The following is a 72,089-nucleotide window of genomic DNA, read 5'->3' on the forward strand; positions in this document are numbered from 1 at the left end:
TATTTATTTAAACACATTAATTAATTAAAACACACATAGTACAAAAGTTAAGAAAAAACTAGAATACATTAAATCAGCAGCATTACCAATTTAAAATCCCAAATCTACAAAATCAAAAAATTCCCAATTTAAAACCCCAAAACCAATAAAATTAAAAGATTAAAAATCCCCATTAAAACCATTTAAACTAGGCCGGTTTGTTGGAATAAATAAGTCTTCAGGGCCTTGCGGAAAGTGCGGAGGTCCGGGATCAGTTGTATTTCAGGAGGTAGCTCATTCCACAGGGCGGGTGCCCCCACAGAGAAGGCTCTCCCCCTGGGGGCTGCCAGCCAACATTGCTTGGCCGACGGCACCCTGAGGAGGCCCTCTCTGTGTGAGTGTATTGGCCGGTGGGAGCAGCAGGTGGTCTCTCAAGTATCCTGGCCCTATGCCATGGAGCACTTTAAAGGTGAGAACCAACACCTTGAAGCGCACCCAGAAGACCACTGGGAGCCAGTGCAGCTCGCGCAGGAGAGGTGTTACGTGGGAACGCCCTGTTGCTCCCATAATCACCTGCGTGGCTGTATTCTGAACCAGTTGGAGCCTCCGGGTGCACCTCAAGGGGAGCCCCATATAGAGAGTGTTACAGTAGTCCAGGCGAGACGTGACGAGGGCATGGGTGACTGTGCATAAGGAGTCCTGATCCAGAAAGGGGCGCAACTGGCGTATCAGGTGGACCTGATAGAAGGCCCCCCTGGCCACGGCTGTCATATGCCCTTCCAAAGACAGCCGTGAGTCCAGGAGGACACCCAAGTTGCGAGCCCCCTCTGTGGGGGCCAGTAACTCACCCCCAATAGCCAGCGATGGCACCAGCTGGCTATACCGGGACGCCGGCATCCACAGCCATTCGGTCTTGGAGGGGTTGAGTTGAAGCCTGTTTGAGTTTCATCTTCAGGATCTGGCCTTCTAAAGAGCAGTCAGGGTTGATCTCCTCTTGGACTGACCAGTTTGATTGCCATGCAGTCCAAGGTCATGTGGCCGGCATGACTAAATACCAAAGGCAGATGGAACACTGTTACCTTCTCACCAAAGGTGGTCCCTATTTTTCTACTTGCATTTTCTACGTGCTTTTGAACAGCTAGGTTGGCAGAAGCTGGGACAGTAATGGGAGCTCACCCCGTTATGCAGCACTAGGGATTCGAACCGCTGAACTGCCGATCTTTCACTTAGCCACTGAGCCAACGCGTCCCTCATGTAGTATACAGGTCCTCAATAGTGAATCATCTCTGTCTAAAGCCGGCTTGTTGTTTTGTAAGGAGTATGGCTGTCATCCACTCACTCACAACTCTACTCAAGAGGAGCTTAGTGTTTATTTTTGCCATCATATCTGTTAAACCAAAGCATCCTAGCAGTAACTGCTAAAATGCTTTTTATACCCTTTTTATTAGTATAAAGGAAATAATATTGCCACCTTCCATCTAACTGGATATGGCAGGTATTATTTATAAGTGTAAATAAGCCTGCTCATCAGTCAGGATATTTTTGAATAACCCAGCTAGTAAAAAGTCATCTCCAGGAGCTTTATTGCTCTTCAAGCCTCTTATGATGAATTTGATCATGAACATATCAATGTAAAACAATTGACAAGTTGACTAATAGGCTTGTATTTTTTTATTTATTTAAAAATATTTTTTAATACTTTAATTCTTAATATTTAATTACTTGGCTAATTAATGCTAGTGGTCACTATGAGTCTGTAAGACATTTAGGTTTTTCAACAGTAGGTAGGATAATCCATTGGGACTCTCTTCACGAATCTAAGATTTATTCACCATTGAAAATATCATTACATTGGCTAAGAGCATGTAGAAAATGTGAGCTTCCCATTAGTGCTGCACTTTCCTATTGCCCAAAAGGCCCTGTGTTTGGATACAGAGTCTCCCCTCATCTCACAAACGTGTAGCAGAAACCCTCAAAGCAATGAGATTGTTTTCATGAGATGATATATTTGTTTTGATCTGCCATAAACAATATCCCAATAAAGAAAACAGGAGACAGTAATACAATAAACAATTCTTACTTTAAGATTTAGAGGTTTATTTCATGAGCAATTTGGAATATGAAAAGCCATCACAACATTACTTACATTAACAACCCATTGCAATGAGGTCCAGAGACGATAGCTAAATCCAGCAAGGAATAGCTATGGCCAGTGGCCCCATTCTGAGACCCATCTTCTTCTTTTATACCTTTAATCGGACAGTTCCCAGTAAATGGAATTTTACTGAAGTTACTTCCCTGTATTTCATCAATTAGCACTTACTTGCGTGTACATTTGAAATCTATCATCTGCTACTTTCAGTTCCTTATTTCTAATGCTTCTTAATGTTTCTAGTCCAAAATAGCTCCTGAAACTATTTACTTTGCAAATGTATGCTATAAAATTGCTTTAGCATAGCTGATTACAAATATTTCATTATTCTTATAATGGTTAGCACTTCAATATATAGTAATTCATTTGGGGCCTACTATTTTTTAGGAAATCACAGCCCAGTTTTCCTCTTTTCACAGATCCTTGCCATCACTCCAGTGTGGAACCCAATTTCCAGCCATGACACCTACAATCCATGGCCATGGTGAAAAGCAGCTCTTGAGTTCCATAGAGAAGATTAGTTTGGATCTATTGTTTCACCCATCACCACTCCATTCATTCTACCAGGTAGAGAAATACAAACACAAACCTGTGGGACTTTGTAGGTTCCTACTAAAATTGATATCTGAATGGAGATGTCACTGTCAGCTGCATCAAGAAGAGCCAAAAGGTGGTCCTGCCTTCCACAGCTGTAGTTGGGAACATTGGCTTCTCCAGTAGAGAGCATGTCCAGCAAGACTTCTGAAGTGCCAAGTGTGTTATCATAGTTGTCATGGATGTTGTAACCCAGTGTGAGATTGTGCAGGAGTTGGTCATTCTTGTTGATCACTTCAATAACAAAAATGAAGCGTTGGGTACATCCAGGGCCCAAAGATATCATACTGTAAAGGAAAGATCATCATCATCATCATCATCATCATCATCATCATCATCATCATCATCATCATCATTTTTTTTCTCATATATTCCTTTATGTCTCCAGAAACCTGTTCAGTCTTAAATCTTCTGTCTGATCCAAAATCAGAGGCACATGATAGTTACCATCGCCATTTAATTGTTATGAGTGTGAGAAGATGGGATGGAAATCATCTTCTACCAGCATTAAGAATCACAAAGCGATTGCTATTTGTGCCAACTTTCATTTGTCAAATAACCAGGATTCAGTGAGTCATTAAAGTAGAACCACCATAAAAGCAAGAACATGGTTTATAATAAGTGAGCCAGCAAGCAATTCTAGAAACAAGTCATCCTTATTCCTAATTTGGGCTGGTAGAGGCAAGTACAACACTTTCAAATAGTTTACAGATTAACAGAGTTGGAAGGGACTAGTAGGTCATCTAGTCATCTAGTCCAGTTCTTTCAATAGCTACATGAAAGAAAAATCAGTATTCAAGGGATGAACTCATGACTGTGAGAAGACAAGATCCTCTGGAATTCTGTGTCTTCCTTTCTTGGGTTCATTTAGAATTTCTTCTTCCCCATTCTTATATTTGATTCTCTCCCACAAGATAAAAGAAAAGAGGAGAGCTCTACAAATCAAATCTTGCCAGGCTCAAGGTTGACTCAGCCTTCCATCTTTTCTAAGGTAGGTAAATTGAGGACCCAGTTTGTGGGGGCAATAAGCTGACTTTGTATAAAATATACAAAAGTATGAAGGCTATTGCTTAATGCACTGTAAGCGGCCCTGAGTCTCCGGAGAAGGGCGGCATATAAATCAATTTTTTTAAAAAAAAAATGATCCAAAAACCTTAATATGTCCTACAACCTAGGAATAAGTGAAATAAGAAGAAAGGAAGAAGAGGGACAGAAATGCAAACAGAGAGAATGCAATTCTGAATGACTTACTGTGGAAAAGAAGTGTAAGGAGCCCCACCGAATCGTAATGGCTGAAGTGAAAATTTTCTTGCAGTGAGAAACACGCTAATGAGATGGTCACCCAGCCTATAAAAGTTCCACGGATTTCCTATGTCCTGTTGCTTCAAAGTTGGGGGGCATTTGGTTCCGAGCCTTGCAGAGTTTCTCCAGGTCAAGACAAGCAACAGCAGAAGCAGGAGATCCATTTCTTGTTTGACAGAATCACTCACTTGCCTGTTTCTTAACAAGAAGAAGAGTTTGAGGGAAATCTAAGCACTCTCACAAGATGGAAATGCCAGTGGCTTTGCTGGTTCAGATGGAGACAAACTGAACTTCAGCTGGACATGAGATAATGGTACATTCAACAACACAAGCTCAACCTCTCCTAAATCTTGGACAAAATAGCCAGCATAAACAGTATAATTTATCCTTTTCTGATGTAAGATCCCTTCCATGTTGCTTTCAGTCTGATATTTATATCAAAGGCAACCACTGGAGAAGTAGCAAAAGAGTTCTCAAAAGCTTAGTGGTGATAATTATAATGAGAAGCAACTTCTCTGGGGATCCTGAACTTCTTCTGGGGCTCCATGTATAGACAGGTAGCTGGAGAAATGCATGTTAGTGAAAAATTATAGCTAGACCCCTAGGAGCACCATTCTATAGTAGTTCTGGTCCTTCCTGTCAGCACATGTCCAGAAAGTGTTATTGTTGGAAGATAGTTGACTATCTAGATAATCACTTCTACTGTCCTTCAAGCTCCAGAGACTGCTTGGGAAGGTCACCTAGAGCTATGGAGTTTGGTGACATTCTAGGTTGATAATATTTACAGTAGTGGCCAAACTTATGGAAGCCTTTTGGGAAAAGTGTATTTTCTAAAACTAGCTAATAACACCACTTTTTTTTTGAGTAGTACCATAAAATTATATATCAATGGAAAGATAATTTAATCAAGAATGTAATCCAATAACTGAACAATTTGCTATTAGAATAGCAAACAGCAAACAGTATAAAGAAGGAAAGTGAAACACGTAGAAAAAATGAGTTATACAAAAATTACCACCATGTCAGTTAATACTTAGTTGGGTAACTTTTAACATGAATTATGGCCTTACAATGTTTTCCCATGGAGTGAATCAAGTATTTTAGTTCTGCAGCTGTTACAATGTGAAACCAAGATTGAATGATTGCTTCTATTAACTGGGTTTTATTCCTGGGTCGCACTGACTAATAAGTTTCTTTAGTCGGCTCCATAGATTTTCAATTGGGTTAAGGTCTGGGCTATTCCCAGGCCATTCCAATAATGGAATATGATTATCTTGAAACTCCAAAAAAAAAAAAAAAGTGGTTGTCAGCCTCCGCCTTTTCTGCTTTGGCTGCCATAGTAATGGGAGGGGGAGAGCTGGGTAGCATGGGGGGGGGGGGGAAGCGTGCTGGAGGAAAATGAAACCGATAGTTAAGCCACCGGACTGTATCTTTGAAGTTGCCGTCGGGCCAATGGTTGTGGCATTCCTGATTGATGATGCTGCCAGACATGTGCTTCCACCTGACCCCTGGGAGACCTTTGGATTGGATGATTTACATTGGACAGTGGGAGGGGATGCTTTCTATATGCAATATAGAAAGAGAGGAACCAGAGGAAGCTAGATGGTCGAGGGGAGTAGGAAGGTTGCCAGACCTGGGGAGGACCCCCCAAGGAGTAACCAGCTCCGTAAGGGAGAGGCAGTGTGGCTGCAAGAGCAAAAGGAGAGCCTCATGATTGCTCAGGCGATGCAACTCCTCCGCGATGCCGAGGAAAGCTGGAAAAACCATGAGTCTCATGTATTCACTGTGGGGAAGAGAGGAGACTACCCCAGACTGGATCCAGAGGAGACAGCCTGTGGGGGAGAGGAAGAGGAAGCTGGGGAAGAAACATCTCAGGTTTCTGGAGCTCAAGCGAGGGATGCAGCAGCTCAGGGACCCTCAGCCTTGCAGGCCCCACCCCGCAGACACAAAAAGCCAAAAATTCCCCCCCTAACCGGAAAATATGATGGGAACCCGAAGACCTTGGGGCTTTTCTTGACCCAAGTGTGGAACCATATGCAGGACTGGGGGGGAGGATTACTTATCAGATGCAGCACGAGTGAGATGAGTCATGAATGTCTTAGAGGGAGTAGCAGCTGAATGGATGTTGGTCCTCCACAATAATAACTCTCCCTTGCTGAGGAATTACAACCTGTTCATGGGGGCTCTTAGGAGGTGGTTTGAAGACCACCTAGCTGAGCGGAAAGCGAGACTCAGAATGAAGGGTATCCAGCAAGGCCGGAGATCGGTGGCAGAATACACCCAAGAATTTCGCGAACTGGCACCCTACGTGACAGGGTGGTCAGAACGGCCCTACTGGACAGTTTCAAGGACGGACTGAATGAAGACATATACAAAGACTGTAGAGCACGGGGGATCCCCGAAGACTTGCAGAGTTGGTACGTAGTAGCTGAGGATGTGGAAATCGAGCTGGCCTGAAGCTGACTTCAAGGGGGCCGTGCAGGGGACCTGTCATCCCCCTTCTACCGCAAAGGAGCGCCAAAGGCAGGCGCAGGGAGAACGGAATTCAAACCAAAATCAAAGCCCTTCACGTGTTTCAAATGTGGAAAGGAAGGCCATTGGGCCGCTGAACAGTTCTCCAAGCCAGTGCCAAAATCTACCGGCTCATGACCAAAGAAGGATGACAAAGCACCCGCAAAAGCTCGTGAAACTGCCCTGAAAGGAGAAGTCGTTGAGTTCGCTCGCCAAAACCAGGGTGAGTTGGGAACTCCGACCACCGCGGATGACAGTGGGACGGACTCTGACTCCAACTCCGATGATCTGGTGAGTCACACTGAGGACCCCATGCTCATCTCCATAGAAATAAGGGTGCCGTCCACAGAGGCACATGTGCAGATGTTAGCCCTATTAGACTCTGGGTGCACCAGGTACATAATCAGCCCGAAAGTGGTGGAGAAAATGGGCCTGAGGCTAAAAACGTTAAAAAGGCCCATTGCGTTCTGTCAGTTGGACGGATCGATTGCAGGAGGTGGCCCAGCCAGCTTTGTGACTGAACCCATTGAAATGCAATTGGGGGATCACATAGAGACCCTCAGGTTTATTGTGGCCCCTGGCATGGAATGACCCCTCATACTTGGACTGCCCTGGCTCCATAGATGGAATCCACATGTTAACTGGAAAACGGGGGTTTTGCGCATTCGCACCGGAAAACCGAGACTAGAGAGGGAAGAAAACCCCCTGGAGGACGGAGTAGAACACAAAAGGGCGGAAGTGGCAATAGGCCACATGGAAGGGGAGGAAAAGATTCCAAAGGAGTATTGGGATCTCCGAGAAGTTTTTACTGAAAAGGCCTCAGATGTGCTACCCCCCCCACAGAGCTAGGGACTGTACCATTGAAATACTCCCTGGGGTGAAGCTCCCTAAGCCAAAGATCTACCCCATGACCCCTCGAGAACTAGGGGAATTGCGAAACTTCATTGATAAACACCTAGAATGGGGTTTTATCCAACCAGCCAGACCAAGGGTGGCGGCACCTGTAATGTTCCGAGAAAAGAAAGATGGCTCCTTTCGTTTGGTAGTTGATTATAGGAATATCAACGCTATTTGCATGGAAAACATTTACCCCCTGCCCCTCATGAAGGACATGCTAGCACATTTAGGAAAGGGGAAAATTTTCACCAAACTGGACTTACGAGAGGCATACTACAGAGTGAGAATTAAGGAGGGGGGATGAATGGAAAACCATGTTTAACTGCCCACTGGGATGTTTCCAGTTTCGAGTGCTCCCTTTTGGACTACAAGGAGCCCCTGCTGTGTTCATGCAATTGATTAACGAAGTACTGCATGAGCACCTGTATAAGGGGGTGCTGGTTTACTTGGATGACCTTCTTATCTACTCTGAGAGCATGGACGACCATGTGAAATTGGTGCGAACTGTCCTGAAAAAACTCAGGACTGCTGAACTATATGCCAAGCTCTCTAAATGCGAGTTCCACCAAAGCAAAATTGACTATCTTGGATATCGCATATCACATAAGGGAATAGAGATGGACCCTGGAAAAATTCAGGCAGTATTGGAATGGGCTGCGCCACGCACCCGGAAACAACTACAAAGTTTCCTCAGATTTGCTAACTTCTATAGACAGTTTATCCCCTGACAGTGGTGTTATTAGCCATCAAACCTCAAAAATACACTTTTCCCAAAAGGTTTCCACAATTTTGGCCACTACTCTCACTCCATGGCTGCGTTATAATGTCAAGGAAGCAATCAGTACCCTTGAACCTTGACTAATTTTAAGAGTAATGCCTGTTTGTGATTTCTTTTCTATTACACCCCCATATATTAATTCAGAATTGGACCTGATTGTGCATGATTGTGGAATTTTGAGATTGTTTATATTTTGTAGTTATGAAATAAGTAGTGGGCTGTGATGTCTTCAGATGAAATGGTTGTAGGGAACACAACATGAGGAAAATATCAATTGATTTCTTGCCATGTACACCCAGAAACTAGGTGATCATTGGTCTTGTTGTGTGGATGTGTTCCATGGGATTGGGCTCCTTTGGATTTCCCATCTCTGAAAATATCTGCAAATACCTTTCCCAATAGACCACCAAGCTTTGAAGAAGCAGTTGAGAGTCCATGTTCATGCTGTATCTGGGTCATTTGTAGGGAGATGTTAAGTTTCTTATCTGATGGTGGTTGGAACACTGATATATACACCTGCTCCTAGAATGGAGTAGTTAGGAACTGAATGAAATGGGGGATCTGAGAAGATATGCAGTACCCTCCTGATGATGACAAAAAGAAAATAGGCCACACCTGGTCTGCTTCTTGAAAGTTGTCCCTCTGTACATTCCAGGTACTTTTGAATAATCAATGCCATCTACTGGGACCTCAGTTGGGCACCTTTTCATGGCAGTGCTGGCCCTTTGAAATGAAGTTCCCAGACTAATTCAGAAAATCCTCAACCTTCAGTTGTTTTGAAGGTTGTTAAACATTTTGCTTTTCACTCAGGCCTTTGGCAAGATGAGTGACAATGTTCCCTGAATAGCGTGGGTTTCTTTTTCTTGTTTGAAACTACAATTTAATTAAACTGATAAGCTTCATTAAATTATAATTTTAGAAATCATAAAATAGAAATGAAAATAATGGGAAAATGGGGGTGTCAGTTTTGGAAGACAATTTTCTTTTTTGCTTCTTAACTGCCACATATTTTAGCTGGGGAAGTTGGGAGGGGGTTGTTGTTGGAGCTGTAGAAAGTTAGTCATAACAACATTCCGTATTCAAGGACTTTTGCCTGTGTCTAATGGAGACTGCCTGAAGATTGTATCCAGATGAGTGTGAAGAGTTGATTGGACAATGTGATGGACTTGTGGGTGTGGGGCAGGGCTGTAAACTGTCAGCTGGGTGTGGAAAACCTGGAAGCTTTCAGATTCAGGTTTTCCCACATGTGCCAACATGACATCTCTAATAAATTGGAACTTTGAGGAACCACTGGCCTCAGAGCTTTTTTTCATTGGGGGTGTTCCTTGGAACCCTGACAGTGGGAGAAAAAAGAGGAAGGAAAAAAGTGTAAGGGAAAGAGGAAAAAAAAGAAAAGTATTGACTTCTGTCTCCTTTTAGAAAAGTAGAATAAAATGATACAATTACAGGTTCAACTTTTTACTTTTAAGTACTGAATATCTATAAGCCATTTTTATATTTACAAACTTATCTAATTAGCAAAACCCAAAGTCCAAGTTTCATTGTTTTCTATCTCAGGCCAAAATCCAGAAGTAGTTTTCAAGTCAAGTACAATTACAGAGTAGGCGAAACCTGGCACAAAAACAGTAACTGCGAGAGGGACCTCGGATTCCTAGAGGACAATCACTTAAACATGAGCCAACAGTGTGTGGCAGCAGCCAAAAAAGTTAATAAAATCCTAGGTTGTATAAACAAAGGCATAGAATCAAAATCATGTGAAGTATTATTACTGCTTTATAAAGCCTTAGTAAGGTCACATCTGGAATACTGCATCCAGTTTTAATTACCACATTACAAAAAAAGATGTTGAGACTTTGGAAAAAGTGCAAAGAAGAATAACTAAGATGATTAAAGACCTGGAGACAAAAATATATGAAGAATGGTTGCAGGAATTGGTTTGGCTAGTCTAGAGAAAAAAAAGACTAGGGGTGATATAATCCCCCCTAGAGGTGGGTTTCAATTTTTTTTTACTACTGGTTCTGTGGACGTGGCTTGGTGGGCATGGCAGGGGAAGGATACTGTAAAATATCCATTCTCTCCCCAATCCAGGGGAAGGATACTGCAAAATCCCCATTTCCTCCCGATCAGCTGGGACTCTGGAGGCAGAGAATAGATGGGGACAGGGCCAGTCAGAATTTTTACTACCGGTTCTCCAAACTCTTCAAAATTTCCACTACCGGTTCTCCAGAACTGGTCAGAACCTGCTGAAACCCACCTCTGATTCCCCCCCCACACACACAAAAACAACTTTGCATAATTTTTACAATGCATTCATACACATGCAAAATTCAATCCTTTGTATTTGCACTAAGATTTCTGTCAGGCACTAGGGAAATCAGACAATCCAGGCAGTTCAAATGTGTATAAAGATTTAATGAAAGCTTAAGCTCTCTACAAGAATCTGAACTACACTTGGCCAAATTCATGATAGATAAGAGTCAAAGGAATCCAAGGTGGACTGGACTTAGTTCTCTTGTGGGCATGAAGGGACTTACGATGCATTTGACCCCTCCCTTGGGTCATCTCCTACAATTTCATGCTCTTTCTCAACCTTTGCAGAATTCAAAGCATGCAAGATTGAAGGGGACAATTTTCAATGGCTCAGCGACGGTCTTGCAATTCTATTTGATGATGCTTGGGGACAGCATCTTCCAGCTGCCCTTTATTTATTTTAAGCAAATAATTAATTCATCTATGGAGAACAACCTGGACCGTTCTCTTTGTTTGGCCTGGTGGAATATGTTGACGGTCGAAATTCTTCTGTGTCACATTTTACCACTTCCTCCGATTGTAAGCTGCTCCCTTGAATTCAGGTCTGGCCTCAGGATGATAATGTAGCATTTGGGGATGAAGATGCAGCCCAGCAGCCCAGCATTGGAGGACAAGATGGAGAAGACCTGCACAGCCACTATATATTTCCCTTTGGCGCTTAGGTAGGTGGGCACAAAAGTCACCCAGACACTGCAGAAGACCAGCATGCTGAAGGTGATCAGCTTGGCTTCATTGAAGGCCCCAGGAAGGTTCCTGGCCAGGAAAGCCACTGTGAAGCAGATAGCAGCCAAGAAGCCCATATAGCAGAGGGTGATGTAGAACATGACAACAGAGCCTTCATTGCATTGCAGAATGATAAATCCAAGCTGGGAGTGGAAGTCAGAATCAGGAAATGGGGGAGAGACTCCCAGCCAAATGGAGCAGATGATAATTTGGACAGCAGAACAAAAAAGGATAATGGAGTTGGCCAAACCTTTTCCCAACCATCTCTTTACCCGATTTCCTGGTTTTGTGGCCAGGAAAGCCAGTACCACCATGATCGTTTTGGCCAAGACAGAAGAAATAGCAACTGAGAAGATGATGCTGAAAAAAGTTTGTCGGAGAAGGCATGTGGTTTTCCTTGGTTGACCAATGAAGAAAAAGGAGGACAAGGAACAAATCAGGAGGGAGACCAGGAGGATGTAAGAGAGGTCTCGGTTGTTGGCTTTGACAATGGGAGTTTCTTGGTATTTAATGAATACAATTAAAACAAAGCTTGTAGTTAGGAACAAGAGTATGGCAAAGGAGACCAGGATGATGCTTAGATGCTCTTCATAGGACAGGAACACTATAACTTTGGGGATACATTTGATTCGTTCTTCATTTGGATATTTCTCATCAGGGCAGTTGGTACATTTTTCTGTATCTGTGGAAACCAGAAATAACATTCCTTTAATATGTTGTCCTTTTATCTTTCAAGAAATGCCTTCTTTGCATAACAGCTGATACTAGAACCATTTTCCAAGATCTCATCTCATCTTATCTCCATGGAAAGAATGTAAGAAGAATATCATTTTCTAAAAAAATAAATAAAACTAAGGCCTATGAAACTTGGGGAAGCACTTGGCCCCTAGTGATTTTCCATGTTATGTGCAGAACCTTCATAGGAACCTCCATTATTGGAGGTAAATAATGACTCAGTGAATCTTTTTTGGCACAACTTCCTGAGACTTTCCCTATGGAGCTTTTTCTACTCCAGACACTTCTCATATGAAATCTAGTTTGCTGGGAGCAGTGCAGTGGTGGGTTCCTCCCGGTTCGGCCCGGTTTGGCCGAGCCAGTAGCGGTGACGATATGACGTCACTGAATCGGTTCTCTTTGTTTGGGAGCTGGGCCCCCCCCCATTATTCTTACCTTTTATTTGGCCCCACCCCAATCTATTGCTGCCTCCTGAGTCCCAGCGGCTAGAAGGAAAAAAACTGTTTAAACTCTTGCCGCAGGGCTTCAAAGGGCCACCCTACAGCTGATCAGTGTTAAAAGGCAATGTAGATTGATGCCTCCAAAAATGAATGAGTAGACCGGTGCCTCCAAAAATGAATGAGTAGACTGGTGCCTTCAAAAACAAATGGGTAGACCAGTGCCTCCAAAAACAAATGAGTAGACTGGTACAGCTCTGCAAGCAGTTAAAAGCCTGGTAGACCAGTATCTCTGCTAAATCCTAAAGAATTGTCATATGACCATCAAGCCACACCCACAAAATAAGGCACGCCCACAGAACCAGTAGTAAAAAAATTTAGAACACACCCCTGGAGCAGTGGTAATACGGGTGTAATGAGGCACCCTATAACTGTCTGCCTCAGTGACACTTTCAGTGTGATCTTCCATGCCCCTATAGAATTCATTGCAATAATCCCTCCAGGAGGTGGATCTAAGACAATTTCTGAAGTTTTAAAGAACTTTGAGAGCGGTTAATGTGGCAGGACACAGGAGAACTAAAAAGTAGAAGAAATATTTTCTCTGAAATTAGTTATGCTTCCCCAATTTGCCATACCCTCCCATCTCTATCCAGCTCCTCCTTCAACATCTTTTAGAATTCTTTTCTTTAAATAAGAAATTCTGCAATTTGAAAATAAAGAAGAAAAAAAGTTGAGCTTCAATCTGTCTTTTCACGTCCACTTTCATGAAAATGCTCTGGGTGAATCCCCTTCCATGAGCCCTTCCATTATCTTCAGTGTGACCCACCTTCCTGAGTTGAGACAGTCCCCTTCGGACAGGGAACACAGTCATAGCAACAAACTGGCTCTCCTTTTCGAGTCTGCTTGACAAACCCAGGATGACAATTTTCCACACATTTAGACTGAGGGAGAGACTAAGCAGGAAAAAAAAAGAATGCCAAGACAATGTGTTAGACTAATGATTCTTGGAAAATGGAGGTAGACATGAACATTAGCCAAGGAGTCTGTGGGCTTCACTTAGATCTCTAGCTGGTTTCAAAAAAGACGTAGGTGTAGGAGATGACCATGATGAGCCCAAGGGAGGTGTCAAGCACATCATCATTCTCGAGTCCCTTTGTGCCTACAAGAGACCCATTTTGTATTCAATTGACCCTTAATCTGCTTTGACTGTTAATAGTTCAGATTCTTGTGGGGAGTGTTAGCATACAAGGAACCTATATTCATTTGGACTGCTCTGACTCCTGATTTCTTGCAGTTGACAGTAGGAGATATAACTATGGGCAGATTCTTCATTTAGTTCCTCCCTATTAGACTTTTCCACTTAATAAAGTGTGGATGGAGGGAGGCAATTGAGGTATTTTTTAAGCAGTAAGTGACAACTAGTAGGTCCCACTCATGGCTCTATGAAAATGATTCCTCCATTCTTTATTCTCCTTATCCATGATGATAAAGTATGATGATGTATTCATATTAAATTTTTTGAATAAAGTTTATTCTAAAAATATTAAATTAGATTACATTTATTAAAGCATAATAAAACTTAGATGAAGAAAGGAACTTCTAAACAGTAGAATTTGGACAGGTTTCTTATGGATTCAATAAACTATTGTATCAGAGTTTTTTGCAAAAATCAAATCCAGAAGCACACACAGATAACTGAACCAGCTGGATTCATTAACTTTTTTATATTCATAATAACACATAAAGTATTTACAATACCAATAGTTGATTCTTCAGCTCAGATCAGCAGACAAGTTCACATACAGAGCAGCAGTAGAGAGACTAGTTAGTTTCATTTTCTCTGTACAGACTCAGAAGCTGCAGACTAAGACACACCCTGTCTCAGCTCCCAAATAGCTCTCATTGGCTGACTTTGTTACCATATTCTATTCCAGTTAATGAATCTACTCTGACATATTGCAGGGTTGTTCCCCTTTGCTAGTGCAAGACAGTGGTGAAATTTAAAATTTGTTACTACCGGTTGGCTTGGTGGGGGGGGGTAATGTGACTGAATAGGCGTGGCCAACTTTTTTTTTACTTTTAAAAGCATTTTTTTTAAAAAAATTGATTTATATGCCGCCCTTCTCCGGAGACTCAGGGCGGCTTACAACGCGTTAAGCAATAGCCTACATACTTTTGTATATTTATACAAAGTCAGTTTATTGCCCCCATAATCTGGGTCCTCATTTTACCTAACTTAGAAAGGATGGAAGGCTGAGTCAACCTTGAGCCTGGTGAGATTTGAACTTGCAGTAATTGCAGGCAGCAGATGTAAGTGGATGTTAATAAATCAGTGCTTTAGTCTGCTGAGCCACCAGAGCTCAGCAGGTTTCTTCTACAACCTTAAGAGGTTGCAGAAAAAAATGATTTTAAAAGCATCTGATGATCAGGCAACTCAGCTGGGATCGCCAGAGGCTTTTAAAGGCATTTTTTTTCCATACAACCTCTTCAGCTGAAGAGGTTGCAGGAAAAAATGTTTTTAAAAGTAAAAAAAAAAAAAGCCTCTGATGATAGTGTGGCTCAGCTGGGCATGGGCGGAGGGCAGGGATTTTTGCTACCGGTTCTCCAAACCACCCACCGCCATTGCTACCAGATTGGATCATCCGGTCCGAATTGGGAACATTCACCCCTGGTGCAAGATCCTTTCTGGAAAGGAAAGTTCCCTCTTAATAGCCAAAGGCCAAATCTATGTAACACTTGCTTTCAAATTGTCCCTTGTTATTAATAATCTGTGGAAAGCATTTCTTTGAATCAAAGACATGTTTCAGTACTTCAGTTTGCTGGGTAAGGGCACTGGTGATGCAATGGTTAGAATGCAGTATTGCAGGCAAACTCTGCCCACAGCCTGGAGTTTGATCCTGACAAGACTCAAGATTGACTCAGCCTTCCATCCTTCGGAGGTCAGTAAAATAAGGACCCAGATTGTTGGGGGCAACATGCTGATATTGCAAACCATCTAGAGAGTTCTGTAAACTACTATGGGATGGTATGTAAGTGTAAGTGCTAGTGCTATATTATCTCAAATAATTTATTATGATTTCATGTGCAGTAACAGTCTTGGACCTATCCCAGCTCTATCCCAGTGGAAGGAAAGACAGTAATGGATCTCTGGCAAAGTCCAGGCTGCTTAAAATCATCACAGATCATGTTCCTGTCTTTGTAAGTGACACTGTCCCCAACCAGGTCAAGGTGAACCTCATTTCTCATTGGAACCAACAAAACGTCCATCCATCCATTGGATTCAATCCAAACCTGAACTGAAGGTCTGGTTAATAGAGTTTCCATCTTCTTTGCGATTGGAGAATAAGGAACAAGCAAAGTGGAGGCTATCAGTAGCAGAATCCCCAGCACTTGATGGCCTCCCTCACCAGTTTTATGGCGACATTAAATTGCTGAAGGGACACAAAAGGGTCATGATCATCCAGCATTCCTTGTTGGGCATGGCTGAATAACTTTAAAATATTGTTCCATATTGTAGCATCTGAAGGACACCTTGTTCTATAGTATTGAAACCGCTCAAGCAGTCTAATAATACTTGAAGGTTTCTATTCCCCACATTCAATTCTCAGTGAAGGTCAATTACCTTGATGACTAGGTCAGGGGTGAAATCCAGCAGGCTCTGACAGGTTCTGGAGAACCGGTAGCGGAAATTTTGAGTAGCTCAGAGAACCAGCAAATACCACCTATGGCTGGCCCCAGAGTGAGGTGGGAAAGGGGATTTGGCAGTAACTTTCCCCTGGAGTGGGGAGGGAATGTGAATTTTGCAGTATTCTTCTCCTGGAGTGGGGAGAGAATGGAGATTTTGCAATATCCTTCCCCCAGGAGTGAGGAAGGAATGGGGATTTTGCAGTGTCCTTCCCCTGGAGTGGGGAGAGAATGGAGATTTTGCAATATCCTTCCCCCAGGAGTGAGGAAGGAATGGGGATTTTGCAGTGTCCTTCCCCTGGAGTGGGGAGAGAATGGAGATTTTGCAATATTCTTCCCCCACGAGTGAGGAAGGAATGGAGATTTTGCAGCATCCTTTCCCTGCCATGCCTACCAAGCCATGCCTACCAAGCCACACCACGCCCACCAAGCCATGCCCACAGAAGCGGTAGTAAAATAATTGGATTTCACCAATGGACTAGGCTTATCCCACTTGGAATGGGTCCTAAGTTTTGGAAATACAGGATAAAGATAAAGGATACCAATATTCCCCCACCTTGTTGATCATCTTTAGCTGTGAAAGAGCATCTTGGTTGATAATAAGCCTGTTTCTTTCAAAACTCCCCATAGTCTTGTACGTGGCACCTGCGTTAGGGAGAACCACCAAGCTCATTATATTCAGATCTGCTGCTATGTTTCCATTTTTGTCCAAATAAAGTTTCATCCAGGAAAAATTGGAAAAATCATTCTTCTCCAGAAAAGGATGGAACTACAATGGAAATATCCATGAATTTTAAAAGCATAAAACTTGGTTTCTTCTCTCACATGGTCTACTCATATTTAAATCTTTCTACTACGGTTGTCTAACAACTTGCAAATATCTTTAGTTGAGAGTATAATTCTCACCACTATCTACAAAAACGAATAGGTTTAGCAAAATTGACAAAATATACATTGATAAAATATAATTGACAGTGTTTCTCAATTATTGGATATATTTTAGAGCAGCTCAATAATAAACAGAATGAAAAAAGAGACTATTCATGAATTCCCTCAGAACAATAGGGAGATTTCATTTGTACTTTTTACATATTACTGTTTATTATATAAATTAGAACCAGATGTAAGATTAAAAATACATCAAGATTCAGAGGCTGGCACAAAGAAGAGGGAGTCAAGCTATTCCCCAAAGCACCTGAGGGCAGGACAAGAAGCAATGGGTGGAAACTAATCAAGGAGAGAAGCAACTTAGAACTAAGGAGAAATTTCCTGACAGTTAGAACAATTAATCAGTGGAACAACTTGCCTCCAGAAGTTGTGAATGCTCTAACACTGGAAGTTTTTAAGAAGATGTTGGATAACCATTTGTCTGAAGTGGTGTAGGGTTTCCTGCCTAAGCAGGGGGTTGGACTAGAAGACCTCCGAGGTCCCTTCCAACTCTGTCATTCTATTCTATTCTAAAATGGTTTACCAAAAATGGGCTAAAGAAAATAGAATGAAATTTAAAAGAGACACAAGTGCAAATTTCTCCACTAAATGAAGAAAAATGAGGTGCTAGGGGATTAGGGATACCAAACCTGATAAAAATATTTGTGAGAACGATCTCCTAATAATAGTTGATTCCAATGGTGAAATGTAAAATTGGTTACTACCGGCTCTGTGTGCGTAGCTTGGGGGGGTAATGTGACTGGGTGGGCATGGCCAACTTTTTTTTTAAACTTTTAAAAGCATTTTTTCTACAAAGAAAAAAAAAGCCTCTGATGATTGCGCAGCTCAGCTGGGCATGTGGGGTGGGCAGGGATTTTTGCTAATGGTTCTCCAAACCACACATCATCATCGCTACCGGATCGGGCGATCTGGTCCAAGCTGGGAGCATTTCATCCCTGGTTGATTCCAAAGCAAATGTGAGTCAATGGTGAGATGCCCATGGAAAGAAGGCAAATGTATCCATAAAAATATCAGAAAGTCAATGTTTTTGGGATTTTTTGTGAGACCCCCAACTCAAGGAAAAGGTCTCCTTGCAGGCACCACATTTAGAGAAAATACTGCAGAAAAATTGCCTTAGGGAAGGGCTATGAAGCCCTTTAAAAAACAGACAAGCCATGTTGCTCTATGGGAGCTGAAAACCAGAAGAAGTCTAGGGACCTTTTCCAACTAACACAATCTCTTGGTTGGAGAAAGGCGGATATAGCACTCTTCTAATATCTGAAAGATGTTACAAAGAAGCTTGATATCTGCTCACTCTTATTCCGGAGTGTCAGATATGGAAACATGAATTTAGTTACAATAGAGGAGATTCCAACTGAATTCTGGTGGCTCAGCAGACTGATAGCATTGTGATTAACACCAGCTGTCTGCAATTACTGTAAGTTTGAATCTCACCAGGCTCAAGATTGACTCAGCCTTCCATCCTTTCTAAGGTAGGTAAAATGAGGACCCAGATTGTGGGGGCAATAATCTGACTTTGTATAAATATACAAAAGTATGAAGGCTATTGCTTAACGCATTGTAAGCCGTCCTGAGTCTCCGGAGAAGGGTGGCATATAAATCAAATTTTTTTAAAAAAATTGAAAAAACCCATCCTAAAAGGAGCAGTTTTACAGCTGAGCCAGTGAAGAAACGAAGTCCCGATTGCCTTAATGCAAAGACCAAACAGCCATCAGTCAGAAAAACTATGATAGGGATTCCTGCCAGGAGGCAGAATCAGACTCCTGACTGGTCTCAGCATCTATTTTAAATGTATGAAGGGGAAATTATTTGATTCTAATCAGAAAACCATACTTACAGGCATTTATTTAAAATGAATACATCCCTTTCAAAATTAGTCATGTTTAATACCAAAATATATCTGTCATGGTGTCTGGTCTTGGAAACATTATGCCCTGAGCAACTAGATTGGCTAGTCCTGTTGACCTTTCTTAGCACAAGATGGTTCCTTTCCTTCTCCTTTGATTCCCTCTCCAAAGGAATAAAGTTTGATGGGTCCTTGTCAGGACCACCTACCTGCCAGGGCTGCAGCCTTAGAGACCCCAAACTCTCTTTGCTGTCCTTTCTTTGCCTCCTGGATCTGGAGAAATAGGCATCCTTCAAGACATGGGCCAGAGTCATAAAGAGACTATAAAAATGGTGATAATTTGGGATATGGTCCCTGTTTTCTTTCCTTTGGATCTCCAGTGGTGCTTTCTGGGTGCATCTTCTCCGCCCCTTGAAAGAAAAGGCTTTCTTTTGAAACAAACAATGAAAATACAGATCTTGAAACTGGGGTTCCACAAAGAAAAACTGTTCAAAGCCATCATAGTTAATCCTTTCTTTTAACTGAACAGAAAATTTCCAAATACTATGGATGTATTTGTAATGTCTGTGCCTTCTCAGTGTCAATCCTGAATCAGGTAACATGATCCAGACTTTCCCTTCAACGAATCCAGGCAAATGTTCAAGTGCTAAATGGAAAGGAAGAAGTCTATCCCAAAGATTAACATTTTCCATGAAGTGAACAAAGACATTGACTTGTCTCCACTTAGAGATGGCATCCCTCAGAGGTGCTGTATATTCGTTTGTTGAGAATCGTTGTGACATTACAACACAAATTCCATTCCTGACGAGAAAAGGACTCAAATTCCCCATGAAATCATCTCCCCTCACTGTGTCTGAAGCAAAGAGCCCAATCAAGGTCCATCTAAAATGGAGAAGCAGCTGGACAATTGCTGGGTAATGGATCCCTTCTTTGGGGGCCATCCGGTAGAAAAAGGGGAATTGATTTTTATCACTCAAATCCTCTGAAGCAATTTTCACACTGATCTGAAAAAGCAATGAAGAATGTCACCTTATATATGGGGTCAAATCAAATCCAGTACTAAATTTTAATACATCCAACCTGATTTTCATGAATATATTAGAATAGCTTATTGTTGATTAGTCATTCGGCCATAACAAGATGCAGGGTATAAAGACTGTAATTGTAATTGCTGAGATCCTTTTTCATTCCATTTTTTATATGTAGGAATTACTATTGCCATGTTCCACCCAACAGGGCTATATCAGATATAATTTATATGTACAAATCAACCAGACAATAGAGACTGCACCAGTCAGGATATTTGCTGAATTGATCAGCTGGTAGAAAGTCCTCAAACCATTTATGATGAAATTCATCTTTAACATGTTAGGGTAAAAAATATGCTTGTTGTTTAATGGTTATTTAGAACTGGTCACTATGCATCCCTAATCATATATCTTTTATCAAGTGAAGTAAGATAATCCATTGGGATTTGTTTACCATTTAAAATGTCACTATTATGGCTAATGTTATGTACAAAGTATGAGTTTTCTATCACTGTTGCAACTTCTGATTGTACAGAAGATCCTTTGATTGGACACAGAGCCTCTCCTCACTTTCACAAGTGTGCAGCAAAAGTCCCCAAAACAATGGGGATGATTTCATGGGAGGTCATGGATGCTTTGGACTTGCCCCCTTCCCACCCTTGATCTCAATTCCCAGCCATGACCCCTACAATGGCCATGGTGAAAAGCAGTTGTTGAATTCCATAGAGAAGATATGGTTGGATTCCTTGCACATCCACCACCACCCCACCCAATTTACAAGATACAGAAACACCACAAACCAACCTGTGGGATTTTGTAGGGGCCTACTAATACTGACATTTGACGAGAGATGTCCCTGTCAGCTCCATCAAATAAAGCGAAAATGTTGTCCATCTTTCCACAGCTGTAGTTGGGAACATTGGCTTCTCCAGGAGAGAGCATGTCCAGCAAGGCATCTGAAGTGCCAAGGGTGCTCAGATAGTTGTCACGGATATTGTAGCCAAGTGTGAGATTGTGCTGGAACTGGGGTTTCTTGCTTACCACTTGAATAGTGGCAATAAAGCGTATTATTCCGGTCTTGCTAAAATATAAACTAACATAAAAATATTCATGTTATCATCACTATCATTTATAGCAATAATAAAACTGATTTTTCAATGTAATCTTCTGTGTCTCTCCAAGTCAACGGACTCTTAAGCCAATACTGATCCAAAATCAGAGGCAAATGATAGAAACCTATCACTATTTAATTTAGATGAGTAATTAGAAGATGGGATGAAGATATTCTTCCATCAGGATTAAGAATCAGAAATACCCCATTATTTGTAGCCATGCTAATTTTCATCTGTCAGCAACCAGGATTCAAAATCATTCAATCGTTAAAGAGGAACCACCATAAAAGGAAGATGATGTTTCATAAGTGACCCAGAAAAGCTATTCCAACAACAACTCATCCTCTATTTCTAGGCATTGAATATCAAGAGCGGTCATAAAAATATATATGAATGGGCTGATCTACTACAATGCTTTCAATATCTACTTTAAAGAAAACATAGTATCTAAGTGATGAATGGAAGACTAGATGGGAAATAATCTGGACTTCTTTCCAGTTCTTTTCTGCCCTATCTTTGGATTTGAGTCTCTTCAACAAAATAAGACAAAGGAGAGAAGCCACAGAAATCAAAAGGATTCAGGGAACTAGGCAGGCCCTGCAATAAAGGAATCAGTGAAATAAGAATTTTTTAAAAAAGGGTGAGAGCAATGGATTGACTTACCAATGAGACTGACTAGAAGGAGCCTTGCTGAAAGTCAACATTATGGGCAATATTTTTGTTGTAGAGATGACTATACCAATGAGATGGTCTCCTGGTTTGTAAAAGTTCCATGGCTTTTTTCCATCCTGGTGCGCCAAACTCCATGGGCACTTCATTCTAAGCTTCCCAGAGACTGGCTGGGATACCAGCAGCATCAGAAGCAGAATCTGGAGGTCCATAATTCACCTGACTGAATCAATCCCCTTCCTGTTTTTAAACAAAAAGAATCAGAAGAATCAAAAGAATTCAAAGAAGTCTCAGAAAATGGGAATGCCAGTGGCTTTCCTTGTTAAAACTGAGAGAAACAGAGCTTCACAGTGAAAGGAGAAGAAGGCACATTCAAGGGCACAGCCCCTGCCTATCCCAAAACTTGCTCCACACAGAATGTGATATGAGGCATTTATGCTTTTCTTATGCAAGATCCCTTCCATGTTGCTTCAGTCTGATGTTTACATCAAAGACAGCAAAGAGGAAGAAGCTGAAGATATCTCAAAGACCAGAAATGTGAACATTCTCACTGTAATTTTCACATTTCTGGTCTTTGAGATATCTTCGGCTTCTTCCTCTTTGCTGTCTTTGATGTAAACATCAGACTGAAGCAACATGGAAGGGATCTTGCATAAGAAAAACAACTTCTCCTCTTGGGATCCTAAACTACTTTGTAGTCCCATCTGCAGAGAAGTAGGTGGAGAAAAGTAGATGTTAGTAAAAAATCTTAGATATACCTCTAGGGGCACTGTTCTGTAGTGGTTGTGGCGTTCCTGTCAAGACATGTCTAAAAAATGATGCTGGATTAAGTTATATCAACAACCAGATAACTTTTGCTATCTTTCAAGATAGTATCTTCTCCAGAGAATCCTGGCCAACGTCACCCAGAGCTATGGAGGCAATTAGTCCTTTGAACCGTGTTTTATGTTAAGAGTAGGACCTGTTTGTGATTTTCTTTTATTTTAGATCTCTCTATATGAACTCTAAATTGAAGCTGATTTTAAAATTCCTTGTGTCTGAACTGAAATTTCATTCCTAATATTTTCTGGAAATATCAGAGATGAGAAATGACCAAGACAGGAAAGTGATAGCCTGCCCTGTGGTCTATATAATTGGGTAAATAGGGAGAAAGTTAAAGAAGGGATTGAAGTTTTTTTCCCTTTGACACTCTCTGTGTTGTCTTTCTCTATTCGTGTAAGACACTGAAATCCTCTATATTTTGAAGTTTCTTGGTTTATAAAATAAAGAATGGACTGTGAGGTCTGCAGGTGAGGTGGTGGCAGTGCCCACAGTGTGGTGGATGATGAGACCTGATTTCTTGCCACATCCACCTGGAAACTAGTTTGGGGGGGACCTGGAATTTGAATTGGTCAGAGCCAGTGGTGGGTTTCAAAATTTTTTACTACCGGTTCTGTGGGTATGGCTTGGTGGGCGTCGTGTGGCTTGGTGGGTGGGTGTGGCTTGATGGGCATGGCAGGGAAAGGATACTGTAAAATCTCCATTCCCTCCCCAATCCAGGGGAAGGTTACTGCAAAATCCCCATTTCCTCCCGATCAGCTGGGACTTGGGAGGCAGAGAATAGATGAGGGCGGGGCCAGTCAGAATTTTTACTACCGGTTCTCCAAACTACTCAAAATGTCCGCTACCGGTTCTCCAGAACTAGTCAGAACCTGCTGAAACCCACCTCTAGTCAGAGCCCATAACAAGCCTGTTGTTATGCCTGCCATGGATGAACATCTCATCTATGTTTAGTGTGAGCAAACCCCTACTACAGAGGTTACATCCCTGGGGGCCACTGTTCTGTAGTGGTTGTGGTCCTTCCTGTCAGGACATGTCCAAAAAATGATGCTGGATTAAGGTATATCAACAACCAGGTAACTTTTGCTGTTTTTTAAGATGGTATCTTCTACAGAGACTCCTGGGCAAGGTCACCCAGAGCTATGAAGGCAATTATTAGCATTAGCACTTAGACTTATGTACTGCTTCACAGTGTTTTACATCCTTCTCTAAGCAGTTTACAGAGTCAGCCTATTGTCCCCAACAATCTGGATCCTCATTTTACCCACCTTGGAAGGATGGAAGGCTGAGTCAACCTTGAGCCTGGTGAGACTCAAACTGCCAAAACTGCTGGCAGCTGGCAGGCAACAGAAGTAGCCTACAGTACTGCATTCTAACCACTGTGCTGCCACAGCTCATATTCCCTTGAACCATGTTTTATGTTAAGAGTAGAGCTTGTTTGTGATTTTCTTTTACTTTAGATCTCCATATATGAACCCTAAATTGGAGTTGATTCTAAAATTCTTTGTGTCTGAAGTGAAATTTCATTTCCAATCTTTTTCTGGAAATATCAATTTCTGGATGAGAGATGACTAAAATACAGGAAAATCAAAGCCGGTGGACTATATAATTGGGAAAATAGGGAGAAAATCAAAGCAGGGATTGAAGTTTTTTTCCCTTGACACTCTCTGTGTTGTCTTTCCATGTTCATGTAAGACACTGAAATCCTCTATACGTTGAAGTTTCTTGGTTTATTAAATAAAGAGCGGGCCGTGAGGTCTGCAGGGGAGATGGTGCCAGTGCCCACAGTGTGGTGGATGGTGAGACTTGATTTCTTGCCACATCCATCTGGAAACTAGTTTGGGGAGACCTGGAATTTGAATTGGTCTTTTTAACTAAAAGTTCTAGAAGATGTGAACTTTGCTGAGAATTTTATTCAAGGAATTTAGTGTCAGAAGGCTCCAATTATGATTAATGGTGAATCTCACTAACCCATGTGATATCTAGAAGGGGCAAACCAAGGTTGTTATTTGTCTCCTTTGTTGTTTATTTTGGATCTTGAGGTGTTGACTTGTCATGGCCCAGGAGAAAGGAGAGCAAAAGGGAGGTTAGTTGCTTAGCAACAGAGTCAAGATTCCAAGCAGTGACAAATACAAATACAAATACAAATACAAATTGGATGCAGCAACATTCTGAGGAATGTCAGCCTATAGAAGAGACTGGGGGTTCCCTCTCTTCTCTTTGCTGGAAATAATGTTCAGCTCAAGTGTGATCTCTGTGTATGAATTTGACTCTTGACCCTTAGGCCATTGGACAGGTTGAGAACAGTGACCCTGCTCTTGAGTCTTGGACTAATTCAAATTCCAGGTCCCCACAAACTAGTTTCTGGGTGGATTTTTTTTTTTATTTGATTTATATGCCGCCCTTCTCCGAAGACTCAGGGTGGCTTACAAGGTGTTAAGCAATAGCCTTCATACTTTTGTATATTTTTATACAAAGTCAGCTTATTGCCCCCACAATCTGGGTCCTCATATAAAAAGGTACAGTATTGCCTCCATCTCTGTGACTTCTCAGCATCTTTCAAATGCAGCCATGAAAACACCCTTTGCAAAATGCTGAATGACCAATTTCAGGAAAGGTTGGCAGATGAGATTCTTCACAAGTTAGTACAAGCTGAATGTCTGTCACAAAACAAGGAGTAACTTAGCTGTGCTTGCATACAGATGCGTATCTAAACAGCTTGTGGGAAGAAATATCCGTCTGGTTCAGTTCCAAGCTGGGAGAAAGACACTGGAAACATGGACACTGATTGGAAAAATGGTTTATTGATGAAGCAGAACCATGTGGGTTTGTGGTTCTGGGCAGCTGACAAAATGGAGTTGAGAATAGGGAATTTTTATATCTTCTTTCAGCTTTGCACTTGAACTTCCTGTTCCTGTCCAAGAACATGTATTCTATTGGCTGTTGTCCAATAGAATGTGTAAAATGCCATTATTTCAGTTTCATCATAGTTTATGTGCAACTGGGGTTCTTTGCAGTATTGGATTCTCAGCATTATCAGGATAAAGAGAGCAGGGAAACACCTCCAGCCAAATTAGGATGAGGATTATTCAACTGCTAACGAAAGATGTATCCATCTTGCAATTCTACGGTACAAAGATGGAGGACACCATTGTCCAACTGCCTATAATTTTCCCCAGCAAAATCATTGTTATACTCATGCATGGAAAACATCTTGGACCATTTCTCGGCTTTTCTTTCCTGCCTGTGCTGGCCGAGTTAAACACACAACTCAAACTATGATTTAACTTGTTTACTGACAGCTACTCGACAGATGATAAGCAAATTCCGGCTCTCTATACAAGAATAAAGCTGGAGCTGAGAGCAGCCGCTACTCAGCTACTTTTTATAGGCTATCCTGCCGGCTGCTTTGTAATTGCCCACAATCAGCGTCAGTTGATTAGCTGCATGCTTTTCTCCCCACTTTGAAGTTGCTGGAGCTTTCCTCGGATTGTTGGCATATGACATCATCAGTCTGTGTTTACAGCTTCAGGTCGGGCTGTCCCAACTATCCAGCACAGGATTCCTACCTCCCAAAATCCCACAGACAGCTGTACCGAACCCCACTAATCCCACTACCAACATTGCTACCGCTATCGCCCCATTCTCGCCACCATCACCAACACCTGTGTTTATTATTCTGGCATTAATATGTTCAGCCAACTGGTTGTCCACGTGGAGTGCCCCTCTTATTCGATAAGTTGTTGAGGGCGCTCAACACCATTATTCAACTTGTACTCTTTGAAATTCCTCTGTCTCACATTTTCACATTTCTTCTGGCCGTAAGGTACTCCTTTGTATTCAGGTCAGGCCTCAGAAAGATAATGTAGCACTTGGGAATGAAGATGCAGCATAGGAGACCAGCATTGGAGGACAAGATGGAGAAAACTTGCACAGCCACCATGTATTTTCCTTTGGTGCTCAGGTAGGTGGGTACAAAACTCACCCAGACACTGCAGAAGACCAGCATGCTGAAGGTGATCAGCTTGGCTTCATTGAAGGCCCCAGGCAGATTCCTGGCCAGGAAAGCCACCGTGAAGCAGATGGCAGCCAGGAAGCCAAGATAGCTAAGGGTGATGTAGAACATGACAACCGAGCCTTCATTGCATTGCAGGATGATTTCTCCATACTGGGAGTGGAAATCAGAGTCAGGGAATGAAGGAGAAACTCCCAGCCAGATGAAGCAGATGATAATTTGGATAGCAGAACAAGAAAGGATGATGGAATTGGCCAAGCTTTTCCCCAACCATCTCTTCACTGGGTTTCCTGGTTTTGTGGCTAGGAAAGCCAGCACCACCATGATTGTTTTGGCCAAGAGAGAAGAAATGGCAACTGAGAAGATGATGCTGAAAATGGCTTGTTGGAGAAGGCAGGAGGCTTTCCTGGGTCGGCCAATGAAAAGAAAAGGAGACAAGAAGCAAAGCAGGAGGGAGATCAGGAGGATGTAAGAGAGATCCCGGTTGTTGGCTTTGACAATGGGAGTTTCTAGGTATTTAATGAATGTGATTAAAATGAGGGTTGTCATTAGGAATAAGAGGAACAACAAAGAGACCAGGATGATGCCAAGATGTTCCTCATAAGCCAAGTAGGTCACAGCTTTGAGGATACATTGGACTTTGCCCTCATTTGGATATTTATCATCTGGACATTTGGTGCATTTTTCCATATCTGAGAAAAGAAAAAAAGCAATATTTCTTTAACATTCTGTCTTGTCACCTTTTAAGAAATATCTTTTTGGGACAACAGTTGACTCCACAAGTATTCTCAAAGAAGAATTTGTTAACAGTTGAGCCAAAAAGAAAAAAAAACTCATAGAAGAGTATAATTGTACTCTTTTTTTCTATCCCTATTGCTAAGATCTATTAAAGGGGGGAGGGGGGGAGAATAGAATAGAATAGAATAGAGCCTTGGTAATACATTGGTCTAAGGCACCCTGTTATTAAGCTGGTTATTAAGACCAGATGCCTGCAATTACTGCAGGTTCGAATCTCACCAAGGCTCAAGGTTGACTCAGCCTTCCATCCTTTCTAAGGTAGGTAAATTGAGGACCCAGTTGTGGGGGCAATAAGCTGACTTTGTATAAATATACAAAAGAATGAAGGCTATTGCTTAGCACATTGTAAGCCGCCCTGAGTCTCCGGAGAAGGGCGGCATATAAATCAAATTTAAAAAAAATAGAATAGAATAGAATAGAATAGAATAGAATAGAATAGAATAGAATAGAATAGAATAGAATAGAATAGAATAGAATAGAATAGAATAGAATAGAAATGGAAGGGACCTTGGAGGTCTTCTAGTCCAGCCCCCTGCCCAATCTGGAGAACCTATACCATCTCAGACAAGTGACTGTCCAGTCTCTTCTTGAAAATCACCAATGATGGAGCACCCACGATTTCTGAAGGCAAGCTGTTCCAACTGGTTAATGGTCCTCACTATTAGGAAGTTTCTCCTTAATTCCAGGTTGCTTCTCTCTTTGTTTAGTTTTCAACCATTATTTCTTGTCCTGCCCTCTGGTGGACTTGAACGATTTCCTCTGTAACCTTAATAGAAAGCTACATTATGAGCCGTGGTGGTGCAGTGGTTAGAGCGCAGTACTGCAGGCTACTTCTGCTGACTGCTGGCTGCCAGCAATTTGGCAGTTTGAATCTCACCAGGCTCAAGGTTGATTCAGCCTTCCATTCTTCTGAGGTGAGTAAAATGAGGACTCAGATTATTGGGGGCAATAGGCTGACTCTGTAAACCACTTAGAGAGGGCTGTAAAGCACTATAAAGTGGTATATAAGTCTAAGTGCTATTGCTATTTCTAGAGGTAAAAAATGAATCTGTTTCTCTTCCTAGGCAAACTTTCTAAGTCATGTCAGATGTTATTTGTTAGTGTACGGGAACCAGAGGATGTTTCTCTTGTACCTCACTCCATTCCTAAGAGGTCTTTAAGGGGTGTGCATAAGTGAACCAACGTGCCTACCGTCCCTGTCCTAATGTCCCCTTTTATTCATACCCATTTCATGTATTCATAATCATGTTTATATTTATATCTGTTATCTAATACATGTTTGACAAACTAACTAACTAAATAAATAAAATTTACTTGGTTGGCAGAGAAAGCTAGTCCTGCAACTAATCTAGAATGGCTACTGGCATCAGTGGTAATTTGTACGTAATGAGTTGTACATACAATTTTCCACATCATCTAATTGTGGACTAGGAACACCTTCTTGGTGATCCTCAAGTGGAGGTCCACATAGAATGCATTGCAGTAATCATTCTAGGAGATGTACCTAAGACAATTCTTCAAGTTTCAAAAAACTCAGAGGTTCCTAGAGAAGTAAATGTAGACAACCATATTGAAACAAAGAAGCATAAGAGGCATTTTCTCTGGTAGTCGTAAAAGCTTGGCCAGTCTGTCACACCCTCCTATCTTGGTTCAGATTTTCCTTCCAGATCTTTTTGGTATTCTTCCATTTAGATTACAAATTGTGCAGTTTGAAAATAAATGAGAAGAAAGTTGAACTTCAAACTGTCTTTATAATTTAGACTTTATGAAAATTCTCTGGATGAATCCATTTCCACAAGGCCTGTCCTTTTCTTTGGTGTCACCTACCTTCCTGAGGGGAGATGGTCCCCTCCGGACAAGGAACACAGTCATAGCAACAAACTGGTTCTCCTTCTCGTTTCCGCTTGAGAAATCCAGGGTGACATTTTTCCACACATTTGGACTGAGGAAGAGTCTAAGCAGGGGAAAAAAAAGGTATTCCAAAGAAAATATGTTAGCTCTAACCATCCCGACATGAAATAAGACTAAAATTGTGTCAGAGTCTGTTGCAGCACACACAATCACACACAATAAAATGAACTTCAGCAGGATTCAAAATTACATAAGAAATTTCTTTATATACAATACCAGACAGGAGAATTCAGCATACAATATCAGGAACAGAGAAGCAATATTCATAGAAGCAAGTCATTACAGAGTAGACAGATACAGAGGGTATATATTATACAGAGGCTCTCATTAGAGGCCAAACCAACTCTTATATATATATATATATATTTCAGCAAGTCTAAGCCACGCCCAGACTTCAAACTGTCTCTTATGGCCCCATACAAACAAATACTGTTTCAGTTTCCAAACAGCCCGCATTGGCTGACCCAACTGCCATGTCCTATTCCAGTTCATGAATATACTATGACAAATTGCCTGCTCAGTTTCTAGAACTTTAGTGAAGGAAGATTTGAAGTGGCAACTTCAAATCTCAACCAATAAATGCTCTGTCTTGCACATTGGCAAAAAAAAAAAAAAATTAAATAAAATTAAAAAAAATCAAAGCATAAAATATAAATTAGATGGACATGACCTTGTAGATGACCCTCACCCTGTCAAGGATCTTGGAGTACTCATTTCTGCCAGAACCCACTGTAACAACATTGCCAAAAAGGCATTAAGAGTTGTTAACCTAATCTGGCATAGCTTCTTCTCTGGTAATATTGTACTAACTAGAGCATACAAAACATTTGCTAAATCACTTCTTGAATATAGCTCATCTGTCTGGAACCCGCACTCATATTGGACATAAATAGAATCGAGAGAGTCCAGAGATATTTTTCGAGAAGAGTCCTCCATTCCTCTACCCGCATTAAAATACCTTATGCCACCAGACTCCAAATTTTGGATTTAGACAACTTAGAACTATGCTGACTTCAGTCTGATTTAAGCATAGTACATAAAATTATTTGCCACAATGTCAATGACTACTTCACCTTCAACCACAACAATACACAAGCAAATAATAGATACAAACTCAAGGTAAACCGCTCCAAACTGGATTGCAGAAAATATGACTTCAGTAACAGAGTGGTCAATGCCTGGAATGCACAACCTGACTCTGTAGTTTCTTCCCCAAACCCCCAAAACTTTAACCTTAAACCATCTACTGTTGACCTCATCCCATTCCTAAGAGGTCTGTAAGGGGCGTGCATAAGCGCACCAGCGTGCCTACCGTCCCTGTCCTAATATTCCTTTTTACTTACTCTTTTCATGTATTCAAATTATGTTTATCCTTTTACCTGTTATATATGCTTAACAAAATAATAAATAAATAAATAAATAAATAAATAAAGAGGTGAAGTCGTGAGAATGTAGTCTGACTACCGTAGGTGGCTCAGTGGATAAGACACTGAGCTTGTCGATCAGAAAGGTTGGCAGTTCGGCAGTTCGAATCCCTAGTATAGGTCTCCTGTGTGAGCAGGGGGTTGGACTAGATGACCTCCAAGGTACCTTCCAACTCTGTTACTGTTACTGCTTTATGTATCCCTCAAAAAGGGTAACCTGGGCATCTGTTTTCTCCAGCACGTGGGATATCAGTATGAGTCCTATATCAGAAAGAGACATTTCTAAGCTTTGTGTGGGAAAGGGAAATGTTAAGCTCCAGCCAGGTATCCAAAAAAGTCCTCCCTTCAATTGTCTTGAAGAAAGACAATTAGGTAACAACAACCAGAATGGAAAAACAAACCCATATTTGTTATTGGTTAAATTTGGAACCTCTTCCCCCCCCCAGCATACTTGAGGTAGGTAACAATCAAGATGGAAAATTGCATTCAAGAGGTTTTCAGATGAGGTGCTGTCTTACAAGCCAAAGGCCAAATTTTTGTTTCAAATTGTCCCTCTTTACTTCACATATCAAGAAGGCAGTGGTGGGTTGCTACCAGTTCGCCCAGGTTTGGGCAAATCAGTAGCAGTGGTGGCAGGAGGCTCTGCCCACCCACCCACTAGAGCGTCATCAAATACGCTCTGCGCATGCGCAGAAGTAGCACGCTTGCGAGCGAACCAGTAGCAAAAATAAGTAAACCCACCACTGCAGGAAGGGCATTTCTTTGAGTCAAAGTCATGTTTCAGTGCTTCAGTGTTTTGGGTCAGGGAGCATCAGTATGTGTATCATACTGTCAGTATGATTCCATGTGAAGAGAAAGTCTTGGACTTTCAGCAGAAGGCCTGTTGCATTATCATAATGGGTTGAAAGATTGGAATGAATAACTTTGGCCAAGTCTGGGTTGCTTAGAACATCTTGCCATGCCGGTTCATGGGACATTGGCCCCAATCATTGTAAGGTAAATCCCGTTTGCAAAAGTTATTTCCCACTGGGGCCAACAGAACCTCCACCCACTCTTGATTCAATTTCTGTCAGGGTTCCAAGGAACACCCCCAATGAAAAAAAGCTCTGAGGCCAGAAGTTCCTCAAAGTTCCAATTTATTAGAGATGTCATGTTGGCACATCTGGAAAAACCCGAATCTGAAAGCTTCCAGGTTTTCCACACCCAGCTGACAGTTCACAGCCCTGCCCCACACCCACAAGTCCATCACATTGTCCAATCAACTCTTCACACTCAACTGGATACAATCTTCAGGCAGTCTCCATCAGACGCAGGCAAAAGTCCTTGAATACGGAATGTTGTTATGACTAACTTTCTACCGCTCCAACAACAACCCCCGCCCAACTTCCCCAGCTAAAATATGTGGCTGTTAAGAAGCAACAAAGAAAATTGACTTCCAAAACTGACACTTACATTCAGCTCAATCCAAACCTAGTCAACCCACCGACTAGCCAATCCAGGCACTAGTCAACAAAATTGCCACCTTCTTTACTGTTTGAGGACAGTAAGGAACAGCAAACCACCATCCCTTGTGCTTGAGGTACTGTCTTACCATTTTCATGCAGTTTCTCAATTTCAGCACTAAGCAATGGTACATGGGCTTAGTCCAATGAAATGGGTCAGAGCCCATTTGAAACTAGAGAAAAGTCATCCATAGTTCTCCCACCTTGTTGAGCAACTTTAGCTGAGACAGATGATCTTGGTTGATGATAAATCTCTGTCTTTCAAACCTCCCCAGGTTGTTTTTGATGAGATTCATCTTGGGAGAAACCACCCAGTTAATGATTTTCAGATCTCCTGCTAAATCGCCATTTTGGTCCCAGTACAGTTTGAATGTGGAATGATTGAAAAACTCATTCTTCTCTAGAAAGGGATGGAGCTATAATTGGAACATGTAGGAATTTTAAAAGCATTGATCTTGATAACTTATTTCTTGTTGTCTGTTCTCGTTTGAATTTTTCTTCTGCAGTGGTCTAACTCAGAGGTGGGTTTCAGCAGGTTCTCACCAGTTCTGGAGAACCAATAGTGGAAATTTTGAGTAGTTCGGAGAACTGGTAGTAAAAATTCTGACTGGCCCTGCCCCCATCTAGTCTCTGCCTCCCAAGTCCCAGCTGATCAGGAGGAAATGGGGATTTTGCAGTAGCCTTCCCCTGGAGTGGGTTGGGAATGGAGATTTTACAGTATCCTTCCCCTGGAGTGGGGTGGGAATGGAGATTTTACAGTATCCTTCCCCTGCCATGCCCACCAAGCCACACCCATCAAGCTATGCCATGCCCACCAAGTCACGCCCACAGAACCGGTAGTAAAAAAAATTGTAACCCACTACTGGTCTAACTTGGAAATATTAGTTGGGTTTTATCACTACTTTCAAAAGTGAAAAAGAAAGGTTCAGCAAACTGTGTCAAACATATATTGACAGTGTATGAATTGAAGAAAGTATACTTCACAATATTTGCCAATTGTGGGGAACATTATACAAGAGGTCACAAATTCTCTGACTAAACATTGAGGGAATGAAGGTGTTATAAATTGATTTTGGTAAAGCATTAACAAACAAATTCCTGATTTGATGATTAGGTACCTAATTAAATGAGGGCGGGATGGTACAATCATTAAGTGGATAAAACTATTTAAAATTGTATCATCTTCAATAATACCAAACTTTTAGAAAAACTTGATTTCCTATAGAAAAAGTGCATTAGTAAAATGCAGTAGAAAAATATCTCATGTTTAGCAATTAGGACTTTAGCAGCTAAGATTTGATAAACTATATAATCTTGTGCAAGAACAAGATAACATGTAGTCCTCAATGGAACTGTGTCTATATGGAGGGAAGTATGGAGTACCCCAGGGCTCTGTTTTAGGCCCAGTGCTCTTCAACATCTTCATCAATGACTTGGACGAGGGGATACATGGGGAACTCATCAAATTTTCAGATGACACCAAGCTGGCAGGAATAGCCAACACTCCAAAAGATAGGCTCAAGATACAGAAGGATCTTGACAGACTTGAACATTGGGCGCTATCTAACAAAATGAAATTCAACAGTGAAAAAAGCAAGGTTCTACATTTAGGGAAGAAAAACAAAATGCACAGGTACCGTATATGTGGTACCTTGCTCAATAGTAGTAACTGTGAGAGGGATCTTGGAGTTCTAGTGGACAACCATTTAGATATGAGCCAGCAGTGTGCAGCAGCTGCTAAAAAAGCCAACACAGTTCTGGGCTGCATAAACAGAGGGATAGAATCAAGATCACGTGAAGTGTTAATACCACTTTATAATGTCTTGGTAAGGCCACACTTGGAATATTGCATTCATTTTTGGTCACCACGATGTAAAAAAGATGTTGAGACTCTAAAGAGTGCAGAGAAGAGCAACAAAGATGATTAGGGGACTGGAGACTAAAACATAAGAAGAACGGTTGCAGGAACTGGGTATGTCTAGTTTAATGAGAAGAAGGACTAGGGGAGACATGATAGCAGTTCCAATATCTCAGGGGCTGCCACAAAGAAGAGGGAGTCAAACTATTCTTCAAAGCACCTGAGGGTAGAACAAGAAGCAATGGGTGGAAATTAATCAAGGAGAGAAGCAACTTAGAACTAAGGAGAAATTTCCTAACAGTTAAAACAATAAGTGGAACAACTTGCCTGGAGAAGTTGTGAATGCTCCAACACTGGAAATTTTTAAGAAGATGTTGGATAACCATTTGTCTGAAATGGTATAGGGTTTCCTGCCTGGGCAGGGGGTTGGACTAGAAGACCTCCAGGGTTCCTTCCAACTCTGTTATTCTATTTCTATTTCTAAGATACAATGTTGATCGTTTAGATTTTGTTTGTTTTTCTCATAGTATTATATATCTATACTGGTCACTAATAACTAATAACTCGATATTATTACAGAGTATTTGAAATATTTGATGACAATCAAATAATTATTTTGATGATGCTCTCATTGATGATGCACAAGAAAAGGAATGATGGATGCCAAACTTGATAAGAATATTTGTGAAAATGATGTTAAAGTAGTAGTTGATTGCACATTGAATGTGAGTGTTAGGATATGGTGTATGTCTAACAGGTTGTCCAGGCAATATATGTGTTCTATGACTTTAACATGAATATGTATTCTATGACTTTAATAAGTAATGCTGAGTCATTGTAATGCTGAGTCATTGTATCCTGATTGGATAAGCTCTGTTGTAACTGTATTTAAGAAGGGAGCTGAAATGTAGTCATTGATGATATGCTACCATCGTGTGTAGACATGCTATCATCGTGGGCAGATATGCTACCATCGTGATCTGTTACCAGCGTGTATGTGCTGCTATTATTACCTACTGCTGTTTTGTGTGGTAAGAAGATTTTTGTATCACTGGACTGATTTGACTGGCATAGACTTGGATTGATTAAAGACTATGAGATCGTTTTTCACTATAAAGTAAAAACTTTGATAAACCAGTTTGTATGTATTTTATTCATTGCTCTCAGCACCGTTTCCCTGTGCTCTACGCTCTGCTGGTTGGTTAACACAACAATATCCTTAACAGTGAGTCAGCAGTGTGATGTTCATTGAAAGAAGGCAAATGTAACCATAGTCTCAAGAAGTGAACGTTGTGGTCGGGGACACACCAATTCAAGTACAAGTGCAACTTGTAGGCACCATACTTGGAGAAGACATTACACAAAAACTGGATCAACTTCAGGAAACAACAATGAAGCCAAGGATGAGATCAAAGGACCTGCTCTTAACCTTGAGGAAAGTCAATGAGAAGATTCCTTTGGATTCCTTCTCAAAAGAAACTAATTTGGATGGATCCTTGTCAGGACCCCATACCTGCCATGGCTCCAGCCTTGAAGGCCGCAACCTCACTTTGCCGTACTTCCTTCTACTTCTGAATCTGGAGGAATACGCAGCATCCAAAGCATGGGCCAGAGTCTTAATGGCACTGTAAAAATGGTGGAAATTCATGATTTTGATCATTTTATTTTTCTTTTCAGTCTCCAGTAGTGATTGCTCAGTGCATCTTCTCCGGCCTTTGACAGAAAAGACATGCTTTGAAAAAGAACAGAGAAATGACTGAGCTCCAAATGGTGGATCCAGAAAGAAATTGGGTACAAAGGCATCTTTTGCTGGCTCCGTTTTTCTCACAAAATCAAGAGTCCAGATACTATTCACATATTTGAGAAGTCTGTGCTTTCCCAATGGAAATAGTCCAACGAGTGTTGTGATCCAGACTTTCCCTTCAATGTGTCCGGGCAAACGCCTAAGTGTTAAGTGAAAAGGAAGAATTCTTTCCAAAATGGTACCATATTCTATGTAGTGAACAAAGACATTGACTTGTCTCCAACTAGAGATGGTATCCCTGAGGGGTGCTGGGTGGCTAGTTCTTGAGAATCGTTGTGATATAACAGCACAAATTCCATTCTTGATAAGTAAAGGAGTCAAAGTCCTCATGAAATTCTCTCCATTGTCTGTATCTGAAGCAAAGAGACCAATCAAGGTCCATCTGAAATGGAGGAGCACTTGGACGATTCCTGAGTAGAGGAACCCTTTTTTTGGATGAAGCCGGTGGTAAAAGGGCAATTGACTCTTATCATGCAGAAACTCTGAAAATAATTCAAAACTGGTCTGAAAAAGCAATGACAAATATTTATATTTGGAGTCAGATTAATTCTAAAATATTATAATATATATATTTTATAATATATTTTATTTCATTCTCGTAAATGTATTTTCAATAGTTTATTGCTGATCAGTCCTTAAGCAATATGAAGATACAGAATAAAAAGATAACATTAATAAAACCATATCAAACACCAAATAAGTTAAAAAGAGGAAGAACAGAGAATGCAAATCATATTTCTGTATCATCCCTACAATTTGACAGGAATCAACCTGCATACACAGATGTGAACTGAAATGTTTTGTTTAAATAAAGGACCATATTATATATACTTTGAACAGAGGTGGTATTCAGCAGGTTCTGACCAGTTCTGGAGAACCGGTAGCAGAAATTTTGAGTAGTTCGGAGAACCGGTGAATACCAACTCGGACTGGCCTCGCCCCCATCTATTCTCTGCCTCTAGAGTCCCAGCTGATCAGGAGGAAATGGGGATTTTGCAGTATCCTTCCCCTGGAGTGGGGTGGGAATGGAGATTTTACAGTATCTTTCCCCTGCAACACCCATCAAGCCATGCCCACCAAGCCATGCCCACAGAACCAGTAGTAAAAAATTTTGAATCCCATCACTGACTTTGACCATTCAGGATTTTTTTTTTTAATAATATAGGGATACCAATATATCGTTTGTCTAATCTTCAGTCTAAGATATCTCTTTCTTATATAATTGACATTCAAATAATAGAAGTATTTTGTCTATCTCTGGAGCTCAGCAAATACAAGTCTGTTTATTGTAAGGGTCTTGGTTAAACCTTCCATAGCTAACCGTTCTGTCAAATTGCTCAAATCTTGCTTCAATAAATATCACCTAAATATATTTATGCATTTCTACATTGAAGTATTTGCCCTTTTGGAAGTACATTTGTAATGGCTCCTCCATTTCAATGTGCCATTCTCACTGAACATGGCTGTAACTGTCTCTGCTTCAATATCTGAATTCTTTCAGCAGCAACCTTTATAAATTGTTCCTCTGTTGCATAAGAGGCAGGAAGACCACATGTGGGAGCTTCATCACTGTCAGAAATTGTTGTGGTCTGTCAGCAGTCTGTGGAGCTGGCAGTGGAGTCAGACAGTGAGGAGGCTGAGGAAAAACATGGGCCAGTCCTGAAGGCTAGGGAAGGCCCGGGCTCTGTGTCGGAGGCAGAGATGGGGCCAGGGCCATCTGGGAGTGATGTGCGGATTCCGGAGCCTACAGAGGCTGACAGCAGAGAGGCAGAGGAACAGAAGTTCCTGTTCCTAGTGCACACATGAGAAGAGCTGCCAGAAGGCAAGAGCAGCTAAAGTAAAAAGGACGAACTCGGGAGTAGGGCCAAGAGATAATTGGCCCCTCCCATAGGGCTTAAAAGACCAGCAACAGCTCTTGGGCTCTTTGTCGGAAAACAACATTGATAGATTTGTTTCTTGTCTTGCTGCAATTTTTTTTGTCGGCGTCTTCTGCTTCTGAACTTTTGCCAAGAAAAGCCTTTGGCAGGTTGCCTAATTAGACCAAGGTTGGTGATAAGGCTGAAGAATTGTGTTATGAAGAATTTGTTTTGAATTAGTTTGGACTACGCTGAGAATGAGTTCATTCTCAGCTGTTCTAATAAAGTCTGTTTGTTTCGAACTGGTTGCGTCTGATAATACCTACTTGGGCCTGGGTCACAACAGAAATGGTGTAGGGCAGCGGTGTCAAACTCAAGGCCCGAGGGCTGGATCCAGCCCACAGAGTGCTTAGATCTGGCCCGCAAGGCCATCCTCGAAACAGCAAAGGACCAGCCTGTGGTGCCTCTGCCAGCGAAAATGGAGCGGGGGGTGGGGAAGGAAGGAGATTATGAGAGGGAAGGAAGATCTAAAGGAAGTTCTGCCTTAGCACTTGGCCACCACAGCTGCCCCTGATACGAGTGATGTCAAGCTGGCCACACCCACCTCAGCCATGCCACCCTGGCCACACCACTCTGGCCATGCCCCCTGCCCCCCCCCAAAGTGAAACACAACCCTGATGCGACCCTGAATGAAATTGAGTTTGACACCCCTGGTGGAGGATCTCCTCCTTGGGTGGAATGGGGTTTGGACTAGATGACCTACAAGTTCCCTTCCAACTCTCTTATTCTGTTAAAATATCATTTGTCAGTTGTACAAGTCAAGAATTGAATTAATTAATTGAAATGGTGTCTCTTCTATAAGCAGAATTTGGGGAGTCTGTCAGTTTCCATAGATTTAATGTAACACCAATAGTTGGGCACTGGACCTAAGAAAAAACCTTGAGGTAACACACCACATGCTTCCCTGTATGTAGATGTAGTTCCATTGAGGATTACATATTGAGTGCTCTTGGCCAGCCAAAACTCTGTCTAAAGTCTGCTTTTTCTTTAGCAAAAAATTATTTTTTCATCTACCCTTGCTCAACCCTACTTAAGACAATCTGAGCATTTATTTTAGCCACAATACCTACTAGACTAATGGGTCTGTAAATGCTAGGGTCCTTTCTAGTCCATTTTTAAAATATAGAAACTACTATAGCCATCTTCAACTCAACTGGATATGGTAGCAATTACTGATATGTATAAATGAACTCGCCAATAGAGGACACCACCACTGGGGATATATTTTTTTAAATAATTCAGCTGGCAGAAAATCTTCCCCAGGGGCTGTATTGCTCTTCAAGGCTTTTATGATGAAATTTCATCATGAATATTTTAGGGTAAAACATAGTTGACATGTTCGCTAACATGTGTGTAATTTTTAAAATAAAGTGGATAATTAATTATAGTGGCCCCTAGGAGTTGATAAATCATGTGGTTCTTAAAATCAGATATAGGTAAGACAATCCATTTGGATTCTTTTCACAAATCTGTGATTTGCCTACCTTTGAAAATATCATTATTTTTGTTAAGATTCTGTATCAAAAATGAGCCTCCCACATCTGTTTCATCTTTGGTTTGTACAGAAGACAAACACAGAGCCTCTCCTCCCTTTCCCAGGAATGAAGGAGAAGAAGGAGAAGGAGGGGGAGGGGGAGGAGGAGGAGGAGGAGGAGGAGGAGGAGGAGGAGGAGAAGGAGGAGGAATGGAAAGATATCACTGCTATCATCCTTCCCTCCTCCACAATGTGTATACCAGGGATCGGCAACCTTAACCACTCAAAGAGCAATTTGGACCCCTTTCCCACAGAAAAGAAAACACCGGGAGCCACAAAACCCTTTTGACATCTAAAATGAAGATAACACTGCATATATCATTTTTTACCTTTATGCTAAGTATAAAAAAACTATAATGTATTGCATTTATGAAATCAATGAACTGCTACAGAGAAAACAAATTTTTATTTCTGCATGCAACAAAAACATTTTGAACTCCGAAAAAAAAAAAAAGATGGGTGAAAAAGCTCAATAAATCATGTGCCGGAGGGTGTCACACATTGGGGGTTGTGATATGTATTTTGAGTGACAGGGAGCCACAGCAGAAGGATGAAAGAGCCACATGCGGCTCCAGAGCCGCAGGTTGCAGACCCCTGCATCACACACATCACACACATCCCTAACCATCACACCTACAATGTCATGGTGATAAGCAGTTCTGAAGTGAAGATATGGTTGGATCTATCACACACCAGCCCAGATTCCACTCAATTTGCCCACAGAAAAACATACTTACAAACCTGAGGGACTTTGTAGGTGCCTCCTAATGTTGACATCTCAGTGGAGATATCTTCAGGAGCTGCATCAATAAGAATCAAAATGTTGTCCTTCCTTCCACAGCTGTAGTTGGGAACATTGGCTTCTCCAGTAGAGAGCATGTCCAGCAAGGCGTCTGAAGTCCCAAGTGTGTTCAAATAGTTGTCATGGATGTTGTAGCCAAGTGTGAGATTGTGCAGGAGCCCAGGAGTCTTGCTCACCACTTGAATATTAAAAATATAGCGTAGTATTCTTAACTTATTGAAAGGTAAACTAAGATAAACAAATGTTCACGTTAATATCAGCATCATCAACAGCAATAAAATGTTTTTTTTCAATTTAATTATCTTTGTCTCCAGAAGCCAATACTGATCAAAAACCAGAGACAAATGATAATCACTCATCACCATTTCATTTTAATGAATTTTGCGGAGATGGGATGGAGATAGTTTTCCACTAAGTTTAAGAACCGCAAATAAACCATTATTTATAGCAGTACTAATTTTCATCTATCTAGTAACCAGGATTCAAAATCATTGAAGTAGAACCAGCATCATAATAAGAGGATATTTCATAAGTGACATTAATCTCTATTCCTATATGGATCAGACATTGAATACGAGTGAGTGATTATTAAAAAATGGAAATGGACTGTGCAGGTATGACCCATTTAAACCAAATTCTGTACTCAAATGATAACTCAGGATTGGATCAGGGAAAAATATATAATTTCGATTGTTTTAAGGGTGTTTTTTTCCCCTCCATCTTGGTTCTGAGTTTTGTCTAGAAGATCAGGCAACAGAGAGAAGCAATAGAAATAAAACTGATTAGGCAAGTCGTGCATTATCGGCATAAGTGAAATAAGAAAAGGAGAGTTAAGAAGGAGTTAAAATGAATTGGAGGGAACGCAACTCCATCACACTGGGTGACTTACAAGTGAGGCTGACTTGAAGGAGCCATGTTGAAAGGCAATGTTGTTGTACGCAGTATTTTGGTTCCAGTGGTAATCATACTAATGATATGATCTCCTGGCCTGTAATAGCTCCACTGTTTTTTCCCATCCTGGTGTTCAATGTTCAACAGGCACTTCATTCGCGGCTTCCCAGAGACTAGATGGGGCACCAGCAGCATCAGAAGCACAAGCAGGAGGTCCATAATTCATAGGGCTGAATCAGTCTCCTTCCTGTTTCTAAACAAGAGCAAGAAAAGTTAGATTATTCAAAGCACTCTCATAAATTGAAATCTCCAGTAGCTTTCCTGATTCTGACTTAGACGAAGCTTCATCTGGAAATGAAAGAAAGGTACATGCAAGAGCATAGTCTCTGCCTATCCTTTATCCTGTGCTAAAATGATTTGAGGCATTTATATTTTTCTGATACGAGGTCCTTTCCATGTTGCTTCAGTGTGATGTTTACCTCAAAGACAGTTCCTGGAGAAGTAGCAGAAGAGATCCAAAAGTACAACTGTGAAAATTACAGTGAGAAGCAACTTCTCCCATGGGGATCCTACACTTCTTAGGGGCACCATTTGCAGAGAAAAGCATGATAGTAGAAATCACAAATTCATCCTTGGGGACTATTGTTAAATAAGTGATTGTCACGACATGTTAAGAAAGTGATAATGGAGGAATATCATTCAACACCCAAATAATGATTTTTGCTGTCCTTCAATGTGGTATCTTCTGTTCAGAGACCATTGGAGACAAGGGCAGCCAGAGTAATGAAGCAATGACATTTTTAGTTCATAGCATTTAACTCTAGTGCTGCCCGTCTTCTAATGCCAATTAAGTAATTAATAGCCTTGGATCCTGCCTAATGTTAAGAGTAGGGGATTAGATCTCTATATATGAATCCTAATTGGCAAATATTTTAAAATTGCTTATGATTGAAGCGACATTTCATTTACCTTGTTTTCTAGAAATATCAATTTTTGGATGAGAGCTGACTAAGAGCAGGAAATAGAGAGTTTGTGGACTTTCCCCATTTGGGTAATAAGGAGAAAGTTATAGATTTTTTTCCCCTCTTAATGCTCTCTCTGTTGTGCTTCCATATTTGTGTAAACACTGAGAAACTATATTTTGAAGGGTTTTTTTTTATTTTACTAAACATACATAGGGCTGTGAATAGAATAGAATAATGAGTTGGAAGGGACCTTGGAGGTCAACCCCCTGCTTAGGCAGGAAATCCTATACCCGTGATGGCGAACTATGGCACATATGCCACAGGTGGCATGTGGAGCCCACTCTGCAGGCACGCGAGCCCTTGCCCAGCTCAGCTCCACTGCGCAAGCGCACACGCTTCCCGCCGGCCAGCTGATTTTCGGGATTGCCCTGCAACCGAGAGATACGCACGCATGCGCAGGGGGGACCTACCTTACTCCTCACTTTCTGCTGCCTGTGCCTTTCCAGATCTCCAGACATTCCCCTCCCAGAGCTGGTGAGACTTCCCCCCCCACCTCCCAGCCATTTTGGGAAGCTTTTCCCCCCCTCCCACCGTTTTGGGGGGCAAGGCTTCCCCCCTCCCAGCTGTTTTGGGAGACTTTTCCCCCCTCCCAGCCATTTTGGGAGGCTCCCCCCCAGGCATTTTTGGAGACTTTTCCCCCCTCCCAGCTGTTTTGGGAGGCAAGGTTTTTTCCCCCATCTCAGCCATTTTGGGAGGTGAGGTTTTTTTTTTCCCCAGTGCTGTTTTGGAATGTGAGGCCAAAAAGGGGGGGGGGGTCACATGTGCATGTGTGGGGGTTGCGCACACATGTGCAGGGCAGCAGGGTGTGCGTGAGGGACATTGCATTATGGGTGTGGGCACATGCGCGCGCACAATAGCGTGCACACACATGTTTTTGGCACCCGAGGAAAGAAAGGTTAGCCATCACTGCCCTATACCATCCATAGTTCTACAGGTCTACAGTTGTGATGGTGGCAATTCCTACAACATGGTCCATGGATTTATTGCCACATTCTCCCAGAAACTGGTTTAGGGGAACATTGTGGACCCTTTTCTTTTTTGTGGGTAGTTTGGCCTACCCATACCTGAGACCAAGTTTTTGGTAGGTGTGGTGGGGAATTTCTTATCTGGAGGGAAAGAATGTTGGTATGTTCATTTTGGCTTAGAAGAGTTAACTGGGGAGTTGAGAGAAAGAGGATGGTGACAGGCTAGGTAGAATCATCCTGATTGTGACAGGTAGAATGTGGGTCCTACCCAGGGGTGAAATCTAGCAGGTTCTGACAGGTTCTGGAGAACCGGTAGTGGAAATTTTGAGTAGTTTGGAGAACTGGCAAATACCACCTCTGGCTGGCCCCAGGAGTGGGGTGGGATGGGGATTTTGCAGTATCCTTCCCCTGCAGTGGGGTGAAAATGGAGATTTTGCAGTATCCTTCCCCTGCCATGCCCACCAAGCCATGCCCACGCCTACCAAGCCATGCCCACAGAACCGGTAGTAAAAAAATTTGGATTTCACCACTGGTCCTACTTGGTGACATCTGATCTGCTACTCAAAGGTTGTCCCACTGTGCGGCCCTTGCAGAGGTGGGCTTCACATACTGTACCAACCAATTCACCCAGAATGGGAAATGTGAGTGTGTGCGCATGCACACTCATTTCACTCGCACATGCACCATCCGTGCATGCGTGCTGCTGTATCACAAAACATGGAAATTCGCTCTCATGTGCCGTCCATGCATGTGTGCAGCATCAAAAACACAGCAATATAGGACAGGATTATGCCTAGGCGGATGGACGGATGGGCGGATGGGTGGATGGACGGGCCCACCCCCACCCGCACCCGCAGGTCGCCAGTACTGATTTGCTCGAAAAGGTCCAAACTGTCTGAATCCCATCTCTGGGTCCTTGGCTTCTATTCACAATGCCAAGCTACCAGTCCCTTGGATGCTCCAGCTTTATTTTGAATGCAGTTGATGCCTAACAAGGTTGCTTCACTGGGTCTTCACTGGGTCTTCTAATCCAGGTAAGGCCTCAGTTGCTGCCTATACTGGGCAGGTGAATCGATCCTTTGATCACATGTCCATCCTATGCTAATGCTGGAGTACACTTTGATAAACAGAGAAGCTCCAAAAAATGAAACACCTTAAGGCAGGGGGGTAAACTCGATTTCATTGAGGGCTGCATCAGGGTTGTGTTTGACCTGAGGGGCCTGGGTGGGCATGGACAAGGTGGGTGTGGCCAGCTTGACATCATTCATGTTGGGGTCACCTGTGGAAGCCCGAGTGAAAAGGGGCTCCCGAGCTCTGTTTTTGGCTGCGACGGCCTCCTGCAACTCTCTGTCAGCGAAAACAGAGCTTGGGAGGGCCATGGGCGGCCCTTCCAAGCTCCGTATTCATTGGCAGAGGCACCTTGGTCCAGTCCTTCACTGTTTCCAGGGCAGCCTCCGGGCCAGATCTAAGCACCCCTGGGCCGGATCTGGCCCCCGGGCCTTGAGTTTGACACCTCTGCCTTAAGAGTATGTGGAGAACACTGGAGGAAAACTGTCTTAAAAGTGATTCTTAATTAACAGAAAGAAGCAAAACCACTTAATAGAAAGAAGCACAACCACAAGGAGAGAAGCAGCCTTAGAACTAAGGAGAAATTTCCTAATGGTGAGAACAATTAACCCATGGAACAGCTTGCCTTCAGAAGTTGTGGGTGCCCCATCCCTGAATGCTTTCAAGAAGAGACTGGGCAGGCACTTGTCTGAAGCTTTACTGCTTTGCAGGGAGTTGAAAATTACAGACCAATCTCACTGTGTTGCATCACCTGCAAAGTCATGGAATCAATCATAAACCAATTAATTACCCTACACTTAGAGTCAAACAACCTACTCTTTAACAAACAGTTTGGTTTCAGGAAAAATTTTTTCTGTAACCTGCAACTCCTACACTGCAAAAACATATGGACTACACAACTTGACCAGGGTAAAGCAATAAACACAATTTACATAGACTTCTGCAAAGCCTTTGATTCAGCGGTACACAATAAATTACTATTAAAACTAAAATCTTACAACATTTCTGGATCCCTGCACAAGTAGATAGCTGCATTTCTGGCAAACAGGCAACAAGTAGTCAAAATAGGGAGTGCCTTATCAAACCCTGCACCAATTAACAGTGGTGTCCCCAAAGCAGCATTTTAGGACCCACACTCTTTCTACTTTACATAAATGACCCTTGCGATCATATTATAAGCAGCTGCATCTTCTTCGCGGATGACGTAAAACTATTCAACACCATCGACAATGCTGCTACCCTACAAAGTTGTTTTTTTTTTAATTTGATTTATATGCCGCCCTTCTCCGAAGACTTAGGGCGGCTTACAATGTGCTCAGCAATAGCCTTCATCCTTTTGTATATTTATACAAAGTCAGCTTATTGCCCCCACAAACTGGGTCCTCATTTCACCTACCTTAGAAAGGATGGAAGGCTGAGTCAACCTTGAGCCTTGGCGAGATTCGAACCCTGCAGTAATTGCAGGCAACTGGTCTTAATAACCAGCTTAATAACAGGGTGCCTTAAACCCCTGTACTACCAAGGCTCCTGGTGACCTTGACTATGTGTCAGAATTGTCAAACAATTGGCAACTCCAAATCTCAACCAACAAATGCTCTGTCTTACACATTGGCAACAAAAATCAGAACACCAAATACAAGATGGGTGGATAAGACCTCGTAGATGACCTTCACTCTGTCAAGGACCTTGGAGTACTTATCACTAATGATCTAAGTGCCAGAGCTCACTTCCATAGCATTGCCAAAAAAAGCATTAAGAGTTGTTAAATTAATCTTGTGAAGCTTCTTTTTCGGTAACATTGTAATGCAAACTAGGGCATACAAAACCTTTGCTAGACCAGTTCTCAAATTCAGCTCATCTGCCTGGAATCCGCACTGTATATTGGACATTAATACAATTTAGCGAGTGCAGAGGTATTTCACAAGAAGAGTACTCCACTCCTCTGCTCACAATAGAATACCTTATGCCACCAGGCTTGAAATTCTGGTCTTGGACAACTTAGAACTTTGGTCTGACCTAAGGATAGTACACAAAATTATCTGCTACAACAGTGGTCACCAACCGGTGGTCCATGGACCACTGGTGGTCTGCGAGAAAATTTTGGTGGTCCATGGCACACCTGGGTGGAGGAGCTGCTCCGGGATGAGCAATGGCCAGTCCTGTGACTAGAGCTCTGGTATATGGGACTGGCCAGGCACTCATGGTGGGACTGTAAATCTCCACTGTAGTGGGAGGTTCATGCAACTTGAAACATTGCAGCGCAGCCCTCACTGGCCAGAATGAGGTAAAGGTGCAAGGGGAGTGGTGGTGCAGGCAGGCTAAAGCAATGGGTGGTGGGAATCCCGGGCTGTTTCTTCCCCCTGCTGTAGCTTTCTGTCGGCTGAACCCACCAGTGGCTGTCCTCACCCCTCGCCCTCCCTTCCCAGTCACTCCTCGCCTGGCCTGAGAAGGGAAGGGTGGGGGATGGAGATTTGCTCCATATTCCAGAGTGGGAGTGAAGCTTCATCTTGCTGGATCTCATGGCCATTTCTTCTGGCCCTTGTTGGTGCTCTGCGCACCTCGGTCTCTCAGGGAGATGCTTGACTTCCTCTCAGCCCCAAAACACTGGCTGGCGCATGAAATGAGAGAGAGAAAGAGAATGAGAGAGAGAGAGTGAAAGAGAATGAGAGAGAGAGAATGAGAGAAAGTGAAAGAGAGAGAAAGAGAGAGAGAGAGAAAGAGAGAGAGAGAATGAGGAAGAATCAGAATGAGACCAAGAGAAAGAATGAGCAGAGAATGAAAGAGAGAGAATGAGACAGAGAAAGAAAGAGAGAAAGAGACAGAGAGAGAATCAGAGAGAGAATGAGAGTGGGTAAGAAAGAGAATGAGAGAGAATCAGAATGAGAGAGAATCAGAATGAGAAAGAAAGAGACAGAGAATCAGAGAGAATCAGAGAGAGAGAGAGAGAATGAAAGAGAGAATCAGAGAGAGAGAATCAGAATGAGAGGGGGGAGAGAAAGAGAGATGAGAGAGAAAGAGTGGGAGAGAATGAGTGGGGGAGAGAGAGAAAGAGAGAGGGAGAGAGAGAGAGAGAGAGAGAGAATGAGAGAGAAAGAGTGGGGGAGAGAGAGAGAGAAAGAGAGAGGGGAGAGAGAGAAAGAAAGAGAGAGGAGGGAGAGTGCCTGAAGGACCCCATCCCATCACTGAGAGTCCATGCGCTTCAGCAAGCGGACACTGGATTCGTATTAGTGGTCCGTGGGATTTAAAACTATGAACTTGGTGGTCCCTGAGGTCCAAAAGATTGGGGACCCCTGTGCTACAACATCCTACCTATCAATGACTACTTCAGCTTCAACCACAACAATACACAAGCAAACAATAGATACAAACTCAAAGTAAACTGCTCCAAACTCGATTGCAGAAAATACAACTTCAGCAACAGAGTGGTCAATCCCTGGAATGCACTACTGGACTCTGTGGTTTCTTCCCCAAACCCCCAAAACTTTAACCTTAGACCATCTACCGTGGACCTCATCCCATTCCTAAGAGGTCTGTAAGGGGCGTGCATAAGCGCACCAGCATGCCTACCATCCCTGTCCTACTGTCTCCCTTTATTCGTACCCATTTCCTTTGTTCATATCCATGTTTATTCTTATATCTGTTTATCTCGTAAATGTTTGACAAACTAAATAAATAAAATAAAATAAATAAACAAACTCCAAGGTCCCTTCCAATAACTTTACATTATCCTATATTACTATTGAAGAATGCCCCAGAGGTGTATCTGTGAGTTTTCATTAGCATGCTTTTCTCCAACTACTCTTCTGCACGTGGAGCTCCAAAGAAGTTTATGATCCCCAGAGGAGACGTTGCATCTCCCTGTAATTATTCTGTTTTTCTGAGATCACTTCTGCTAGTTCTTCCGTGACTGCCTTTGATGTAAACATCAGAGTGAAGCGACAGGGAAGGGATCTTGCATCAGGAAAGAATGCTGAATGCTTTGCTCAAGTTGTAGGACAGGCAGAGGCTGTGCTCTTGCATGTACCTTTCTCACCTTTTCAGGTGAAGCTCAGGTTGCCTCTGTTTGAATCAGGAAAGCCACCAGCATTCTCATCTTGTGAGAGTGCTTTGAATCCTTCTAATTATCATTCCTGTTTAGAAACAGGAAGGGGGTGGTTGCAACAAATTATGGACCTCCGGCTTATTCTTCTGATGCTGCTGATGTCTTGCCCAGTTTCTGGGAAGCTTAGAACAAAATGCCCACTGAATTTGGAGAACCAGGATGGGAAAAATCCATGGAGTTATTACAGGCTAGGACACTATCTCATTGGTATAGTCACCAGTGCCTCAAAAATGTTGCCTATAATATTGAGTTTCAGCATGGTTCCTTCTAATCAGCTTCACTAGTAAGTCATTCAGTCCTCTGCAGTTTAGCACGCTCTTTCTTTTCCTTCTTATTTCACCTATACCTAGGTTGTAGGATACCTGTCTAACTTCTTGAATTGTTTCGATTTCCATGGCTTCCCTTTGTGGAAGAGACTCAAATCCAGAGATGGGACAGAAAAAGTACTTGTTTTCCTATCCCTATCCAGTCCTGAGTGTATCACTTTAATATTGACCACTACTTGAAGTAATGATTGAAAGGGTTGTAGATGCCTCTATCCAGCCCATTTCCATACTTATATAACCACTCATTGATATTGAATATCTGATCTTATAGGAATAGAGACTGACTTCTTTTTAGAATTGATTTTCTGGGTCCCTTATGAAATATTTGCTTCCTTTTATGATAGTTTTACTTTAATAATAAAATGATTTCGTATCCTGGCAATGGCAGATGAAAACTAGCACTGCTAAAAATAATCGAATAGAATAGAATTCTTTATTGGTCAAGTGTGATTGGACACACAAGGAATTTGTCTTTGGTGCATACACTCTCAGTGTACATAAGGAGAATAAAATACATTCATCAAGAATAAAAAAGATACAACACTTAGCGATAGTCAAGGTTACAATATAAAATATTACAATATAAAAACAGTATAATTGAAAGCTAGAAGCAGCATGGTTATAGTAATAAGTGGGAAGAGATAGATACTAGTAAGGAAGAGAAGATTAATATTAATGCAGTCTTAGTAAATTAGTAAATTATTTGACAGTGATTAGTTGTTAAGGAGAGTGATGGCATTCCGGAAAAAAACTGTCCTTGTGTCTAGTTGTTTTGATGTGCGGTGCCCTATAGCATCTTTTTGAGGGTTGAAACAATTTATATCTTGGATGTGAGGGGTCTCTAGATATTTTCACAGCCCACTTTTTGTCTCATGCAGTATACAGGTCCTCAATGGAAGTCAGGTTGGTAGCAATTGTTTTTTCTGCAGTTCTAATTATCTGTTGAAGTCTGTGTTTGTCTTGTTGGGTTGCAGAACCAAATCAGGCAGTTATAGAGGTGCAGATGGTGTGTTTGTTATTCTTAACCCTAGTGAAGTACAATCTCCCTCTCATCTTCTCAACAGTCAAGAAAAGTAAAGGGTGATGATCATTTGTCTCTGGCTTTGGAAAACTTTGTAAAAATTCAATAATCAGTAGGCTTGTGGTGATGGGATGAAACTGAAAATGGCTTTTGTTGTTGTTAATAATAATAACAAGAATTTTTTACAGTAATTTCTCTTTTGGAGACTCAAATCTCCTGTCCTATATTTTTGCCATTCAACTAATCAACAAGAAATTCCAGTTCGTGCAAAATCTCACTCTGGGCTACAACATTCATGATAACTATTTGAGCACACTTGCCACTTCAGATGCCTTGCTGGACATGCTCTCTACCGGAGAAACCAATGTTCCCAACTACAGCTGCGGAAGGAAGGACAACCTTTTGGGTGTTCTTGATGGAGCTAAAAGGGACATCTCCATGCAGATGTCAACATTAGTAGGCCCCTACAAAGTCCCACAGGTATGCTTGTATATTTCTTGTATGAACTGGTAAAGCGAGGGGGATTTTAGTAGGTGAGATATAGATCCAGTAATAACTTCTCTATGTTATTAAAAAACTGCTTTTCATCATGGCTGTTGCAGGCATCATGGTTAGGGATTGGGATCCATCGTGGGGAGGGAACAAGGATCAATGCAGATGTAGACTCTCATTATGATTGCTCTGGGGGGTGGTGTTTGCTACACACTTGTGAAAGTGAGGAGAGGCTTTGTATTTAATCAAAGTGTCTGTAGAAATAGGAAGATGCAGCAGTGATCGAAAGCCCATACTTTGCTCATGATCTTAGGAAAAATAATGATATTTTCAGTAGTGAACAAATCTGAATGACATATCATATATTGTTTTTCGATTGCTAAGTCATTTAGCGAGTCATTTTTCTTTACTGCCCTTCATCTACAGACAGAATCTTGACAGACTAAAACAACAATCTGAATAACTACAGATATACTCTGTGAACTGCTGGGGTGGGGTGGGATCCATACTTGCCTTCTTCCTGACTTCCAGATATGCCCTCTGAAAATAGGTGCCTACATCCTGTGATTCCTGTCTACATCCTAGCACTCTAAATACTTACAACACTTTCTAAGACACTGACAATTTGATATTATCATACTTGAACGTTGGGTTGTGTAGGCTGTTAAGAAGACTTGGCTCCCACTCTTACACTAATTCTATGGTTATTAAAGTAATCAAAATCAAGAATTATCATCTTAAAAAAATGGCATCATACCCGTAGATTGCTATTGTGTGTTGAGCTGATAAAACAAGCAAATACCCTTCTTTACACAGGAGTATTTTTTCTGCATTTGGCTTGCTTATCAACAAAGGAGCTCACTCAAACCTAGGGCGTAAGTGAATTTATGTCTTACATTTTATAGCTGTCCAGCTTCATTAGCCCCATTTATTGATTTCTTGTTAATATTTTCTGTTTCATATTCTGTGTCCTGATAGGGCCTAAGAGCTAATGAACAATAAACTATTCTAAAATGTTCATGAGAACTAACTCGGATTTCTTAAAAGCTAATGTTTTGGACTTGATCCGATCAAATATTACACAGGATTCTTCATTGCTTTCTCAGATCAGTTATAGAACTGCTTCAGCGGCTCTGAGTGATAAAAGTCAATTCCCCTTTTTCTACCGAATGTTTCCTAAAGAAGGGTTCCACTATCCAGGAATTGTCCAACTGCTCCTCCATTTCAGATGGATCTTGATTGGTCTCTTTGTTTCAGACACCGAAAATGGAGAGAATTTCATGAGGACTTTTACTCCGTTGCTTGTCAGGAATGGAATTTGTGTTGTTATATCACATCGATTCACAATGACTGGAGATACAGCACCTCTCAGGGAAGCCCTCACTATGTGGAGACAAATCAATGTCTTTGTTCACTTCCTAGAATATGATCTCATTTTGGAGAGAATCCTTCCTTTCCATTTAATACTTGAAGTTTTGCCAGGACCCATTGAAGGGAAAGTCTGGATCACCATAGGTTTGGGGCAAGTGCTAAGACTTACGAACAGACTTCTCAAACATGTCCATAGTATATTCTCCTTTGAATTTCAGCGGAAAGAAAGGCCAACTTATGATGAAGCTTATATCTTCATAGATCCTCGGTTTCAAGATGAGTATTTTCACTGTTCTGTTTTAAAACACATCTTTTCTGCCAAAGGCCGGAGACGATGTACCCAGAAAGTACCATTGGAGACTGAAGCAAGAAGAAGGAGGAGAATGATCTATAATAGCAAGGATGTCTACAGTATTGTTAGGACTCTGGCCCATGCCTTGAATTCTGCATATTCCTGCAGATCCAGAAGGAGAAGGAAGGAGACCAAAGAGACATTAGGGGCTTCAAGGCTGCAGCCCTGGCAGGTATGAGATCATAAAGACGATCCAGCAAATGAAATTCTTTTTGAGAGGGAATCCAAAGCAGAAGGAAGGGAACCTTCCCCACCTCACCTGTGCGGTGAAAGGCTAACAGGTTTGACTGACCTAATTGTTGGGGCAATAATTTTCCAAAGGGCTGGCACTATGATAGATTTGGATATTAAACCCTGCTAAATTTAAAAGTAATTTGTATTTTGAAATAAATTCTAGTATATATAGGTTTGTGATCAGCATCATAGGTTCGTACGTTTATAAATTTGAAGGACACTCTGAGACCAGGGGTGGGATTCTACCGGACTGGTTCGGGTCAACTGGTGGCTCTGACAATCAGCTGGAGCGAACTGGTTTGCTCTGACAATCAGCTGGGGCCACCGCTCCTGCGCTTTACTTACCTATATCTTCGCAGCTGATTAGCGCAGCAGAGCAGATTGCCACTCCTCCGCTGTTTTAATTCCCTAGCACTGATGTGGAAGGTGATTTTTCGCTCAATTGCGCACATGTGCATAGCATACGTTGCGTGTGTTCACGGGCGTGTGCGAAGCATGCAACCATAGAACCAGTTGTTAAACCAGTAGGACCACCACTATCTGAGTCCATCATTCCAACCTTGTCCCTCTTCAGGAATCCCTGTTAAAGTTTCCCTGATTGATGGCTGCTTGGTCTTTGCATTAAGAGAATAAGCGAAGGAGGGACTGAACTTCTCCAGCTCAAAAACATTTTTTATTTTTTAGAATGCCTTTCATACAGCCAATTCTTTCATTTGGGATGCTTTTGCCATTATTTGCCCAGAATCTCCTTTCTTGTGACTGAGTTCATTCTTGGCATTTATAACATGCTGGAATACAGTGAACAGATCTTAAGCTTCAGCGTAACCTCTTTCAATTATTGGAGGAGAGCTGCATCCTTTCTCCAATTGTGTTTGTTGAAAAAGGAGTTTGCTGACGCTTTTTGATTTTCTCTCGGTGACCAACATGGCTCTTCTCCTTGTTGTTTTTTTCTCAAGGCTGAGAGCATCTCCTTTGATCTTCCTTGGCTTCTTTGCCTTCCTTAAACCCAGTCCAGGTTTTGTCCAATTTATTCTCCAAGAATGGTGCTACAAAGAGACCTGGTAATTGAGATCTCCCCAAACCAGAACATTCACTTCCTGCAATTATTTTTTAAAATAATTTTAATATTTTTTTTAAAAAAATATTTTTAATGAACATATTTCATCATTTTATATCACGTTTACAATATTTACAGCTTTCCAGCATCGATAATACTCATACATACATAACATACATAACATTCTTTATTCTTTTTTAACTATATACATTGTCTTTAAATTTTAGAATTCCTCTAATATTACCTTTATATTTAATCTTTACTTCTATTCTCTAGCCATTTGTACCACATGTCCCAGATCAAATAATATTCTGTTTCCCCTCTTTCTTTTAATTCCAATGTTAGCCTGTCTATCTCAGCACAATCTAACAACTTTTTGATCACCATTCTCTCAGAGGGCATGCTGTCCTGTTTCCAGTTTTGCGCATAAGGAATTCTGGCCGCAGTTGTTATATGCAATATAATATATTGAATTTTCTTACTGTAGTTACCTCTTATTATTCCTAGTAGAAATAATTCAAGTTTTAACTCAATTTATTGATTTGTAATTTCTTCTAACTATTTTCTTATTCTGATCCAATACTCCCTGGCTTCTGGACACAACCACCACACATGCAAGAATGTACTTTGATTGTGTTTGCATCTCCCACTGCATTTCCCATGCATTGGCTTTCTTTCCATGAGAATCTTACTGCCCATTCACATTCAATTTGCAATCAATTTCACCATTATTCTTTTCACATTTGATAATCCTTCTTCAGGTATATCATTTATATTCTTATATAAAATACCATTGTCAAGTGCTAGTGGTGAAAAGTTAGATTTTTTTCTTTTCTGTTCTAAAAAGAAAACTCTAAAAATTAGAATATTTGGAGGTTAGTGAATTGTAGAAGAGAGTTCAAATCTGAAAAGCCCACATGGGATATGAAATCAAGGTTTCAGCGTTGTCAGTTTCTGGATATTTTCCTTCTAGTTTCATCCATTTCTGGAGAAGAATGAATTTTGCAATCTTTCTCATCTGAAACTGTACTTGGACCAAAATGGAGATGTAGCAGCAGATTTGGACATCGTGATCTTGGTATGCTCCGCCATCAAACCTATCATCCAAATGAAAGTGGGAAGATTTGAAAGACAAAGTCTTATTATTGATCAAGATACTGTGTCACAGCTAAAGTTGAGCAACAGGGTGGGTTGAATATTGCTGTGTTTCTCTGTTTTCCAGAGCCTTATGATCCATTTCAAGTGGTCTATGCTTAATCACCATGGAGGATGACCTTCACTGAGAATTCAGTGTGGGGGATAGAAAGCTCATAGTTTTCTAAGATTCATTTGGTGGCTTTAGTACTATTCACAACAATGTCCTTCAGATCAGGGGTGAAATGCTCCTGGTTCGGACCGGCTCAGGCGAGTAGGTAGCGATGGCGGCGGGCAGTTCGGAGAACCGGTAGCAAAAATCCCTGCCCCCTCCCCCCATGCCCAGCTGAGCCGCATGATCATCAGAGCCTTTTTTTTCTTTTAAATGGCTCTGACGATCCAAGCTCTGACGATCCCAGTTGAATTGCCTACTAATCAGGCAACTCAACTTGGATTTTCAGACCCATTTAAAAGAAAAAGGTTTCTTTTTCTCTCTCTCCCCACCCCCCCAGCCTCCAGCTTGCTTACCTTAGCTGCTGGTTGCAACGCACTTGCTGTAATACCTGCAATCCATTGCATCAGCAAGCAGCTGAATCTCCCTGACTGCTATCAAGCTCATCGGTGAGCAGCTCTATCTGCAATTTTAAGACTTATGGACTTCAACTCCCAGCAAAGCTGGCTGAGGAATTCTGGGAGTTGAAGTCCACAAGTCTTAAAGTTGCCAAGGTTAGAGACCCCTGTTCTATTGGGTAAGTTTTTTCCCCCTTTGGGAGCTTTAAAAAAATAGTTAATTGGGGTTTATTGTAGTTGTTCTTTTTTTAGACCTAGCCATTTAAAGTTTAGGAAGTTTTAAATTTAGCTGCTTTTATATAAAAAAATAAAAATAAATGAAAATAAAATAATATTTGTGCAGCTTTCTGAGATTTAGTGTGTTTCTGTAGTTTTCACTCTAACTACACAAACACACAAAATCTCACAAAGCTGTATGTGGAATTTTGTGTGTGTAAATTGTGAAAGTTGGTTTTTTGGGCTTTTTGTGGCTGTGTGAGATTCCTGCTTGTTGCAGGGGCCATTTTGGGTCTAGCACAGTTGCTTTTACATTGTGGGTGAGCCAGTTGTGTAGTGTTGTGTTGTGTGTATGTAAAGTGTGAAAGTTGTTTTTTGGGGGGCTTTTTGTGGCTGTGTGAGGTTCCTGCTTGTTGCAGGGGTCATTTTGGGTCTAGCACAGCTGCTTTTATATTGTAGGTGAGCCAGTTGTGTTGTGCTGTGTTTTATAGTTTAAAAAGGGCAAAGAAGTGACATTGACTTGGCCACACCCACCCAGTCACCTTACCACCAAGCCCCGCCCACTAATTAAGGCCCGCCCACAGAACCGGTAGCAAAAATATTTAGATTTCACCCCTGCTTCAGATGCTATAACTGTTGTGGCCCACCAGCAGCTAGCAGAACTGGCAGCAGATTAGGACAGTGAGGAGGTTGGAGAACAAAATGGGCCAGTCCTGGAGTCTGGGAAAGACTCTGATGAGTGCTCTGTATCGGAGGCAGAGATGGGGCCAGAGCCATATGACAGGTATCAGCTGCCTTCAGAGTCACTGAGGCAGATGAACAGCTGGAGCCTTTTCCCAGTGTGCGCTTGTGCCGAGTTGCCAGATGAAGGGAACAGCTAAGGAACAAGGGTCAATTTAGGAGTAAGGCCAAGGGTGGATGATGAAGGCCCCCTCCCTAAGTGAATAAAAGAGGAGCAAAAGGAAGGGGCATTTGCAGGAGACAATTAGTTCATTCTTGCATTCTTGCCAATTATTGCAGTGTCTGAAAGATATTGGCCTGGCCACTCTCCAAGCCTCATAAAGGTCGGTAATTGTCAACTACATGGAAAGACTGTGGGAGAGGAAAGACTTTGCTGGAGAGAAATTCACTGTAAATTAAATAAAAGGGGTTTATCGGAATGAGGATTCGGCTTCGTGCTGCTGGGGAAGCCTAGGTCACAACAATGATATGGAACAGTTTCTACATTTATTCAGCAATGTCCAACATTTGATGCTGAGTAATTCTTCTTTAGGATACAGACCATGGACCATGTATAATTTAGTAATTCCATTAAGCTAGTGAAAAAAGGACAAGTGCTCTCAATATGAGCCCCGGGCTGGTTTGTTCCTTGTCCTCAAATAGCAAAGAAGAGGACAGTTCTGTTGACTAGTACCAGAGCTGAGGTTTGGACTGGTTTCCAAGAGTGAATGAAGGTCCTGGTGGTCCCACTGGGTAATAAGTATTGGACTTAAGAGTTAAGCTTGTCCTGGTCGGGGACATTGTCTTTTGAAAGGATAAGTCCATAATCTGGGGTGATTTTCAGCAGTGGTGAAATCCGAACCGGTTTGCTATCGGTTTGCTGGCCACGCATGCACACTGTGTGCCAAACTCATGCTGCATGCACATATGCAGTGCGCACTAAAAGGAGGCTTGGGAAGATAAGTAGAAGCGAGGGGGGAACAGCTGTGGTGCATGATTTAGCTTCGCTAGAAAGCAGGATTTCCTGCTTTCTAGCAAAGCTAAACCCTGCGGGCCAGCTGATTGTCGGAAATACCAGTTCGGAGGAACCATTAGATTTTTAAACTACCGATTCGTCTAAACCGGAATGAACCGGTAGCATTTCACTCCTGATTTTCAGTAGCCTAGATTTTGATAGAGTTATCCATGTCTCTCTCTTACTACACGAGAATGCAGGAATTTCTCAATTTCTTCCCTCCAGATTTTATTAAGTAGAAAAGTCCTTTATCGTAATGAGATCTGCCAGAAGAGCAAAAGGGAGAAACTAAATGAAGAATATGTCAGTAATTCTATTTCCTACATCTTTTTGGATTGACTCAGTGAATTCATATTTACATAAGAAAATTCCAGAGACTACTTGGCTAATATTCATGTCCACCTCGATTTTCCATGGATGGTGAATCTAAAACACATTTTCTTTGTCATTCCTTTTTTTCCCCCTTCTTAGTCTCTGCCTCAGTCAAAATGTGTGGAAAATTGTCACCCTGGATTTCTCAAGCGAGATCGGGAAGGAGAACCAATTTGCTGCTATGACTGCATCCCTTGTCCAAAGGGGACCATATCCACTCAGGAAGGTAGGTGATACACACACAAAAAAGGCTGGGCTTGTGGAATTGGATTCATGCAGATCATTTTGCAACTTAAAAGACTGCAACTTAAAAGACATGTTTATGCTTATCTGTATTATTGTTTAAGTTCAAAATGCACACTGTCTTATTGAAGGGAAAGAATAGGGAAAAAAAGATCATAGAGACAGGATAGGGAAGAGATAGGAAGCTTCTGGCCAATTCTACAAGCTTTACTACTGCCAGATAAAATATATCCTCTGCTTTTTAATATTGATGTCTCCCTCCAAGTTTGCCTTTCAAGGAACGTCAGAGTTCATTGAAACTTGTGGAATCGACCGATATGCCTCCTGGAAGGATTATTGGAACATCTTCTACCTGGGCCTTCCCTTGAGACACTGAGAAGATAGTGCTTGTCCACAATAGATGGTGTAGCCAGTTATGGGAGTATCTCATAAGAGCCACAGTGGAGCAGTGGTTAGAGTGCAGTAACGCAGGCTACTTCTGCTGACTGCCAGCTGCCTGTAATTTGGCAGTTCAAATCTCACCACGCTCAAGGTTGACTCAGCCTTCCATCCTTCCGAGGTGGGTAAAATGAGTACCCAAATTGTTCGAGGCAAGAGGCTGACTCTGTAAACTGCTTAGAGAGGGCTGTGAAGCACTGTAAAGAGGTATATAAGTCTAAGTTCTATTGCAATTGCTATCTCACTACACCTATACCACCACTTCTTCCAGTAGTCGTTCCATTTACAGAACTTTCCATTTACAGAACTTTCATTCTCTGCCAGGCAACTAGATTTCACAAGATATAGTAGACACCCTTTGAGTCTAGTATATTATGAAGTGCTATTTAAGAGGACTCAGGATGTTGGCATAGAAGATTAACTGCTTCATCATTTACCTCTGATAATGTAGTTTCTTATGAAGGTTTTGCACAAGAAACACTGGTTTTTGCTTTTCTCAGATACAGAAAAATGCACCAAGTGTCCAGATGATAAATATCCAAATGAGGAACGAGTCCAATGTATCCCCAAAACTATAACCTTCCTGTTTTATGAAGAGAATCTGGGCTTTATCCTGGTATCCTTTGCGCTACTCCTGTTCCTATTTACAGGACTTGTTTTAATGATATTCCTTAAATACCGAGAAACTCCCATTGTCAAAGCCAACAACCGGGATCTCTCTTACATCCTCCTGGTCTCCATCCTGCTTTGCTTTTTGTCTCCTTTTCTCTTCCTTGGTCAACCAAAGAAAGCCACCTGCCTTCTCCGACAAACACTTTTCAGCATCACTTTCTCAGTTGCCATTTCTTCTCTCTTGGCCAAAACAATCATGGTGGTGCTGGCTTTCTTGGCCACAAAACCAGGAAACCGAGTGAAGAGATGGTTGGGGAAGAGTTTGGCCAACTCCATCATCCTTTCTTGTTCTACTGTCCAAATTATCATCTGTTCCATTTGGCTGGGATTTTCTCCTCCATTTCCTGACTCTGATCTCCACTCCCAGCCTGGAGAGATCATCCTACAATGCAATGAAGGTTCTGTTTTCATGTTCTACATCACCCTCAGCTATATGGGCTTCTTGGCTGCTATCTGTTTCAATGTGGCTTTCCTGGCCAGGAATCTGCCTGGAGCCTTCAATGAAGCAAAGCTGATCACCTTCAGCATGCTGGTCTTCTGCAGTGTCTGGGTGAGTTTTGTACCCACCTACCTGAGCACCAAAGGGAAATATATGGTGGCTGTGCAGGTCTTCTCTATTTTGTCCTCTAGTGCTGGGTTGCTTGGTTGCATTTTCATCCCCAAGTGCTACATTATCCTTCTGAGGCCGGATCTGAATACAAGGGAGCAACTTACAACAAGAAGAAATGAAGAAATGTGAGACAGAGAAATTTCAACTCTCAACATCTCCCAACAGGCCACACCTAGAAAATGGTCCCAATTGCCCTCCATACCTAAGTGGAACAATGATTTTTCTTGAAATAAATAGTGTGTTTGTTAGATAAAGTCCCCAACTTTGTAAATAAAATACTTTTACCTTTGCAAAGGGGCTTCTTTGTCCACCTGAAAATACAAATCACCAGGTAATTCAGGAAAAGCAAAAAACATTTATTTAAAAAAAAGGGGGGGAATCACATAATGGTGGATGGTGCCATCTGATTTCTTGCCACACCCTCCAAGAAACTGGTTTTGGGGAACCTGATGGCCTCCCTCTGTATGAATACACTTGATGGGGTAGGATCTTTCTGACATTCCTATCTCTGAGGCTTGTGTGACTCCTCCTCCCCAAAAAAGAGCACCTGTGTTCTGGGTTTATCTCGGTGGATTGATGAGGGATTATGGTTCTTAACTAGAGGAGGGCACATCGATATGTGCACTTTGGTTTACAAAGAAGAACTGGGATTTGGGTGAGGAGGAATGTCAGGAACAGTTTAGGGGATAAGCAGTTCCATCCTGAGCAGTTCCAGCCCATATTCCAGGTTTGTTATATGAAAGTCGTCCTACTGTATGGTCTTTGGCTTCTACTCTCAGTGCCTGGCTATCAGCTCCTTCGGGGCTCTGAGTTCCAGACACTGCTTTTGAAGAGCCAGGTTGCTCTTATCCATTTTGTTATCTGGCATCTTGCACTGAATTCTCGTTGTGTCCAGAGGGGATGAAACACCTTAGTCAGAAATGTGTTTGTGGATTGACCCCGGGAGAGAGCCCAGGGAAAAAGAGGAGAGGTGGGTATTGTCATCAATGGTTTGGTCCATTTTTCCAGGAGGCTGCACCTAGATCTGGGTATTTTTCCCTCAGGGTTGCTGGGAGAACACTTACCAGGCCTGGTGAAATAAATTGTGTGAATATATTCCTTACAGGGGGAAAAAAAACCCAACTTACTTTAGTTATCAATCATTATTCAGTTTGTCTCCACTAATAAATATACTTTTCAGTTTCCATAATTCACTGACTCATCAGCCAAAAGGGTTCAACCTCAGAAAACAAAACATGGTTAAATGTTGAAGGTTGAATGCAGCCATTGGTGAAGTGACTGGTATACATGGGTTATAGTGGTGAAATTAAGCCAGATCTATCCGGATCACATGATCTGGTAGCGCCGGTGGTGGGAGGCTCCGCCCACATGCCCGGATGTCATCACATCCCATTTTTTACCCTCTGCGCAAGCACAAAAGGCTTTGGGCATGCATGGAGGAAGTGCACGTGATCACATTTGCGAGCTGGTAGAGAAAGATAAGTGAATTTCACCCCTGATGGATTATACTTAGATATCACCTGAGCCAGGTTGGTGTGGTGGTTAAAGCACTGGGAAACCCTGAGTTCTAATTCTGCATTGGGCACAAAGCCAGCTCAGTGAACCTAGGCCACCCACTTCTCTCAGAGCCCTTGGAAAGCAGCAATGGCTATCTGCTTCTGAAAACCTTTAGCAAGATCTCCAGGTCAACTCCATCTGTTGCTTTACTGACAACCTTCAGACAAAGATGGCTGTGGGACTTGATGCACCTGGCTTTGTACTTTTGGAAGCCTAACCAAGTGGTCTCCAACTGACTAAACTTGGGCAGGGTTGTTTTGCAGCTGGTTGTGCTGCAGAGAGGCAGCAGGAAAACCCCTAACTTGACCTGGAGGATTAGTTTCAAGGCCACATGAAAGCTGCAGGAGTGGGGATAACGCAACAGATGTCCTGAAGTGCAATTGCTCTTGTGGCTATGGGCTCCAGATATTGCTTTTGAACACCCAGTTGATGCAAAACAAGGTTGCTCTTATCCAGGGGTGGGCTTCAAAAATATTAGCAAGGGATTCTCTGCTTGGTTTCTGGATAGATGTGGCCAGGTGGGCATGGGGCATTTTTGCCCTCCTCGGGCCTCTGGGAGGCCTCCGGGAGGCTGACAACAGCCTTCCCAGTCTCCAAAGGCCCTCTTCTGAACTTCTGGTAGGCCCATTCTCTGCCCTCCCTGAGCCTCTGTAAGTGCCCTGCAGTTGCCTGCATCCACATGGGGCCACATGGGGACTCCCAGGAGGGGCGGGCCAGCCATGAGTGAGATTTGGTGGTTCTCCAAACTGCACATAATCTCAGCTAGAGGTTCCCCTGCGAACCCCCAGCAGCCCATCTCTGCTCTTATCCATTTTGTTAGCTGCCATCTTGCACTGAAGCCTCGTTGTGTCCAGAAGGGAGGAAGCACCTTAGTCAGAAATGTGCTTGTGGATTGACCCCAGGGGAGAGCCCAGGGAAAAAGAGGAGAGGTGGCTATTGTCATCAATGGTTTGGTCCAGTTTTTCAGGAGGCTGCACCGAGATCTGGTTTTTTGGGTTTTTTTTCGCCTCAGGGTTGCTGGGCCAGTCCTGGTGAAGTAAATTGTGTGAATCTGTTCCTTACAGAAAAAACAAGTTATTTCAGTTATCAACCATTATTCAGCTTGTCTCCACTGAATTAATAAACTTTTCAGTTTCCATAATTCACTGACTCATAAGCCAAAAAGGTTCAACCACAGAAAACAAAACATGGTTAAATGTTGAAATGTGAATGCAGACATTGGTGAAGTGACTGGTATACATGGATTACAGTGGTAAAATTTAGCCGGATCTACCCAGATCACACGATCCGATAGCACCAGTGGCGGGTGGGCGGAATCATCACGTCCCATTTTTGACCTTCTGCGCATGCACAGAAGGCTTTGGGCATGCATGGAGGAAGTGCATGTGATCACATTTGCAAGCTGGTAGAGAAAGGTAAGTGATTTTCACCCCTGATGGGTTATATTTAGATATTACCTGAGCCAGTTTGGTATGGTGGTTAAAGCACTGGGAAACATGAGTTCTAATTCTGCATTGGGCACAAAGCCAGCTCAGTGAACCTAGGCCAGCCACTTCTCTCAGAGCCCTTGGAAAGCAGCAATGGCTAACTTCTACTGAAAAAATTTATCAAGATCTCCAGGTCATCTCCATCTGTTGCTTTACTGGCAACCTTCAAACAAAGATAGCTGTGGGACTTGATGCATCTGGCTTTGTCCTTTTGCCAAGTGGTCTCCAACTGGTTAAAGCAGCAGGAAAACCCCTATCTTGACCAGGAGGATTAGTTTCAAGTCCTCATAAAAGCTGCAGGAGTGGGGATAACCAAACAGATCTCCTGAAGTGCAATCTGCTGAGCATCTCCATCATTAAGAGTTGTTAACTTAATCTTGCAAAGCTTCTTCTCTGGCAATATTGTACTGCAAGCTAGGGCATACAAAACCTTTGCTACACCAATTCTCAAAATACAGCTCATCTGTCTAGAACCCACACTGCATATCAGACATTAATACAATTGAGCGAGTCCAGAGATATTTCACAAGAAGAGTCCTCCACTCCTCTACTCACAACAGAATACCTTATGCCACCAGGCTTGAAATTTTGGGCTTGGACAACATAGAACTACACCGCCTTCAGTCTGACCTAAACATAGTACACAAAATTATCTGCTCCAATGTCCTACCTGTCAATGACCACTTCAGCTTGAACTGCAACAGTACACGAGCACAAATAGATAACAAACTTAAGGTAAACCGCTGCAAACTCGATTGAAGAAAATACGACTTCAGCAATTGAATGGCCAATGCCTGGAATGCACTACCCGAGTCTGTGGTTACATCCCCTAACCCCCATAACTTTAACCTTAGAGAGTCTACTGTTGACCTCACCCCCTTCCTGAGAGATCTGTAAGGGGTGTGCATAAGCGCACCAACGTGTCTTCCGTCCCAGTCCTACTGTTCCCATTTATTCGTATCCATTTCCTCTATTCATAATCATGTTTATACTTATATCTGTTACCTTATACATGTTTAAATAACTAAATGAATAAATAAAAATGTTCTGACCGGAACGACCACAGCCACCACAGAACAGAGTCTCCAAGGCTATATCTGTGATTTTACACAAATATCCTATTTTTCCAGCTACGCTCAATATGAAGTCTTCAAGAACTTCAGGATCCCCAGAGAAGGAGTTTCTCACTGTAATTACCACCATCCCCTCTCTGAGACCTCTTCTGCTTCGTCTCCAGTGACCGCTTTTCATGTAAACAGCAGTCTGAAGCAACCTGGAAAGGCTCTTGCATCAGAAAAGGATAAAGTAACACAGGTTGTGCTGTGTGTGGCAGAAGGTTTGAGACAGGCAGAGGCTGTGCTTTTGAATATACTTTCTCTTCTTTCCAGATGAACCTCTGTCTGTCTCTGTCTGAATAAGGAAAGCCCCTGGCATTCCCATCTTCTGAGAATGTTTTGAATTCTTCTTGTACTTGTTTAGAAAGGGATTGATTGAGCCCAATAAATTATGGGCCTGCTGCTTCTGCTTCTGATACTTCTGATGCTGTCGATGTCACACATCGTCTCGGGAAATCTTAGATTTAAGTGCCCACCGAATTTGGAGCATCTGGATGGAAAAAATCCATGGATCTATTACAGCCTAGGAGACCATCTCATTGGTATAGTCACCAGTGCCTCAACAATGTCGCCTATAATATTGAGTTTCAACACGGTTCCTTCTAGTGAGTTTCACTTGTAAATCATTCAGTCCCCTGCAGTTTAACATTTCCTTTTCCTTCTTATTTCACCTATATCTATGTTGTAGGATACCTGTCTAACTTCTTGAATCGTGTTGATTTTCATAGCTTCCCTTTTGTTTTATTTTAAGATGAGGCAGAAAAAGTACTGAAAGAACAATACATTGTTTCCTCTCCCTGTCCAGTCAGGTCCATCCCTTTAACATTGACCACTACTTGAAGTAATGATTGAAAGGGTTGTAGATGCCTCTGTCCAGCCCATTTCCATACTTATATAACCACATAGAATAGAATAGAATAGAATAGAATAGAATAGAATAGAATAGAATAGAATAGAATAGAATAGAATAGAATTCTTTATTGGCCAAGTGTGATTGGACACACAAGGAATTTGACTTAGGTGTATATGCTCTCAGTGTACATAAGGAGAATAAAATACGTTCATCAAGAATAAAAAGATACAACACTTAGTGATAGTCAAGGTTACTAATAAACTATCAAATCCTTGGTATCAGAGCCTTGGTAGAACAGTGGTTTAATGCACCCTGTTATTAACACAGCTGCCTGCAATTTCTGCAGGTTCGAATCTTACCAGGCTCAAGGTTGACTCAGCCTTCCATCCTTTCTAAGGTAGGTTAAATGAGGACCCAGTTGTGGGGGCAATAAGCTGACTTTGTATAAATATACAAAAGTATGAAAGCTATTGCTTAGCGCATTGTAAGCCGCCCTGAGTCTCCGGAGAAGGGCGGCATATAAATCAAATTAAAAAAAAAAAGTCATACTAGGAAATAAATAAAAACAATATAATTGAAAGATACAAGAAACATGGTTATAGTAATAAGTGGGAAGTGATAGATACTAGTAAGGAAGAGAAGAATAATAGTAATACAGTCTTAGTAAATTATTTGACAGTGTTGTGGGAATTAGTTGTTAAGCAGAGTGGTGGGATTCGGGGAAAAACAGTCCATGTGTCTAGTTGTTCTGGTTTGCAGTGCTTTATAGTGCCTTTTTGAGAGTAGAAATTGAAACAATTTAGCTCCAGGATATGAGGGTTATGTAGATATTTTCACAGCCCTCTTTTTGGCTCGTGCAGTATACAGGTCTTCAATGGAAGGCAGGTTGGTAGCAATTGTTTTTTCTGCAGTTCTAATTATCTGTTGAAGTCTGCGTTTGCCTTGCTTGGTTGCCGAGCCAAACCAGACAGTTATGGAGGTGCAGATGACAGACTCAATAATTCCCCTGTAGACCTGAATCAGCAGCTCTTTGGGCAGTTGGAGCTTTCTGAGTTTGTGCAGAAAGAACATTCTTTGCTGAGCTTTGTTGATTAATTTTTTTGATGTTAGGTGTCCATTTTAAATCTTGATAGAACCTAGAAACTTGAAGGATTCTACTGTTGATACGGTGTTGTCTAGTATTGTAAGAGGTGGTATTATAAGAGGTTTGATAGGAGGTTTTTTTAATGGTGTGTTTGTTATTCTTAACTCTAGTGAAGTACCATCTCCCTCCCATCTTCTCAACAGTCAAGAAAATTAAAGGGTGATGGGTGACTGTCATTTGTCTCTGGCTTTGGAAAACTTTGTAAAAATTTAATAATCAGTAGGCTTGTGGTGATGGGATGAAACTGAAAATGGCTTTTGTTCTTTTTAATAATAATAAGATTTTTTTGCAGTAATTTCTCTTTTGAAGAATCAGATCTCCTGTCCTATATTTTTACCATTCAACTAATCAACAAGAAATTCCAGTTCGTGCAAAATCTCACTCTTGGCTACAACATCCATGATAACTATTTGAATACATTTGGTACTTCAGATGCCTTGCTGGACATGCTCTCTACCGGAGAAACCAATGTTCCCAACTACAGCTGCGGAAGGAAAGACAACCTTCTGGGTGTTCTTGATGGAGCTAAAAGGGACATCTCCATGCAGATGTCAACATTAGTAGGCCCCTACAAAGTTCCACAGGTATGCTTGTGTATTTCTTCTATGAACTGGTAAAGTGAGTGGGATTATAGTAGGTGAGATATAGAGCCAGTCATAACTTCTCTATGTCATTCAAAAACTGCTTTTCATCATTGCGTAACTACAGATATACTCTGTGAACTGCTGGGGTGGGGTGGGATCCATACTTGCCTTCTTCCTGCCTTCCAGATATGCCATCTGAAAATAGGTGCCTACATCCTGTGATTCCGATCTACATCCTAGCACTCTAAATACTTACAACACTTTCTAAGATACTGACAATTTGATATTATCATACTTGAACGTTGGGTTGTGTAGGCTGTTAAGAAGACTTGGCTCCCACTCTTACAATAATTCTATGGCTATTAAAGTAATCAAAATCAAGAATTATCATCTTAAAAAAATGGCATCATACCCATAGATTGCTGTTGTGTGGTGAGCTGATAAAACAAGCAAATACCCTTCTTTACACAGGAGTATTTTTTCTGCATTTGGCTTGCTTATCAACAAAGGAGCTCACACAGACCTAGGGCATAAGTGAATTTACGTCTTACATTTTATAGCTGTCCAGCTTCATTAGCCCCATATATTGATGTATATAATGTCAAGGTTATCACCATGCTCTTATAGAGGTAACATTTGGGAGTTAAAATATATCACTACTAAAAGAAATCCAACATATCATCTTTTGGGTGGCTAAAAGGTCTTCAGTTGTGCCCTGAGAGCCTAAGTTGGAATTTATAATTTCTTCTTTGCCTAAGATCAGGGCATAGAATTATTGGTGTTACCAGGGGTGGGCTTCAGCTGTTTCGGACAAGTTCAGATGAACAGGCAGTTCCGGTGATCAGTTGACTCCGCCCACCTGCCCCTGCCCTATTCTGTCCTATATTTCCTTCTTTTTCAGCTCAGCTTATTCTTGTGGCACAACAGATTGCCGTGCCTCTATTGTTTTGCCCACCAGCACTGCATTAGAAGGTAGGTTTTAGAGTTTAAAATGGGTGGTTTTTGAATGCTCTGTGCGTATGCCAAGCACGCACTCACCAAACCAATCGTTAAACTGGTTGAAGCCCACCACTGGGTGTTACATTAAAGTTATGGAAACTGTCAGACTCCCAAAATTCCATATGTTAGAAGAGACAGAAATATAAATCTTTCATATTTAATCAAACCCCAATAATGGACATGGTTGTATTTCCTTCAACAAGCAGATGCCTTTAAGACATCTATTATTTGAATCTCAATGGGGCTTTTCCGGAGTGTGGCTGCAGTCACTGGTACCACAAACATCCCTCCCACCAGGACCTTTCTCCCCACCCCCCACCCCGATAAGGCAAACCCTGAGATTTACAGTGAGGCTGGTAGTGGGAGGAGAAGGAGGAGCTGCAGCTGTGTCTGCAAAGAGTATTTGCCACCAACCAGGACCTTTCTCCCCCCCCCAAGGCAAACCCCGAGATTTACAGCGAAGCTGGCAGGGGGAGGAGGAGTTGCTGCCACCTCTGCAATGAGCATTCCCTTCTTTCTCCCCCCCCCAAAGGTAAACCTCGAGTGGAGACAGCAGCGCAGGCAAAGAGGCAGCGCTGGTTTGCTGGCACAAACGGCCTCCAACCTGGATCCCAGGAAGCGGCTGTCAATGGCATGGCCGGTGCCCATATGTGCTAAGAGAAGCTGCCCAGTGGACATGCGTGTGCCGTGAAATAAACTTCTGGTTTCTGGTGCATGCATTTGCATCAGCCACCTAGTCTTCTGGTTACTGGTGAGCATGTGTGTGGGACGATCAGCTGGCCAGTTGATCTTCTGGTTTCTGGCACAGTCTCATACCTGAAGTCCTGCTGATCGTCGCACGTGCATGCACGCCAGTAACCAGAAGACTAGCTGGCCGGTGCTCATTCATGTTCCAGAAACATGGAAGAGGAATGGGCACCACTGTGCATGCCAGGCAACATGGCTCCACGTGCCACCTGTTGCACGCGTGCCATAGGTTCGCCATCATGGTCTTAGGATATTAAAACAACATATTTTCAAAATAAAAAAGAATAGCATGTAATTCTGCCCTCTAGTGGAAGAAAATCACTGGACAAGAGCCTAATGCTGGGAAAGATTGAGGGCAAAAGAAGAACGGACGACAGAGAACGAGGTGGCTGGATGGAGTCACTGAAGCAGTCAGTGGTCTCCGGGGGATGTTAGAGGACAGGAAAGCCTGGAGGAACATTGTCCATGGGGTTGCGATGAGTTGGACACAACTTCGCAACTAACAACAAGTGGAACAATACAGATAGGTTGACATGCACAGATGTGAGTCCGTGGTAAATTGTAGGGATGATACAGAAAAGTGATTTGAACACTTTATTCTTGTTCTTTTTGGGTAATATGTTTGCTTTATTCTATTTTTATGAACCTTCTTGTTAATGTTTTCTCTTTCATATTCTGTATCCTGATAGGGCCTAACAGCTAATGAACAATAAACTATTCTAATATGTTCATGAGCACTAACTTTGATTTCTTAAAAGCTAATGTTTTGGACTTGATCCAATCACCCAGGATTCTTCATTGCTTTCTCAGATCAGTTATAGAACTGCTTCAGCGGCTCTGAGTGATAAAAGTCAATTCCCCTTTTCCTACCGAATGTTTCCCAAAGAAGGGTTCCACTACCTAGGAATTGTCCAACTGCTCCTCCATTTCAGATGGACCTTGATTGGTCTCTTTGCTTCAGACACAGAAAATGGAGAGAATTTTATGAGGACTTTTACTCCTATGCTTGTCAGGAATGGAATTTGTGTTGTTATATCACAACGATTCTCAATGACTGGAGATACAGCACCTCTCAGGGAAGCCCTCTGTAGGTGGAGACAAATCAATGTCTTTGTTCACTTCCTAGAATATGATACCACTTGGGAGAGAATCCTTCCTTTCCATTTAATACTTGAAGTTTTGCCAGGACCCATTGAAGGGAAAGTCTGGATCACCATCGGTTTGGGGCAAGTGCTAAGACTTACGAACAGACTTCTCAAACATGTCCATAGTATCTTCTCCTTTGAATTTCAGCGGAAAGAAAGGCCAACTTATGATGACCTTGTTCTCTTGATAGATCCTCGGTTTCAAGATGAGTATTTTCACTGTTCTGTTTCAAAACACATCTTTTCTGCCAAAGGCCGGAGAAGATGCACTCAGAAAGCACCACTGGAGAACCAAGTAAGAAGAAAGAGGAGCATTATCTTTAATAGCGAGAATATCTACAGTATTGTTATGACTCTGGCCCATGCCTTGAATGCTGCATATTCCTGCAGATCCAGGGGGAGAATGAAGGAGACCAAAGAGACATTAGGGGTTTCAAGGCTGCAGCCCTGGCAGGTATGAGGTCATAAAGACAATCCATCAAATTAAATTCTTTTTGAGAAGGAATCCCAAGGAGGAGGAAGCGAACCTTCTCAACCTCACCTGATCACCATTCTCTTGGAGGGTGCGCTGTCCTGTTTCCAGTTTTGCGCATAAGTAATTCTGGCTAATTAGTAATTAGTAATATATTGAATTTTCTTACTGTAGTTTCCTCTTATTATCCCTAGTAGAAGTAATTCTGGTTTTAACTGAATTCATAATTTTTTTCTCAGCATTTTTTTTTCTGATCCTATACTTCCCTGGCTTCTGTACACGACCACCACATATGGAAGAACGTACCTTGATTGTGTTTGCATTTCCCACGTCCTGCGATTCTTACGGATGTATTGGCCTTCTTTCCATGAGAATCTTACTGCCCATTCACATTTAATTTACAATCAACTATTTTGATATCATTTTCAGAAATATTCTTTTCACATTTGGTCATCCTTCTTCAGGTGTATCATTTATGTTCTTATACGAAATACCATACTTTGTCAAATGCTAGTGGCTAAAAGTTAGATTTGTTTCTTTCCTTTTGTAGAATGATCACTTATATCAATTATATTTTCTCTAATTTGTCAATTCAAATTTTGCTGAAAATTTCTCATTCACTTATGAAGATATTGACAACACTTGTTCTCCAAAATTAGAATATTTGGAGGTTAGTGAACTGCAGAAGAGAGTTCAAATGTGAAAAGACCACATGGGATATGAAATCAAGGTTTCAGCTTTTTCAATTTCTGGATATTTTCCTTCTAGTTTCATCCATTTCTGGAGAAGAATGAATTTTGCAATCTTTCTCATCTGAAACTGTACTTGGACCAACATGGAGATGTAGCAGCAGATTTAGACATCATGATCTTGGTGTTCTTCACCATGAAACCTACCATCCAAATGAAAGTGGGAAGATTTGAAAGATAAAGACTTATTATTGATCAAGATACTGTGTCACAGCTAAAGTTGAGCAACAGGGTGGGTTGAATATTGCTGTGTTTCTCTGTTTTCCAGAGCCTTATGATCCATTTCAAGTAGTCTATGCTTAGTCACCATGGAGGATGACCTTCACTGAGAATTCAGTGTGGGGAGTAGAAAGCTCATAGTTTTCTAAGGTTTGTTTGGTGGCTTTAGTACTATTCACAACAGGGTCCTTCAGATGCTATAATATGGAACAGTTTCTAAACTTACTCAGCAATATCCAACATTTGTTGCTAAGTCATTTTTCTTTAGGATTCAGACCATGGACCACGTATAATTTAGTAATTCCATTAAGCTAGTGAGAATAAGGACGTGCTGTCAATTATATTGCTAATAGCCCAGTGGTGGGATTCCAATAATTTAACAACTGGTTCTCTGCCCTAATGATTTCTTCCAAAAACCAGTTTGCCCAACTGCTCAGAAATTTAACAACCGGTCCTCCCAAAGTGGTCCGAACTGGCTGAATCCCACCACTGTAATCCTTGTCCTTAAATCACAAAGAAGAGGACAGTTCTGTTGACTAGTACCAGAGCTGAGGTTTGGACTGGTTTCCAATAAAATTGAATCAAGAGTCAACATCTCCACCCCAGACCATCCCAATGATGCCTTGGAAGTGATGTCCCAGTGCCTGGAGGCCGTGCGGGTCTGGATGGGGAGAAACAGGCTTCGACTCAACCCTTCCAAGACTGAGTGGCTGTGGCTGCCGGCGTCCCGGTATAGCCAGCTGACGCCATCGCTGGTTATTGGGGGCGAATCACTGGCCCCCACGGAAAGGGCCCGCAACTTGGGCGTCCTCCTGGACGCACGGCTGTCTTTAGAAGGGCATATGATGGCCGTGGCCAGGGGGGCTTTTTATCAGGTTCGCCTGATACGCCAGTTGCGCCCCTTTCTGGATCGGGACTCCCTACGCACAGTCACTCAAGCACTCGTCACCTCTCGTCTGGACTATTGTAACACTCTCTACATGGGGCTCCCCTTGGGGTACACCCGGAGGCTCCAACTGGTACAGAATGCGGCTGCGTGGGGGATTATGGGAGCGACGGGGTGCTCCCATGTGACTCCTCTCCTGCGTGAGCTGCATTGGCTTCCGGTGGACTTCCGGGTGCGCTTCAAGGTGTTGGTGATCACCTTTAAAGCGCTCCATGGCTTAGGGCCAGGGTACTTACGGGACCGCCTTCTGCCACCAGTAGCCTCCCACCGGCCAGTTCGCTCCCACAGAGAGGGTCTCCTCAGGGTGCCGTCAGCTAGACAATGCCGGCTGGCGACCCCCAGGAGGAGAGCCTTCTCTGTGATGGCACCTACCCTTTGGAACAATCTACCCCCAGAGATACAAGTGATCTCCGACCTCCGGACTTTTCGTCGGGCCCTAAAAACTCATCTCTTTCAGTTAGCTGGTCTCTCTTGATTTTATGATTTTATGGTTGATTTTAAATTTTGATATGGATTTTAAATTGATAAATTTTAAACTATGGGCCAAATTTAATTATTTTAAATCTATTTTTAATCGTACTTTATGTATAAATGTTTTATTTTGGCTGTTCACCGCCCTGAGTCCGAAAGGAGAAGGGCGGTATAGAAATTTAAATAATAAATAAATAAATAATAATAAATAAATAAGAGTGAATGAGGGTCCTGGTGGTCCCATTGGGTAATAAGTATTGGACTTAAGAGTTCAGTTTGTCCTGGTTGGGGACATTGTCTTTTTTTTTAATAAGTTTTTTTTAAAATTTTACAAAAATATCAATGTGTCAACAGTGTGGTACCTGAGTGTCATACATTTTGATGCAAATAAAATAGTATGAATCATATTTGTTTCATTTAACATATAATACTTGTAATAAAAGACATATTTTTATTAAATTATAAACTTTCATTATTTAGTCATTCAATATTTCAATGTGTCATTCCTATAACAATCACCCTATTCTAAGTGTCATACCTTTTAATACAAATAGAATATTATTAATCATATTTATAACTTTTAGCAAGCTTATATCTAATAATAATACAAACATTTATG

General features: G+C 41.9%; 2 protein-coding genes and 2 pseudogenes across 2 annotated transcripts; 2 read left to right on the top strand and 2 right to left on the bottom strand.

Annotated features, from left to right (window-relative positions):
• Positions 1 to 11,017: 11,017 nt before the first annotated feature.
• Positions 11,018 to 21,740, bottom strand: LOC139309907 (vomeronasal type-2 receptor 26-like). The gene is made up of 6 exons (XM_070934094.1): positions 21,700 to 21,740; positions 20,729 to 21,005; positions 19,106 to 19,900; positions 16,659 to 16,871; positions 13,245 to 13,371; positions 11,018 to 11,928 (listed from the first exon to the last, which is right to left on the bottom strand). The coding sequence occupies exons 1-6, from the start codon at positions 21,738 to 21,740 to the stop codon at positions 11,018 to 11,020; spliced, it is 2,364 nt and encodes a 787-aa protein (XP_070790195.1).
• A 4,580-nt stretch (positions 21,741 to 26,320) lies between these two features.
• LOC139309908 (vomeronasal type-2 receptor 26-like) lies at positions 26,321 to 40,063 on the bottom strand. Its single transcript, XM_070934095.1, has 5 exons — positions 40,028 to 40,063; positions 35,546 to 36,340; positions 32,378 to 32,590; positions 29,165 to 29,291; positions 26,321 to 27,231 (listed from the first exon to the last, which is right to left on the bottom strand). Exons 1-5 carry the CDS (start codon positions 40,061 to 40,063, stop codon positions 26,321 to 26,323), a joined length of 2,082 nt encoding a protein of 693 aa, XP_070790196.1.
• Positions 40,064 to 48,204: 8,141 nt separating this feature from the next.
• Positions 48,205 to 59,111, top strand: LOC139309909 (vomeronasal type-2 receptor 26-like; annotated as a pseudogene).
• Positions 59,112 to 65,470: 6,359 nt separating this feature from the next.
• Positions 65,471 to 72,089, top strand: part of LOC139309910 (vomeronasal type-2 receptor 26-like) — a 12,006-nt pseudogene continuing 5,387 nt past the window's right edge.

This window comes from Pituophis catenifer, unplaced genomic scaffold (assembly GCF_029215685.1).
Source record: "Pituophis catenifer annectens isolate HBS135680 unplaced genomic scaffold, rPitCat1.0.hap2 SCAF_2, whole genome shotgun sequence".
Classification (NCBI taxonomy): domain Eukaryota; kingdom Metazoa; phylum Chordata; class Lepidosauria; order Squamata; family Colubridae; genus Pituophis; species Pituophis catenifer.

Excerpts from the sequence above, each read along its gene's own strand:
- LOC139309907 (XM_070934094.1), bottom strand. The coding sequence starts at position 21,740 with ATGTTGACTTTCAGCAAGGCTCCTTCTAGTCAGTCTCATTG. Across the intron at positions 21,006-21,699 it reads CCTTCTAGTCAGTCTCATTG|CAAGACCGGAATAATACGCT; the intron begins GTAAGTCAATCC and ends TTTATATTTTAG. Across the intron at positions 19,901-20,728 it reads GCCCCTACAAAATCCCACAG|ATCAGTGTGAAAATTGCTTC; the intron begins GTTGGTTTGTGG and ends TTGCTTTTTCAG.
- LOC139309908 (XM_070934095.1), bottom strand. The coding sequence starts at position 40,063 with ATGTCAACATTAGGAGGCACCTACAAAGTCCCTCAG. Across the intron at positions 32,591-35,545 it reads CAAGGCTGGAGCCATGGCAG|CTCCATCCCTTTCTAGAGAA; the intron begins GTATGGGGTCCT and ends TTCCAATTATAG. Across the intron at positions 29,292-32,377 it reads AGCTAAAGTTGCTCAACAAG|ACTCTTCCTCAGTCCAAATG; the intron begins GTGGGAGAACTA and ends TCCCCTGCTTAG.